The sequence below is a fragment of the Glycine max genome, chromosome 17 (genome assembly GCF_000004515.6).
Source record: "Glycine max cultivar Williams 82 chromosome 17, Glycine_max_v4.0, whole genome shotgun sequence".
NCBI classification, from domain to species: Eukaryota; Viridiplantae; Streptophyta; class Magnoliopsida; order Fabales; family Fabaceae; genus Glycine; species Glycine max.
Genome location: NC_038253.2, coordinates 11,851,103 through 11,912,050, shown reverse-complemented (window position 1 = coordinate 11,912,050; position 60,948 = coordinate 11,851,103). Strand labels below are relative to the sequence as shown.

The 60,948-nt window shown below is 29.1% G+C and overlaps 3 protein-coding genes across 3 annotated transcripts; 2 read left to right on the top strand and 1 right to left on the bottom strand.

The window, feature by feature from the left end:
* Window positions 1-791: 791 nt before the first annotated feature.
* Window positions 792-2,108, bottom strand: LOC100817097 (ethylene-responsive transcription factor 1A). The gene has a single exon (XM_003549886.5). It carries the CDS (start codon window positions 1,882-1,884, stop codon window positions 1,129-1,131), a length of 756 nt encoding a protein of 251 aa, XP_003549934.1. The 5' UTR covers window positions 1,885-2,108; the 3' UTR covers window positions 792-1,128.
* A 13,187-nt stretch (window positions 2,109-15,295) lies between these two features.
* LOC100816039 (ethylene-responsive transcription factor 5-like) lies at window positions 15,296-16,320 on the top strand. Its single transcript, NM_001254221.2, has one exon. The coding sequence runs from the start codon at window positions 15,369-15,371 to the stop codon at window positions 16,194-16,196; it is 828 nt and encodes a 275-aa protein (NP_001241150.1). The 5' UTR covers window positions 15,296-15,368; the 3' UTR covers window positions 16,197-16,320.
* Window positions 16,321-45,050: 28,730 nt separating this feature from the next.
* Window positions 45,051-49,315, top strand: LOC106796737 (gibberellin 2-beta-dioxygenase 8). Its single transcript, XM_014769691.2, has 4 exons — window positions 45,051-45,226; window positions 45,813-46,256; window positions 47,643-47,967; window positions 49,038-49,315. The coding sequence occupies exons 1-4, from the start codon at window positions 45,183-45,185 to the stop codon at window positions 49,269-49,271; spliced, it is 1,047 nt and encodes a 348-aa protein (XP_014625177.1). The 5' UTR covers window positions 45,051-45,182; the 3' UTR covers window positions 49,272-49,315.
* The last annotated feature ends 11,633 nt before the right edge of the window (window positions 49,316-60,948 follow it).

The following is a 60,948-nucleotide window of genomic DNA, read 5'->3' as shown; positions in this document are numbered from 1 at the left end:
CTCGGATAATCCTGAATTTCAATAAAAATAGTTAGAATAAAAATATAATTCAATTTTAAAACAAAATATAATTTAACGACATTACATGAAAGTATATCAAAGAAATAGTTTTAAACAGAGGAAATCTTATATTCAAATAAAACATATGGGGTGTCATTATAATTTGTTAAAAGACAAATATGGCATTTTATTTAGAAGCTACACTATTTTTATTTTGCCTCATTTTTTTTTGTTACATTCTTGCGTCATATATCTAATTTTTCAATAACCGGATCCAATTCCCTAAAAATCTGCCAAAATTTTATTAACATTAGTCTTACCACAACATAGCATTAAATTGTTCATTTATTACCTTATGCTTTCTTCCATTTTCATTTATTATGAGATTGATCAAATAGTTATAAGAAAAGCAAGGAAGAGTGAAACAAAGAGAGACCACATGTTTAAATTTCTTAAACAGCTAATATTTTTTTAATAAAACTAATAAAATTAATATTTACTAATAAAAACATTATTTTTTATATTTTTTATGAGATATAAGATTAATTCAATAGTTGAAAAAATATGAAGGAAGAGTGAAAAGAAGAGAAATCACACGTTTAAATCTTCTAAACAACTAATATTTTTAACAAAACTAATAAAATTAACGTTTACCATTTAAAAAATCATTTCCATTGGCGTCCCTAGTTTTATTTGGTGCATTTTATTACATGTTGCCATGCTTTTCAACTCAGAATAACAATTAAGCAATTGATAATAATTTATCACAGAATAATCATTTAGAAGGATTCTTAAGGTCTCAACTCATTTGTCACATTTAACCCATTCATAATTCATAATGTTGAACAAACAAATTTGGTAGTATTCACAAAGCTAAATTACATATCCTCACCTCTGTCATCACTCATCATCATCTTTTAATTTTTTTCTTCCCGTGGTGGGTTCACCACTCACCATTTGAAATTTGATATACTAAAATCACCTGTCTCATCTTTCACCTTTTTTTTTTCTCTGTTGCAAGATTGAGTTGGATGATGGGTATAGGACTACACACGCACCTCACATAATTACAAAAGAGTATTGTATTTTTTGTATTTAATAAACACAATACCAATTTTAGAATCTCTCTCAGCTAACCAATAACTGTTCGCCACGTGTACACTCCACCACTTGACTCCCCACTTGCTCTTGCACCGTCCCCACCACCATAACTTTCTTTCTCTTCGGCGCCGCCGCCGCCATACTTTCCGGCGACGACGACCGCTTCGACGTCACCCTCACCGGATCTGGCTCGCCGGAGTTAACCCTCAACGGAAAATTCAGCAGCGCCCTCGACCCTCGCATCCGGTAGGCGGCGCGGTCGTACGCCAACGCCGCGTCCTCCGCCGTCTCAAACGTCCCCAGCCAAACCCTAGCCCCGTTCTTCGCCGGGTCCCGGATCTCCGCCGCGAACTTTCCCCACGGCCGCTGCCGCACGCCGCGGTAGTGCTTCCCCTTCGGCGGAACAACCTTCTTCTCCTCCACCGCCGGCGCCGGAGGCGGACACGGATTAATCAACGCCGGCATGACATCAGGCTCCAGCTTCACCGCCGGAAAACCCGACGAGACGCTCTCGGGCGAGCCGGCATCGAGGGATGGGACCCACCCCACATTAACTGCGTCACGGAGAACGCCGTACAACACCATATCTTCTGAATCGTCCTCCTTAAACGGAAGCTCTCCCCAATCATCACTCAAACACGAGTCCAAGCTGCTGAAACTGGAGCTCCGACCCGAACCGAAATTCGGGGCTCCGAATATCAATTCGGACTCTCCCAGCAAGTGGCGGCGAATCGAATCCAGAAGCGCCAAATCGGATTCGTAAGAATCACTCCGTCCGTACATATCTCCGGTGGTCTCCCCAAAAGGTGGATATATTAAATATTGGAACTTAGAGGGTTATGAATTAGGGGGTATTTATAGGAATGTAGGTTCATGCATTTGTGGATGGTGGCTGTTGGGGTCCTCGCCTTAGCTTCGCTGAAGCTTCGCATGTGTAAAGTGTAAACGGCAAGGAATTAGTGCCCATTTTTCTCACGTGCTTAATCAAATAAATATACTCTTGTGGATTTTTCTTACAACATTTTTTATGATAAGTCAGACTAAAGCATAAGGTTATTATTATATTTCAGCCGGCAATTCTTGCACTATAATTTAAGTGAGAATATTTATAAGATAAATAATATCAGAACAGAAAAAATTAATGTAAATTTTAAATATATACTATTTTATAAAAAAAATTATTACATGCATATCACTTCTTTTATTAATGAGTTTCAGTCAATTTTTTCTGACGAAAAATCGTACATGTATGATGTCATTCTGCTTACAGGCGCAGACAACTTGCTCCTTTGCTTGTCTTTCCTGTTGTCACCTTCCATGCTGCACAATCGCCTAGTATGTCATGAAAAGAGAGAAACAAATTAACAAATTATCTCATGAAAAGAAATTAAACGTTTTATGATAATGTTAAATAAAAATAATATTATTAAAAAATCAAATTAAAAATTATTCAATGCGTAATATTCTTCTATTCAATAGCTCACGTATAGTCTATGCAATGCCTTTTTTTGGTGTGTGTTTTTAAATAACGTACATAGAATTATAATCATATTATATATATTAAAAAAAGTAAAAAATGATTTCGACGAATTATTTTAGAACACAAGGATAAAAAATTATTATTATTATAAGTTTAAAAACATTTTTTAAAACTTAAATTATAATAATTTGTTTAAAAAAAAAACTTATCCAAATAGCTTGTGCCTCAAGGTTCGGTGAAAGAATTAGATACTTTAAAATTTTCTAAATCGAACACTTACACTTTATTAATGTTAAATGAAATAAACTTTATGAAAACAAATATAGTGTAATTTTAATTAAGGAAACTGATAAACAATTAATTCAATATTGCAGGATACGAATAGCGCACAACTTATTTAAGTTTATATGTATAATTAGATTATGCTAAGTAATTAACATAGGTACCAAAATATTACTCACTCTGTCGTCACAAAATAATTTTCATCCTAATTTATTTCTTATGGATCAAATAAAAACAGATAAAAAAGAATAATTTTATAAAATTAATCTTATATCATCATTAATTTATTCTTATATTTTATAATTCATCATCAATATACGATAAATATAATTAGAAAAAATAATTAATATACATTAAAAAATAAAATTATTTGAAGACAATTTTTTTACACTACTATTATAATTGGAAAGGAAGGAGTAAAACTTTGACACACAAATAGCACCGTGCTAAGTAATGAAGATAACTTTTGTTGTTAAAAAGAGTGGAAAAAAAAAAGGGTGAAAGAAGATGGCGAGTGGCGAGGAAAACAACGTGGGACTGAAGGACACGAATCAAACAATGCGGATACAACGATTGTGGACACATTTACGAGGTTTGCACTTGTGGATAAGTCTCTTCCAAATTCAATAACCCAACAGGTTGAGAGGACCCCACTACTCGCCAATTTGCATCCCCCAGTAACTGTATATGCTTTATGCTTTTAGTGTTTTCCAGGACAGTAACTACGAATCACAATTCAACGAAACCCTTTACCTTTTTAGATTTCATCATTTTGGTTTTGGATTAACACTACGAAAGATGACCCCATCAGTTGTCCAATTGATCATTATTTTATCACAAGAATTAGGTGTCATTAACTAAAAACAGCTACTATCTTGCCAAGTTGGATGTTGATTTGAATGAGGTTGAGTTGAGTTACTAGTGGATGGCCAAACAACTAGTGTGAAATTATATAAAACTGAATTGTTTAAGTTTTATGGAAGTGTTTGATAAAGTTTGTTTGTTCAATGTGAAATAACTTGTGAATTATATATATATATATATATATATATATATATATATATATATATATTATTGTATATACACATATCAAGTGGAAATTGTTTTTTTTAAATTAATACATTAATAATTTTAATTACAACGATTTTAAAACTTCTAATATTAATATGTTCATTGTGGTTATACGAGTAATTTTTTAAAATATTAAAATTGATTTTGAATTTATTTTTATAAAGGCTAAAAAATGAGTTTTTTTTTTAATAAAGCGATACAAATAAAATTATATTTAAAATATCTAGTTGGTTTACTAAATGTAACTAGGCATAAACAAATTAAGTAAATCATCCTAAAATTTCTTATATTTTTATAACTCAAGATAAATTCAAGTTTTAAATTAAATTTATTTAAATAACCGAATGAAAGTTTAGTTGTGTTATTTTTTCTTATGCCAAATTTGAATATTAATTTATTCACATTTAGTTGAGTTAACCTATAGTTCCTGTTAAGTTAAAAGATATTTATGTCTTAAAAATAAATCATGACTCATAATTATTTTGATTGGATGTAAATAAATAGAAAGATAAAAATTGCATTTGAAGTTTTCAAACAATACACTTATAAAACGATTTGATAAAACGTTTAAATAGTGTATTTAAGATCTTCATTTAATATTTTATGTTTGAGATTCTTTCATTCAAAAACATCCTCTTAAGATTTTTCAAAGTCTTGTGGAAAATAAAAAAAGTCCATAACCTGAAATACACTAATCATCCTCAAAAAGACACTCTTTGTTGTTAAAGATCTATTATGAAGAAAGAAGTGACTTCTCTGTTGAATCACAAGACACACTATCCTATCAATATAAACTTTGCATGAAGAAGAAACGTGCATTTAATACAAGCATTAAATGTTTCAATAAACTAAAGACCTCAAACAAAGAACAGAGTGAAAAATTTAACCGTTGAGAAACAACATATACTTGGAGATGAAGGTTATATATAGAAGAAGCTTTGAAGAAACTAGACACGAATCATCTACGTAAATCATTTTTTCATTTTTTCTTGTAAAACTTTTTGTATATTATTGTAAAGATACTAAACTCTCAAAACATCTTGTATACCTTAAGAGAAAAGACTAAAAGTGTTAAGTGATATACCCGTCTGTTAAACGATCATACTTTAGTCAGTGAACAAACTTTCAACATCTCTTGTTGATTTGTTTAGAGCCATTAGTGGCTTGGTTGAACATGGAATACTAGGGTTTAAGTCAAGCTTGAGGTAAAGCTTACAAGTGTAAGAGTCAAAAGTGACACTAAACAATACTTGTAACTTTGATAAGTTAGTGAAAACTTGATGGTTACCAAGAACTACTGCACGTAGTCTCAGGATTGAGAGAAACTAATATAAATTCTTTGAATACTTTCTTGTTGTTTAATTGACAAAGGGTTTGAATTTGTTTTTAGATCTTTTATCTCTTTTTGTTTTTCAAAGAAAAATGTTTTCTTCATCATCTGATAAAGTCTAAATCAAAACATGTCTAAGTGTTTTTAGTTTTATGTGCATCAGACAATAAAACGTATTTTTTGTGTTCAAAAAGTTTTTTTTTAAATATTTAAAAACACAATTCAACCCCCTCTTCTTGTGTTATTTGCTTCTACAGTCCGATACATCAAAATCATTCAAATGAAACAGAGAAAAATATAAGGAGTGAAATACATCTCACTTAGTGCTTAAGGTATGAAAATAGAGACAAACAAAACACACACATAAATAAGAGAACGTCAATCACAAGAAATTAGTCTTAAACATAACATATTGACCAACAAGTCGTTGATTCGAATGATACTAGACTCGGTCTCTTAAGCAAGGTCTCGAGTTCAAGTTTTGTGGATGAAAAAGACGTGGTTGGAAGGGTTGAATCCCACTAAAGGTGTCCAATCAAGTTTTTCGACAAAGATTAGTCATCGACAAAACTGATGAATACTCTGTATTAATAACATGATAACAAAAAAAAAAAACATAACATAGTGCTTTTGCAATGCAACAATGTTTAACTTATACTTTTCTTGCACATGAGGCACCATTCTAAACCCTTGAAAGCAGTCTAGTAGGACATGCATAAACATAAGAAGTGCTATCAACACACTAATGCCTTTAGCTTTCACACACTTACTAGAATGATATTTCTTAGTGGCTAGTTAAGGTTACCAATCTTTGTCAATACGCTCCGACTCCATAGGATCAACATAGGTCATTAAAGTTTCCACACCAGGTATCATCACTTCCAAGGCCAAGGTAAATAACATTTATTGACAACTTCTACCAACCAAATTCCTACATACTTCCCTTCATCACAATACTTGATGTTCTTATGCTTGGTTTTACATACATAATGCTCATGTTTCCATTGGACATTTCACAACAGGATCCTACCTTTCTTAGTCAATTCATGTCATTTATCTAATGACTCACAAATATGTCATACATATCCATCACATGTGGTATAAAGCCAACAACATGTTCTTTCCTAGGATTAAGGATTTTTTTTCCTGCACTACATTGCATTTTTGCATAGCGAGAATGGTCTCACTCAGCAACTCTCTCAATTCTTGCTTAGCAAGAATGCATCTCGCTAAGCAACACAAGCTCCAAGAATTTACCCTACTTTCTATGAAAATTTTGCTAAGCGAAGCTACATGCTCGTTAAGCGAATCCACTTCAAGGAGTCACCTTTTCTTTCTATCCAATTTTAGCTCAGCAAGAGAAGGTCTTTCTTAGCGAATTCACTTTAGAGATTCTTCTCTATTCAGTGTCTAATTTTTGCTTAGTGATAAAAGATCTTGTTTAACGAATTCACTTTTGCTCAAGAAGACATTATCTCGCTCAACAAATAACTCACTTAGGCACACCCAACCTTTATACCTATTCCTCTTAGCAAGAAGACTTTTCGTTGAGTGCAAGGCGAAAAATTTTGGTAGGTTAAGGGATGACAACAAAAAATTGTACTTGTCGAATACCAAAGAGTAAACTTCGACACATATTAGATTTGAGCAGCTTAATGAATAGTTGTGAATAAAGTCTATTAATTTTTGTCTCTACTTGCTTATTAACAAACAAGGATGGATAGAAAGGTACTTATACTCTATAAAAAAAGGTACTTATATATGAAGATTCCCACAATTTAAATTCTCTTATATATAAATTAAGTTACGTACTCTAACTTATTTTTAGTATGAATATATGTTTAAAAATTATTTATTTTTATAATATATATATATATATATATATCAAAACAATTTTCTATTTTTATGTTTTAAAAAAAAACATTTTAACAAAAAATTATAAAAATAAATCTGTATAGACTCACTTAACGAGAATACTCATATTAGTATGAGGTGGATTTTCATCTAACAAGACAAGTGACGAGGGATTACTACTCGTGTCCATGTTGTTCCATTACCATCCTTAGGTGAACTGATGGTTGCTTGCATTCACATGTTGGTGGGTAATGTTGGGAAGTATAAGATACAGACTACTTTAGGCAGGATCAACAATTAATTGAGCGGATATGTGAAGAAATTCTTCTTTCTCCACACTGAATGGGCGTTGAACTACATGCAACAAGGTATTTTTTTTTTCTTCTTTCAAAAACTTACTACCAGAGTTATTTTGCCTCCCTATGCCGCTTTAATTCTTATTTAACTTAAAAACAATAAATTTAAAATATTATTATGAATAATAAAAAATATATCAATAATAATATTTCTCCTTTATTTTACTCTATTTCTGCTCAATCAAATAAATTTTATTTTTACTCTATTTTTCATCTATTTTTTTCTCTCACCTATTCTCTTCTTTTCCTTTAGGTTCTGTCCGGTTTTAGCAAGTAGAATTAATATTGGAAATGATAGAATTAATTTTAAGAATTTGGTGGAGGAGAAATAAGATGATTTAGAAATGGTAAAACCTGTTTGTACTATTTCTTACATGTTTTTAGTCATCTCTCTATCTCTTTCCTCATTTCTTATCTCTAATTTTCTTCAACTAAACAATTTATCATTTTATTTTTCACCTATTTCTACTCTTCTTTTTCTATTTCCTTCTACTCTACTTCTCTCCTCGTTAACCAACACAACCTTACTATCAGGCTGTCATTGTAATATGCATTAACGTGTGGTTTAGTAGGTTAGTCGAGGTGAGATACTAGGTGTCAACCTCAGTTGAGGAGCAATATTTCAGGTCCCACTGTGCTTAGCGTCTCAATAGGTGTTAGACAAAAGAAAGACATTGGACCACAAACTTTATTTTCTCTAGGGTTGAGCTAGCTCTCATAAAATCGAGGCTTCCAAAATACTCAATCCGGAACTAACTTTTAGTGGACTATGGTTTTTATGCAAAATGAATTACGCAAATTAATTGTTTTTCTTCGATAGATGAATATTTATATTTATTTAAAGGAATCTACTATAATACTAATTAACAATATATATCCAATAGACTGAATTAGACCTTTATAGACCGATGAATATACAGTTTAACTTTGAAGCTAATTTCTTTTTGACATTTACAAAAACAAGTATATATTTAAGGGACGCACGAGGAAGACAGTCCCGCGTAACATAGCATAAGCTTAACAGAGGAGCCTTTGAAGCTGACCGATGACCAAAACAAATTGGGACTTTTGACTTTGACTTCAAAATTTCTCATTGATATATTATTATTGGCTAGCATGTATTTTTGGTCACTACGTGCCAACTACCAACCCGTGCGCACCGCAATCTTTGAGTCTACTAAACCTTTTCCCTACTACTATAATACTATATACGTCTAGGCTTTAAATCTTCAATATTAGTTTGAACATGTGAGGCCCACAATGGATTTACCTGATGGAGGAAAATTAATTAAATAAGAGCGAGATAAAGATTGAAAGAAATCTCCCCGTGCACAATTCAAGCAATTCAATTCCTAGTTTGGTTGAATGATGAAAAATAAAATATCAGTTTTCCTCCAATGTTAATACTATTATTTTAGAAAAAGTTGTTGATTATTCTAACCAAACAATTTGGCCATATCTATGCACTGTCACGTAAAATAATTTCATTCAAACAAGTTGAAATTCTTTTCAATCTAAAAATATCAAGTTGTAAATTTTATAATAATATCTGCTGTCGTCGGGCCTTACAATAATTAAGGGAGTACATGCATGTGTTTACTCCAAAGGTAGAACAGATACAAAGGATTAGGAATCAACCCTGTTCATTATACATGTTTAAGCTTCGCTAATGGTCAAATTAATCACCTTTAAAAACTACCCCATTGAACTGTGTTAGGAATCTTTGAAGGCATTTGATAGAAGCTAGCTCTGAAAAACATAACGAGGATATTCTTAATTGGTAAGCACGTGGTTTCCACGTGGCTGGCAGATGGAAATCCTTTACCCATGTACCTGTGTTGAAGACATGTTTTGATTTGAGTCTTCTGGCATATATAGGCACTCCAGCTCCAAGGGGTTGTCTTATTTTATTTGTCTTTTTGATCTATTAATTTATTTATAAAAAATAATAATAACAATACTTAATTAATAGCAATCGATTACCCCAGCTAGCATGGCCGTGGGATATGTCATGCCAATACTAAAACCTCTAATCCAGATGTTTAGTGGGCAAGGCCGCCATCATCTATCAATAAAATAAGATAACTGAAACTAATATAGTACAGTTGAAATTATTATATATTAGTAGGTAAATAGTGCTTAGCCAAGTCGGCCATAAATATAATAACTGAAATTAATATAGTACATCATCTATCTATTATTTTAATGTATACTCCAAGTATCCATTATTACAGTGACGTAATACCAATTGAACCTCTTGATTCCAGATTAGTTTGTAGTTTGCCCTTTATTGATTGGAGCCGACGAACTCTACATAACAAATAAACCGATGCATTCTTTCACTTTAGTACTTCCTACATTAATCAAATCATAAGTGATTTATAATTAGGATAGAAAGGGATGGAAATTTGGACTAAGGATATAAAACAGTTTATATATGGAGCTTGTATTTCCTAAATTTTAACAAAAAATGGGTGTGGTGGGCCGGGGAGTAAACGATAATTTATTTGGTGAATCCTATCTTTTTTATTTTATTTTTATGTGGATCATTTAGAGAGAATTATGTTTAAGTATTATAAGATCATTATGAATAATAAATTCTTTCTTTGAGTATTTAATATAAGATTACTGTGATGTCCTTTTTTAATGAGTATAAATAAATTTTAATATTTGGCAAAGAGAGCGCATATGAGAAAAATGTATTGCTAACAATACTATTCATCATATAGGAACTTCACTGATAATTTTGGGGGCAATATAGTTGCAGTGATGAAGCTGAAGGATGATCACTATTAGGAAATAATAAATCAGATCCGCAGACCACATAGGAGATGAATTAGTGGAATGAAACAACAACTTGTTCACTTGGTAGCTAGAGAATGTGGAACCAGAAGCGGAAAAGACTTTGGTTAGTTCTTAATAACAGAAAACAAAGAGAAAAGAGAGGAAACAGGGGAAGCATGAGAATGGGGTTAATTGGTTGCAAGAGAGCCAGGACTCTCAAATTTTCCTTCTGAATAGAGAGTGAAGCAGAGTTACACTATTTTTGTACAAATTAACCTGGCATTGTTATTGTTACACAACGTAATGAACATATCGGTAATTAGAATTTTGATATTACTATTATTATTAAAGAAATATGCATATGGAGCATAGACAATCATGTGCTATTCTACATGTTCAATTCAAAGAAGGATATGTCTGTCGATCAGTACGCTTAAGTTTTTTTCGCTCTTTCATTAAAACGAATGTGGCAATCTCTTTCTCTGCCTGCATTCAAACAAGAAACTACATCAATGCCCGTTGCCAGAGATCATGATGCAACGCCTTAGCTTGACTAGAATAGACCGAAGAGTTTGTAAGTTAAAAATGTTCAAAATCTTTTGCACAAGTATATTACGGTCATTGTAATTTGTAAACAATAAACTTATTTATGCAAGGCTGAATTCAAATAGCAATGGTGAAATGAGTAGAAACAAAAAAATACAAAAAAATATTAGCAAATGAATGATACTTTGATGGAGAGTCTATTTATGATAAAGATATAATCATATAATACATGATTTTAGCCATTGGAAAGGTGCCCATGAAAATAGGCATTACATCACACATAAGAGAGAAATGATTCTCTATAACTTACAACAATCACAAGTAACTTTAGGATTAGATTCAACAAAGAAGTTTGTTTATCTATAATTTCAATTATGAAAAATTCAATTTAATCTATTTAATTTGTTAAAAGTAAAATACTTGAATCAAATAAATGATGTACATAATTCATAGAATTTATGTAAGATCCTTTATGTTTGTAAATAAAAGAATAATTTATTTAATGAAAGAATTTTGTATTTGATTTCTTTCGTGCGTAAAATTTTTTTAGGTAAGTGATAATCATGTAATATACAGTTTAATCTGTGACTTAATAGGTTTAGATCGATGTGATATGCGATTCAGGAAAAAAAAATCTTAATAATTAAATGAATGAATAATAATTTATCTTCTATTATTTCTAAATTTAATGAACCATCTAATTAACGCTTCATAAATCAAAATTCGACCAATTTTTTTCTCATATATGGATTTCTATTAAATTTATTAAAATTGTACACCGATTTCTCATTAATTCACTGTGGATGACTCATATTCTATGAATGAGTAAATGTTAGAACGAAGTGGAGCAGAGCTCTCAACCAAGCGTAGGCACACTTGTCAAATGGTGTAGGGGTGATATTGTAAATATCTATCATTGTTTATTCTATATAATTTATGTAAACCCTATTCATCCTATCGTGCATTGAGTTTTATTTTTTTATTTTTTCATTTTTTCCAAACATAATTCAAACATTAAATGGGCGTGAAATGAAGATTTAAGTAGATGCAATTTTTTTCTCTTAAAAATAAGTACATGTAATTTTAGTGACATTCTAACCCAATTTCATCACTAGCATGTAAAGCAAGATTTTTCTTCTCTCTTATACAATTATACAATTTCTTCATTATATAATTTCTTTGAAACGTACGTTCATTTCCTTCGTTGTTCTTGTGCATTTATTTCTTCAAAATTAAATTGCTTGATGCCTCAAAGATATGAATGAGACTGTTTTGAAGAGTTTAAGCAGAATTTATTAATTTGCGTTCATAGACTTGACTTATGATTTTTATTAGGTTACATTTTAGTAGTATTTTTTGCAGATGGACTATATGAATAAGCTCTTATGTGACATGCAAACCTTCTTCATTGAAACTTCACATAACTTAATTTGCACCTGATTCTGGAAGGTAGAAGAGTCGTAACGTCGTACCTGCAGCTGGTAACCCTTGATAAAAACCCATGTGACAATTTCACACTTCAGAAGTTGAATTTGTCAACCACTTTTCATGGGAAAACACTTAAAATGTTGGGTCAACCATGACAAGACGTTTAATGAATTATGTATGAAGAACGATATTTCATTGTTATATGAAGCTAATTTTGTGATTATTTATGTATAACTGTTCTTTTATCGTGTCTATGACTTGGCAAGAAGTTATACTTAGTTATATATAGGGTTCCCTTTCTGTTAGGAATGGAATTTCCAAAAACGCATGAGCCAGATCAGGATGCTCTCAATTCTCATCCTTTGATGGTCCCTTAGAAACAAATAATAAAGAGTGGAGTCGTTGAAACTTGAAACAGGCCCGAAGACACAAACAAATTAGGATGGCTTATAAACCTATAAACATTGACTACTTCATCATCACCTTTCATTAAAAGATTAAAATAAATAAATTAGTAAAGCTCAATTAAGTGCTCTATAAATAAGTTCGGCATTATTAAGGATAGGAGCTCGGTCCAAGAGTGCCTAAACAAAAAAGCTTCTATATATCCTTAATTAAAGTGGTACAGCATAATTCGTATGATCCATGATATTCCTTGAGGGCCACATAACCTAACTTCTTTTTTTAGGTCTATTTATTTTATCTCATAATCTAATTAATTGCAACATGTATGATTACGAACGGTTATTACACGCCCGAACAAGAATTATTAACGGTTTTTGTATGTGTCATTAAGATTTATTTAAAAAAAGTTCTCTGACACGCAAAAAGATTGAAAATATTTTTTTTTATTATCACATTGATATGAAATATTTATTAATAATTAATTTTTATTAAAAAATTTAATTAATTATTTTTAATAAAAATATAAAATATTTTCTTTTAATCATATTTTTTTATCTATAAAATTTAAACTTTATTTAAGAAAATTAAATTGAATACTACACATACCAATCAATTATTTACTCAAGAGAATTTAATACCCAAGTCTTCTGCACACAAAAGACCGCACCTCTGTGTGTTGTTATATATTCGCCATAACACAACGCATCAACAAAACAAGTTGCCCTATGTCATGTTGACAAAGTTGTCATGCAAGCATCAATTTGACATTTCATTAAGACTATCATTAACACAATTTGACAACACATCAACAAACAAATGACCATGCCATGTTTGGAATATTTTATGAGAAGTCGGATGTTCACACCTTCCTAGTGAAAAAACAGAAAATTAAAGGAAGGCTATCCTTTTCAATTAGATGATCGTTTGTTTACGATGGGTGCAAAGTGCAAACACATGCACCCTAAATTGTGAAATAACACTAGCAATAAAACGATTTCAAACTAAAGCTTCACCTAAAGTATTAATAGTTTCGCAAATAACTTTGTTCTTACTCACCAAAAAATAGTCTTTGTTCTAGAATATAGCTAGATCACATTGTCACCGCCATATTCGGTTTTATATCGAAGTGTTTTGTCAAGACAAGATATATATTTTTCTTCTTTTCTAGAATCCTGCATTGAAGACGCAACATAGTGGAAGAGTGAAGACTCTTGAAGTTTACGCATATTTGCCTGGATCTAGGACTAAGGCTATGTTTCAGAGATCAAATTAGAATAAAAATAAATAAATAAATTGCTATTGTTATTGTTTAATTAAAATAAATTTAGATAAATTGTATTTGATTTCGTTTTATGTAATATTTATTTTATCCTATTTAAATTTACTATTTACTTTACAAATCATGAAATAAAAATTCATAAGTAATACCCATCCAAAATTCAGATTTATAAATACCAACTCCCCATACGAGGGTCATCAACAAAGCCTAACAAAGGTTATAACATATTTAACATAGCAAATATAAAAATACTATAATAACCTTTGCATCATAGAACCCACCTTAATAATCTCTGTCTGCACAAATTTTGATGCACGTGGTAATTTCAGTAACAGCCCTCCCATTGTGCTTTCCCCCATTCCACCAATCCTCATCACCCCACAAATCTTATTTCACAGTGATATACACAAAAAATACTATAAGAAAATATAACATTTTATTTTGTTCCATTCAACAAGATAAATGATTTAAGATTATTTCTCCAAACTAAAATTATGAGCCACCCCGTTCTTAAGGGCGAAAATAACATAAAAAACGAAAGGTACACAATCAACATTATATTGTAGATTTTTTTTTTTAATCTTTCCTCGTCACTAACTCTCTGCGCTTAAACTTGGGTGAAAATACATCATATCATGACTTCTCACAAGTTAAAATCATTTAATTTTACAAAAAAAAAATTATATATAAGTTAATTTTAATTTATAAAAAAAAATTATTTTATTATACATACATAATAATATACACATATATAACAAGAAAGTCATTGAAACTAAGACTTTGCTTGCACGTTACAGCCGTAGTTTAGCTCCACCAAGTGACCAAATCCTCATGTCATGTTTCACTTTCTTAAAACCTCCTCAACTGTCTGAGAACAAAGTCAACTAGACATAATGATCCATAAAGCTTGAAATATGGAAAATTTTACACTCAGTATATTGCAAAGTTCCTTCATAATCAAATCAAGTAATACTTCACCAAGAAAAAAAGTCAAATAAAATAAATAAATACTGCATAAAAGTGATAATTAAAACAAAAATCCAAATCTGAGAAATTACCTTTCTACATAATATGGTATAAAAAAAAGTTGAAAAATAGCAGATGAAAAAGTGAAAGGAAAAGCACCTCTTTTAAGTATAGAAAGAAAAAAAAAGGCAAGGATGGTGAAAAATAGGTAAAATAGAAAAGAGAAACGAGATTTAGTTGAAGTGGAGCAAGGTTACTAGGGTGTTCCCTAGCGCAGAAAATCGAAGGCATTGAGAGGATAAAGAATAATAATTCCTGAGGCAAGAGGATGCTTCGTGGCTCCATCATAGCACCAGGGTTGAAAGTCACATTTCTCCCCACTATATATATCCCTTTCCACTCAACTTAAACACACAACACAACCCTCTTCTCTCTTTACCTTCTTAACGCACCAAGCGAAGCGAAAAGCGCTTTCTAACTTAAGTGATGGCGAACGCAGCTGAAGTTTCAGCCTTGAACCGCATCAAACTGCATCTTTTGGGTGAACTCTCTCCACTGGCCACTCCCCTAAACTATTTTGATGAATCAAACCCTAGCCCCTCTGAATCTTCCAATTCCCAATCTTCTTCTGTTTCTCTTAACCACTACTTCACTGACCTCTTCGAATTCGACTCCAAACCCCAAATAATCGACCTCCAAACTCCCAAAACACTAACTTCAGCTCAGAAGAAACCTCAATTGAATCGGAAACCGTCGCTGCTAATCGCTGTTCCAAAGAAGACCGAGTGGATCCAGTTCGGGAGCCCGGATCCGAACCCGGTGATGGCTGCGCCGGAGAACCTGCCGCAGAAGAATCACTACAGAGGTGTCCGGCAGCGGCCCTGGGGCAAATTCGCCGCCGAGATCCGCGACCCGAACAAGCGCGGCTCTAGGGTTTGGCTCGGAACCTTCGACACCGCCGTCGAAGCCGCCAAGGCCTACGACCGAGCCGCCTTCAGACTCCGCGGCTCCAAGGCCATCCTCAACTTCCCCCTCGAAGTTAGCGCCGTGGCGGAGACCGTCTCCGTCGCCGCCGCCGAAGGCAACGTCGAGAGAAAGCGCCGCCGCGAGGAAGAGGAGGTGGTGGTGGAGGAAGTAAAGCCGGTGGTGAAGAAGGAAAAGATAACGGAACAGGATGTGAGTTGTTTTAGGGAGATGCCGTTAACGCCGTCTATGTGGACCGGGTTCTGGGACAGTGACGTCAAGGACATTTTCAACGTTCCGCCGTTGTCGCCGTTATCTCCTTTTGGATTTTCACCGCTCGTGGCGGTGTGAAATTTCTAATTTAGCACTGCGTTTTTTCGTGTTTAAGTTACAGCGTCCTGTATGGGGATGAGTACAGTGTACATTTGACGAATTTGTTAATTCAACAATCTTTTATTCACTTTTATTTGCTACATCTACATGGTTCATTTATTGGTCTTTTGGGTTAAGTTTAAATATTTAAAAAAGATTAATCACTTAAAACTTGAAAACTTTAATTGTATACCGTGAATCATTTGTGAATCTCATCACTGAGGGAAAGATACAATAATAATGATTACAAGTTTTGCATACTTTTACCTTTGTTTAAAAAATGAAACATCCATGAGCTTAATCTCCTTAAGAATCTATTTTCAAGGGCTTAAAATCAATTAAGCATGTTCAGAACTACTTTTAAGAAATAGACCCGGGTTAATCGATTTCAAGATGGTATAACCGATCACACCATGTCGATCTTATGACTTTTTAGTTGAAAATTACAAGTTACTGTTTTAACTGATTACAAGAGACCGCAGTCAATTAAATCAAGAACAAGCCACGCTTTATATAAGAATAAACATCGCTGTTTCAATCGCTTTCATCTATATTACTTTGTTATTCTTGAGAAAATCATGAGTTTATTATTTTAATCGATTACCAGCTTAACCTAATCAAATAAAATGTTATTAAATTTGTCCAGAACAACTCAGTCATTTTAATTGATTACTTCTCCATTTTAATAAATTATTTCAGTTAGTTTTTGAAAAATATAAAAGCCAATTAGGCTCTCTTTCTCTCATAACCCCCCTAAGCAAAATTTTGAAATTATCATTCTCTTTGAGGGTTTTGAACTTCTTCAAGATAGAAGAAAAATATCTTTGCATAACTTTTTTTACCCCCTTTGTTGTTGATCATTACGGATTAGTTTCTACATGGGTTAAGCAAGCTATATATAGTTGTGTTCTTCATGGATCTTGAGATAGGATTTCTCAAAAGGGTTGTTCTTGTTACAAGTTTTCACAAGAAGGGTATTAGGATTCTTATTGTAGGGTTCTAGAAAAAAGTGTGCTGTAAAATTTCATTGTATTTGAGCAATGTTCTTGTATTAAATTCTAGAATCTTTAACGGAATTCAATCTTGTTAGATTGAGAGTTGGATGTAGCTCTCTATGGTTCAAAGTGAACCAATATAAATTGGTGTCTTTTTTCTCTCATTCTCAAACCTTGATTCTTGTATCATATTATTTTAATTGTCATCATATCTTTAACATAGTAAATAAATCATTAGTTCTATAATATTGGTTTGAGTTGACTACCGTAAATCAACCTGAGTATTCAATTGATCAAGAATATAATGGCATTTTTATATGTACCGTAGTTTAGAAATACTTAGTGTAATCCTATTTCTAATTAATAATAGAAATATAACTGCTTTACTCCTTAGGTACATTGTCAAACCTCATTAAATCTTTGTTTTCATGTGTGCATGATTGATCTATTTCTTTATATTTTGATTTTGTGTTGCTAACACAAACATGCCTTCTAAAATATAAATTTGAGAAATAATGTGGTAAAGTATAATTTCTTAAAGATAGGAATTTATTAATTATGTGAAATACTAAAAAAGATGATTTCAACCAATCCTCTGACTAGTAAACCCCTGGAAAAGAGATTAATATACAAAACATCAAGAAGAATAAGATTTTATTAAGCCATCAACTAAAATTGACAAGTGATAATAATACAACCTTTATGATTGGAGATGTTATAAAGAAAGGTCATATGAGTAAGAATAAGTTATTTGTCAATTTTGCTAGCACTAAAATTAATTAGTTTTTGTCCCTTCTTCCTATAATGTGAGAAAGTGTTGGATATTGCATTAACATGATGCTAACCTTATAAAATATTTAATAATTTTTATATTCCTTATAAGTAGTATATGATTTGTAACAAAAACTTGATAAAATCATTTATATGGGTGTCAATTTTAAATTCATATTTTTAACTTTAAATGAAATATTTAACATATTATATTTCTAGTTTTGACTTGGTCTTTGTAGATAAATCTTATCTCCTCCTAGCTTCTACTTTGTCTAGATCTATTTGTCTTCAACAAAAATCAATTTTATCTTTTACATTTTGTAGCATTCTTTCTCTTAACCCTTCTTTCATTTTATGCTCTTCTCCTTATTGAGTTCTTGGGTATATTAAAAAAAAGGTTTTTTTAATAGTTTGTTGCCCTAAAAAAGTTGAGAAGGATCTCGTGCATCATGCAAATAATTCTTGGAAGACAATGTGAAGTTATACATCTCAACTTACTTGTTTCATGGATGATCTGTTGAGTTTAAAATCAAATCGTAATTCATAATTTGACCTAACTAGAACAACAAAAAATCTTGTAAAATGAAGGACCAAAATCTTGTTTAAATCAAATTTTAATGTAAGCTATAAAGTCCAACCTACTTTTAGGATATTATATATAATTAAGAGTAATTTTAATGATGATGTAATGAGAATGTAAAATAATTTTATACTATCATTTAATTACAAATAATTATTTGTATCACTTTTAAGATAATTATTGTAAAAATCAACAAATGTATATCATACATGTTGATTTATGATTGGATGACTATATAAAAATATTTTTAGGTAAGTTAGGAAAATACTAATTAATGTATACTACATGTTTAGGATGTATGGTGGAGGAAATAGAGAAGTTGAGAGAAAAATAAAGGAAAAGAGAGAATAATGATGTGATAAAAAATCAAGAGAAAGATAAAAAGAAGAAAAAATAAAGTAAAAATGAGAAGAGAAAGAAATTAAATAATGTATAATAATAAGAAAAAAAAGTCACACACTTACAATGTAAAATAAATTTTAACTCTAATAATACATGAGGATTTAATTATGATCTAATTACAATATTTTAAAATCTAAGAGTTCATTTGGGGTGACTCCAAGTTTTGGTTTGTTATTTTCAAATGCAATATTTTGAAACAAAATACGTTAGACAAAAATGAAGTTGAAATGATTTTTAACTCAATTTTAAAACATTTTTTTATCTTCATTTTCAAAATCAAGAAAAAATATTTGTGAATTTGATATTTAATTTTAAGATAAACATTTTTCCAACATTTGACAACAATCATTCTTACTATCACCACCAGTGTCATAAACATCGACATCACCATTAGCATTGCATGACCGCCATCAACATTACCATTGTTGTCACTACCACCACTATCATTGGCACCACCACATGTAACACTACTATCAATAGGAACTACAATCGATCATCACTAACATTATTAATACTGGCACCGTCACCACCGACATCGTTATCGTAAGTGACATTGTGGTTATTTTCATTGTCCCACTACAAAAATACATCCTTAAACTAATTTTAATAGGATTGAAAATTTCTAAAATAAGTTTATCTTAAAACTATAAATTAGAAAATAAAAAACTAAAACTAATTTTTAATAATTGGTTTTCAAAATATTTGAAACTAAAATTAAAAATTTATAATTAGTTTTAAATTTTTTGAAACTTACAACTAAACACTTCAAATAATCCTAAATCAAACAATCTAACTTAATTGATTCAATTGATTTAATAAAGTGCGCGAGTTATTATAAACTTTTAATATCTTTCTTTTATTTCTTCAAATATAATATATATAAAAAATGTTCCCTCTACCATATCTAAGACCATCCAATTTTTTCACATGTTAACACTTAACACGCCACCTGCATTTCCAAAGCCGAAACCAACATCTTTTTACTGAGGTTTGAGACTACAATTAGTGCCACCTATGGGCTTAGAGAATGATTTACATGTATATTATTAATTGCGACCACAATAAAACTATTGGATAATGTTCTTAAGTCAGATAGTGCTCTTAAAAACTAGTTTAATGGATTACTGGTTCGTTTAACGTTTTCAATCTCCATATATACTGATCCAAAAGTACGTAAGCTACCTATCTTAACGGAATTTTAATTACATTTTCCTCGAAATTATATATGAGGATAAGAAGATTTGTTAGTGTGACTTTGTTATTGACTTATTGTGCAGAAGTATATTACCAGTTTTAATTGCATATGGGTTAGGTTGCAGTTTTAAATTTGCCCCTCTGGTAGTTACATAATAGTAGTATATATAATTTACCTTTGCTGTTGTTGTCAATCCAATCGCCACCATCCTGTCACTATTCAAAGTTGGACATAAATGGTTTCGGTTTTTCTTTATTTTTTTGAAATTGGAGCACGTGGTTTGAAACTTTCTGTGTTTGAATAATAATCTCCATCATCCATCGGAAGCAATTCACTGCTACCTAGCGAGTCAATATTTCTGTTTCAATCAATAATCATCACATAGTTATCCGTTTTGAATCAAATTCAGCAAAACTTGGTCAAAATGACGTATAGAATATTCATGAGCTCATGCTCATCCCATCTTGTGTTGTAACTCAACAATAGCCGAAACCACGAAGGTGACGGTCATAATAAAAAATAACCAGTTTTATTTGGTAGAAAAATCACGCTTCCAACCAGTTGTATTATTCAAAAAAATAAAAAAAAAATTCCTTACTATCGTATCCCAAAGACATAAAAAAAAACAAAAAAAAAATCCTTCACAAATTTAGATTTTACAGGCCTAAAAATATGTATATTGGTAGTACATAGTATTAAGCTACGTGTCACCCATATATGGCACTCGCATATGATTTGTCAATTTTGTCTTTCTTCACGTACACCAAATAAACTACACTGTCATAAGTTTCAGCCTCATCGGTCAAAGTCGTTGCTCCATGTTTCTCAAAATAAATGTCATTCTAAGTTAATTTATACAAACAAAAATAAAGCAAGTCTAATAAATATACAAAAGATGATATATAGTGATTTTGTAAAATTAACATTAATATTAATATTAAAACATAAACTGATATTATTAGAAATCTTAATGAAAAAATAATATTACATTAAAAACTTAAATATGATACTTATTTGAGATAATTTTTAAATACAATACTTATTTTAACACGAAGGGAGTATTATTTACTCTTTTTTTGGGTCAATGTCTTCGTCCTTTACTCTTCTTTTGGGTCACTACCATTTTTTTTATTTGTGTTGGTTTCAAACTCATGGGTCAAACTCAAACCTACGAACATCTAAGCGAATGGGGACTCTTTCACGTAAATGATATATAATTAAGGTTCTGTGTGGCCCTTTGCTGTTCTCTCTACGATGTCAATCTACAATTCTACATGAACATATATTTATACTTGCACGTATGTATTGTTTGATTTGTTTACTTGCACTTCAGGTTCGAAGTTTGCTGTAATTAAATTAAATAAGGAGATTGTTGTGATACGTATATATCATCGTTACTCTAAAAAATTGACCATGCAATTAATTATATATAAAAATTAAAGAACTATATATTGACCACGGGTACGTGAGACATGCAATGATTTCATTGGATAAGTGTATAAACTTAACTTGTTTAATTAATTAGCATAAATTTCATTGTTTTAACTTTTCCAAAGAAAATTCTTTAAAAAGTATTTTAATTATATAATAAACTCTTTTAGTTAATGAGATTAACAGGCATAAAAAACATCGCGGAAGTGGCAAATAAATCTTTTTATGTATAAACTATTTACTATAAAGTATAATAATTCATATTATACTAATTTATATAATATCATATTTTTGTGTCTATCTCTTTCTACCTCATCATTTATAACATTTCAAACTCCTCTCTTTTCTCTCTAGTTTATATAATTTGTTGTACCATTTTCTCTTTAACTTATGAGTTCATTTTGGTTCAAACATTATTTTGAATTGCATCGTTATATTTTTTTTAGGGCATTTGTTATTGACAACTTACAATTTTACTAATATATCTCCTTTTATATATATATTCAAAAATATCCTTCTAGAAACTCCCTTTTCCAAATGGGTTAAAATTTTAACACATTCCATATGGTACTTTGCAGAAGCTAGTTTTTAGGGAAAAAATGGGACACCAATTGCCTTTAAGGAGACAATCTTTGTACTATTTGGAATAGTCTATGACGATAACGGTATAGTTGCGAAGAACTTGGGAACTTTGGTTCTATGTCTCGTAGTTGTAGAAATTTTACTTCTCAACCAGGATAACAACTTCTCCGCAAAAGGGGACATCATTTTGGTGATTACTTCACTTGAAATTTTTTTTGTGATTGTGATCGGAGTGTCGATGCATCCATAAGATTCATATTGCTGTAGCTTTTCTAGATACTTATAATTTTATTTTATTGCTAAGGTTTCTTCTAAATAAATTGAAAGAACAATTATATCAACACAAAGCAACTTAAAGACAATTTGTGCTTTTTTTTTTCTTTCTTTTGAAAATTGGCTTTCATACAGTATTTTCTGGAAGTGTTAAAATTTAACATTTAGGAAATGTTTTTATTTTTGTGAATGTGTGGGGGCAAAGCTCCATTTTTGAAAGTTTTTCCAGAAAAAAGTATATTAAGAAAAATAAAATTATAGAGGAGGTATAAATATAAAAATAGAAAGTACAAATAATACTTTTTTTTAGACAACAAAGCCCGCAAAGAAACAATAGAATACGACCCGAAGTAAGAATTATATGGCCCAGGTCCATGATGATTTCATAATGGACTTCTTTACCTAGAATTTGAGCAAGGACTATTGACAAATATACCTCTGTTAATTATAATATGTACCTCCCTTTTCCTTATTTTTATATTTTATTCTCTAAAATACCCTTTTGTACCCCCTTTTTCCAGTAATGGTCATCGACGGAAACAACTTCGAGAACCATCAGAGTTTTAAATGGGGCTGCATAATAAATAGTTGATGATGTTCATAGAATATTGGTTATTATTTCTGCACCAAAAGTTCCATTGTTAAAAAATTTTCAATGAGCTCAAAGATGATTGAAGTAGGTGTTTCTTCTTGGGAGTTATTTTCTCTACTCAACAATCCCAGATCTATGTCTATATTCCAAACATCGTTGATTAACTAGTGCAACTCGACATATGTCCTTTGTTGGAACCTTGATGGAAACTTGGTTGGCATCATTCCAATTCCTTTCGTTTCCACACAAAATCATGCACGCACCAAAATTTCATCCTCTATTTAAAATTTCAAAACCCAACTTCACTCACTGTTGAAACCGCATTGGCAGGCACAGAATCAAATAATAAAGCAATAAAAAAAATTGGAATGTCTTATTCACAATTGATAAACTGATTCATGATTGATATGAAACCCGGCACAACAATAACAATTTGGGAAACAAAGTAGAGAATTACCAAATCAAAGCCAAAGTGATTGGGCAACATTGATGGTGATGAGGGGTGGATGCATGATGGTTTCACCCAATGTTATTAACTTGAATTGATCTAATGAATCATTAATTAATTGACTCGCATGAATCAGTTTATATCAAAAAAAATAATTCATAACCTATATTTTGTCAATAATATTTATACAAGTTCATTGTTTGATATGTTAAAGGTTGTCTGATCGATTCCCAACATTACTTATTTTGTATTTTTTTATATTTGTTTGCAATTTTTGAGTTGTTTAGGATGTATGGCAAAAGTGGCACGTGAACAAGAGAGAGAAACGTGAAAGTTGAAGGTAGCCAGCAAGTAGGGATTTAGGTGAGACGGTGAAAGGCTGCAACATAGCAAAATGTAAAAGTTGCACAAACAAAGAGAAAAATATGAAAGCCTGAAAAGAAGGTTAATTGCGGTTCAATCCGAGTGTTTACTGCGATTCGATGACATGTCAACGAGTGATTGACATAAATGAACCAAGCAGTGAATCCACTCAGCTAAGGGTCCGGTTCCCAATTCAACTGGTTGTACCCGCTAGGTTGAGTCCAATTTAAAAATAATGTTTCCATGTATAACATAGGTTTCTCTTAAGGGTGTGAGAACAGACCTTTTAAGAGTCTTCTTTGTAGTAGGAATGTGATAGTATTTTTCAATTATAATTGCAAAAAAAGGGGTAGTTTAGAGAGAAAAAAAATTAAAAAAGGGTATATCTAACAAATTAGGGAGGTATATCTAACAATTGCATTGAGCCAGAAACAAATTTAATGACCCAATGGTTTGATCAAAAGTATGATATGATAGAAAAAAGAAAAGAAAAAGAGATAAATGCCATTCATAACTAGTATTTTAACACTTGTAATGTATAGAATGAACATTTCTGTTTATATAATTAAAATTTATAATAAATATATATTGTAATATATAAAGAAGTTTTATTTATATTTTTTTTTTAGATTTAATCTGAGATCAATTATGCTGCAAAACAATAATAGAATGGATTTCCATATGAGTTGTTAAAATTATTTGATTGCAATTATAAAGCTTCAATTGTAAATCTTGAAGCTTAAAAAAATAAAGTGAAAAATGATTGAAGTAGGATTTAAGTAAAAATATTGTCTAAAGCTTCATTTTTTTGTTTGTTTTAGGTTTTGGGTTGAATTCAATGTTAAATAATTTTGTTTTATTTTCATATTTTTTTCCATTGAGGAAGACACAAAATGAATAAAAAATGCAATTAATATTTTAATTTAGAATTTTTAAATTTTTTTCATATGAATTTATTGTTATTTTTCTCATTCATAATAAATATATAAAATATTTATAAATAAATAGAAACAAAAAGTATAATTAAAAAAGATAATAATTAAGGCGATCTTAAATTATTAAATACATAATGAAATAAAAATATTTTTAATACTTGAATAGATAAAAAAAAATTTACAAAAGCATATAAAAAATTGTTGCTGACAAACATAAAGTTGCATGAATCAGCGTGACCTTTTCTGATTAGAAGAGACTACATAGGCTTGGACGAATTTTGAATATTGGATTCAGTCTGGCTATTAGTTAGTGATTGATAAGAAACTATCATTTAAGTAATATTGATATCATTTATGTGTTATTTAATTATGTAAGATTGTATGACTTATACTATCGGATAATTTTTTTTTCCTATTAAAGTTAAAGATTTTTTCTCAAATCTAATATTTTATTTTTCAGTTTAATATTTTATTAAAAGATATTTTTTATCCTTAATTAATTCCTATTTTTTTATTCTAAATCTAGTTTTATCTTCCATGTATATAATCTTTTTCACCATCATCAAGAATAAAGTACTTTTCATGCGCCTCTCTTCCGTGCCTCCTATCTAATCATCAATCACGATTATACAAAAAGTTCTCGTATCCGCATTTTCTGTGCAGAAGTTGAGTGTTATTATATATATTTTTTGCCTTAAAAAATAAAATGCTCTATTTATATGTGATAAATTGATCTTGCAATTATTTTTTATTCAACATTATAACAAATATATTTTTTTATCCAAGATTAGAATTCATATATCTAATAAAATTTTAAAATATGTATTTTTTATTTGTATCTTGATTTTTTTAAATAAGTTATAGAAGAAAATATTATGCATTTGACAAGGAAAATTGTAAATATTTTCCTCTCTAACTTGTTTAAAAAAAATCAAGATAAAGATTAAAATATATTTCAAAATTTTATTATATATTTGTTCTAATAATAAATAAAAAAATATATTTATTTTAATGTTGAATAAAAGATAATTACGAAATCAATTTATTAGATATAATTAGAGCATTTTATATTTTTAAGGCAAAGAAAAAATATCACTTAGCTTTTGTACATAGAATGCAAAGATGAGAACTCTTTTGCAATCATGGTCAGTGATTAAATAGAAGGCATGAAGCAGGAAGGAGAAAGTGCTCTACTATTGACCACAATGAAAAAGATTATATGCAAAAAAGTAAAAATTAGATTTAAAATCAAGAAAATTAATTAGGAATAAAATGTATTTTAATAAAACACTAAATTAAAAATAAAAATATCAGATTTACAAAAAGATTATTAAACTTTAATTATAAAAACAAAAATTAAATTGAATTATTTAATATGACGATATAAGTTACTTAACATTACATGAATAGATAAACATAAATCACACGATATCACTTGTTTCAAGTCTTCCTCAAGTAACAACCTTTATAAAATTGATGTACAGTTTCCGTTAAGTATTAATTTAAAAGTAGTTTGATTTTCTAACCTGAACTGTTATCTGTCTAACAGTTCGGAGTTTTATAGAAAAAATATTATATACAAACAATTTTTTTTTAAAAAAAAGCAATTAGATAAATAAAATAAAAGAAATAATATCTAAAAAAACAGGATCAACAAATGGTGCCGACAATCATATAGCTGCATGACCTTTTAATACAGGAAGGAGGCTAGGTTTGGCAAAAGTCTGAATAGTTAGATTCAATTCGCTTCTGTAATTAGTCAGTGAATCATACAATACGCCAAAAGAGGAAAAAGTTATTGAAATGATGTTGGTTATAGATTGACAAGACCGTGGGTTACTTTTCAATTGCAACTGCTATAAAGAACGGTGCCATGTTAAAGATCGAAGGAATGTTTACACATCCAATCCAACTGTTAAAAAGGGGAAGCATGACCGCATATATGGAAACCGGATTAACTAATCCACCCTACATCATGAAAGAATATTAAAAAAGCAACATCAACAAGTATTCCAATGCTTAATTTACCCAAAGCAACACATGTACTAGATCCAACCCATATTTATTTATAATAAAAGCAATATGAATATCAGATTCTATCTCATTAAACAAGTAAATATATAAAAAATAGTGTAATTAGAAAAGATATATCACTGAAAATGCTTTATCCTAATGTCATGCTGACTAAAATAAATAGTATGAAAACCTTCCTATCAAATATAATAAATCCAATCATTGTATCAAAGTTGCTTTCGTCGAGCATGAATTAGTATCAGAAGTGCATATCTTTCCCAAAACAAAAAAGATCGGGGTTAGGAAATTGAAAACTTTTAGCTTTGGTTTGGTTGCGGGGAGGAAGTATTATTTATGAAGAATGTTTTAAAAAACAGCGTGGATTTCACATTTTTTGTTATCTTTACTTTAATTTAAATATATTTTTTCAATTCACTTTTATTTTTTTTTTCTCTTTCACACACTGAAACACACCCTTAAGTTACATTTAATTACGAACGTATGGCAACTTAAAACTATGACCTAGCTGATTGGGCTAGGAAATTTACCCTCCTTGTTTAGGAAAAGGAGGAATGATAGAAAGATGCAGTTGGCGTAGAGATAATGAAAAGGGACATTTTAGCCAATAATCATTATTCATTAGACAACAGATGAAGATCTGTGACCTGTAGGCCATTCAATTCGCCCATTGCCACAGTGTTTATATACTGCCATTGATTAGGAGCATAAGGTGCTGTGCTACTGTAGTACTTAATTGGCATCTGTAACAATTAATGGAAAGCCTACTGTACAAACTTTTTCATATGTGGACAATGGCAAATTGCATTCCCTTCTTCTTTTGGGATATATATGGTTATTGCATCTGAAAGCAAACGTCCCTATCGTGTGTCTTCTTCTGGGGTTATTCGGATTCTCAAATCTCAACCATTAAAACGTTCATCATGGCAACGTACACTTTATGAGAAGAGACCACGCCGATGCAATATGTAACAATGCCGACAAATCCCACGTGGTCCCTCTACTGTTTTCATGTAGAGGATCATGTCGTGACTCATGACCATGAGGTTTATTAGCCCTCGTTCATTGCTTCTGGTCTTATGTGAAATTTATGAACAATATAGAATCCTCACTAGTAATTTTATCAAAAGAAGAAAACTTGACTTACTTTATACATTGGTGTCAGTATAATTGAGTTTAAGTATGTTTTTGAGATAGATAAAAAAATATATATACAGTAGTTAAGAGAAGAGACCTACTAAGAGGAAGCTAATTAAGTTTTTCAGGAAATATTAATTATTGATACTTGTAACATACACCAACATTATGGCCAACTTTATTGCAATTGTGCTCTGGCTTTATCCACATTGCCTCTTTTTCCAGTGACATTGTTCTTATATTTAACACTTCTAAAGCCATTATCAGTATAGCTTGCAAGGACTCGTGAATATCCTCCATGTGATCATATAAAATAATTATTTCTTGTTGAATCTTCAGAGATTATTTTGTTGATATTTGGTAGGGATAATGATATTTGGACATTTCAATAACGTTAACGTGCATTCCATTGACATCCTTCATTTTTCTTTATTTATCTTTTATTGTCATATTATGCTATCAATCATTTATATATTTCTTCTCTCTTTTTATCTCTCACAAGATATTTATACCCCTGTGTCCAAATATAGTTATTAATTTGTTAGATGTTGTAGCAGCATAATTTTACACCGTACAACCGAATAATGTTCATTCAGTCCCCCTTCACGAATAAAAGTTTACCAATTTTTTAAAAAAGTATTTACCAATTTTTTTTTCTCATACAATAAGTGAAAATAAAATTTATTTTTTAAATTTTTATTTAACTAAACATGTAAGAAAAAAAAAGAGACTGAATATATTTTAATATTTTGGACAAACTATTAGTTAAAATTTATATACAATTTTCTATATTAAAAGTAACAGTGTGTTTGGTAAGAGATTATTTGCAAGAAGCAATTACCTTTTTTTAAAAAAAAATCTCTTTAAGAAAGTTAACAAAACTAAGTGATTTTTTTTATAATAAGTTAGACCAAATATATATGCACTAAGGAAGAATATATAATTTTCCTCTTTTAATAAGTTTTACAAAAATTATACCAATTGAATAACATATTAAAATTTTCATTAAACTATTTTTTTCTTCTTTCGAAAACCTTGTAAATGCATGGATACTATTCAGTTACTTTATTACACTATCAGTAAGTGACGTATTTTCCCTTAAATATTTACTAAAGAAATTATCAAATTCATTTACGTACTAATATGTCACCGAATCACTGAATAATATTATAGCACGCCCACGTGGCCACGTTACATACTTAATACTTTCGGTATATTTTAATTAAATTCATAACAAAAAAGAAATTGCACCTCTCGTGTGGATGGTGTAATGCCACACGACACGAAGACCATCAGAGATAGATGCCTATGGCGCTTCTCATTCCCTCAGCCTTCTTGCATTAGTGATAATCCTCAGCCCCATTTCCTTATTTAAACTCCAACTCATCACTCATCAATCTTCTCTCTCTCAAAAGGAAAAATATATTATACAATCTTAGGAGATGTAAACACCTTTTTGAGAGAGATAGATCTAAACAGAAAAGAAATAAAAAAAATAATTTATTTGATTGATAAATATGATGTGATAAAAAAAGATGAAAAAAAAAAACAAAGAATGTAGTAGTATTTTATAATTGGGTTGTCCAAATATCAATTTTCCTCTCAAATATGCTTATTTTCTTCGAGTTCCTTATGGGTTTAGCAACTTGCAAGAATACTAGTTGTGCCTCTTTCCTAGGAAGCTGCATTAAAAGAGTCATATCTCTCTAAGAGTGTTTAGATAGAAAATTTTAACTAAGGAAAATAATTTATCAAAAAAATTTAAATTTTTTTAATCTAAAATTTATTATTTGAATTTTTTATGAAGAATTTAAATTTTTGAAATTTTAAAACAGAATTTTAAAAAACTAAAAATGTGAAATTTTAATTTCTTTTTAAAAGGTGAGAAATTAAAATTCTGTTCTTGATAAAAAAAAACCTTCCAAAACGTTCGTGTATTTCCTTTATAACATTTATCCTCTCTTTCACTTGAAAATTCTCGAAATCTCCTTCTCTAAGTCGCGACTCTTCCCTCACGTCGATGATCCACTTCTTTAAGAAACAGCGTCTGAGCTCGCAGAACGTCGATCGAATGCGGACATAAGGAGACACATAGAATTGCACCCACTAGTCATGGGAGCCGTCATCGCTGCCCATCACATGGCAAAGGTGTTCACTGGTGCGGAGGACTTGAGTCATGCCTTGTGTAAGTGACTGGATGCTATGATCGGGTATGGTGATGTACGTTGTCGTGTCCCAGTTTTCGTGTGACTCTCCACGCCAAATCACTATTCTTCTCTTTGGAAGCACACCAACCATATTTTTTCTTCTCTTTGCATTTATTTTCTTTCATCCTCACAATTTTAATTTTTTAATCTAAATACAAAATTTTAAAAATAAAATAATTTTAATTAAAGTATTTAAAATTCTTAAAATTTAAAATTTCTCAAAATTTTAAATTCCCTTGTCCAAACACAGTCTAACACTTTCAAACCTTCAAGACACTTCTCCTTTTTCAGCAAAACTCAAAAATGATCAGGTAATCAAGCTCTTCAAAAATCAAACAAATCTCCTGGGTTCTATTTTTTTTTTCTTCATCTTTTCTTTTATTTTCATACATTTCCCTCCATTTCAAATTTCAACAAATCATGATAAAAAAAAATATTGACATTTTTTTCTTTCTTATGTTATTGTTTGGAAGGCCTGCTGTGGAGAACTATACATACACGGGCAGTGAAGAATCTGTTCTTTGAAGTGTTGGAAGAAATGGCTGATGGGTTGGGGATCCAACCAAAGAATGTGTTTAGTAGGCTGATAAGCGATGAGATCAGAGAAGCCATTGCTTATTTAGGGTTAATAGCTACCCGGCATGTCCAGAGCTTCATGAAGTTGAAGCACCGAGTGGACGAAATTTGTTGGATTTGGCAAACACACAGACCCTCAGATAATATCTGCCCTGAGATCAAATAACTCATCAGGACTTCAAATCTGTCTAGAAGATGGGACTTGGGCTTCAATCCCATCGGATCAGACTTGTTTTTTGCTTGCAAGTACAGCAGAACAATTACAAAAGAGAAAAATAGAAAGGGTATATAGAAGATGAAACATGAAGATATTCATCTATTATATATATATATATATATATATATATATATATATAATTGAAAAAGGGATTAAAAAAAAAATAGAAGAGAAATGTGGAATAGATTTGACAGATTGCTGCAGGACAGAATGAAACAGAGGAAAGATAAAGGAAAAGTTTATCCTCCTATTGGTTTTTGTATGGTTACGTGGGATAAAATTAGTAGATAGAATTTTAAAAAGTTAATTTAATAAATTATAAGTATTTAGTAAGATTAGTTGTTGAAGTAATTAAAAATTATGATTTATTTAAAAAGAATAATTAAGAAATTGGATAAATATATTAAAAATAAAAATGAAAAAAAATAAAAAATTAAAACTAATATTTAAAAAAATATTATGTCAAATAGTATTTTATTTCATATGTTAAAAGTTATTCAGAAACTAGTAAAAGAAGCTTGTTATACTCAACCATCAAATAAACTTAAAACAAGTTTTTTAATTAGTAAAAACAAAATTATCTGAAATGTGTTGTCAATAATAACTTATTTCCCGTGCAATATTAATTTATGCTTAATTACTTGTAAAGAAAATTATGGTACTCACTGCGATATCTTTTACCACAACAGTAGCCACCAACTATTGAAGATATTGCTTTCAATTAGTAAAAAAGTAGAAGAAAAATGTTTTATAGTAGTAAAGGCTACAACTTTGAAAGTAAATGTGAAGGACATTTGGTGCAAATCGATATCTAATCTGTTTTCTTAAGGATTACAAAGCATACATGTATACACTATTACACTTGAGACTGAAAAGCATATTGGAACCTCCCAAACAATGATAAGAAGAACAAAATGAGATGAGAAAATAAAGATAATATTGGAGGAGTGATGATAGAAAGATAAATATGTGTTTATGTGTTTCAAAGTCTAAATTATCAATCTCTTACATAATGTTTATAAGTTTGATAACCATTAAAAAAAGTTAATAAATAATATTTAATTTTCAAATTAATATAAAAGAAATGTTAATAAATTTATTTAATTACAAAATACAATTATTTGTAATTTTTAAAATGATAACTATTAGAAAAAACTATACAATTATCTATACAATAAAGGTTGTAAAAGAATAAAATATTTTATTAAAAGGTAAATGAAGAAGAAGATAAATAACATTTAAATACCTTTCAAAAAACATTTAAATAACATTGTATACATAGCTAAACTAGTAAACAAAAATAATTATTATATATATATATATATTAAAAATAATTTGTAATAGGCAGGGGGCCAAGTAGGTTCGTTATTAATGACGACAATAAGAGTTATGATGATGATGCTAATATCATTGGTGATAATAATGATAGTGGTGATAATAGTATCCACACTAGTAGTGGCCAATAATATACTTTAGAGAGGAAGGGGGTATTTGTCTCCAATAATATTTCTTTTTTCATAATATAACATGTATAATGAGTTTTATCCCATTAATTTATATATATGCATATTTTTCTACAGCTAAATTAAATATTCTAGATTGACCACTGGTGGCAACGACAATAAATGGGTGGTGGTGGGATAGCAATAGTAGTAGTGATAATGATAGAGGTGACATTGATATTGGTGGTGGTGATGGCAGTAGCATTAACGATATTAACAAAAGGACCATGCCAAAGAGTGTGTTTTTAAAATTAAGTTAAGTTTATAAAACTTTTTTTTCTTAATTTTAAAAATGAATATAAACATATTTTAAAAATAAATTAAAAATTATATCGGCTTCATTTTTGTCTAATACATTTTGCATGTTTTCAAAATTACATTTAATTTTTTTTAAAACAAAAAACATAGGACTAGGCAATTTACCCTGCTTATTTTGGAAACGGCATAATAATAGAAAGATGCAGTTGGTGTAGAGACAATGAGGAGCGACATCTAGTTTAGCCTATAATAATTATTCATTAAACACTACATGATAGGTAAAGAGATATGGCCAGTAACTTTTATCACAGTTGATAGATGTTAGAATTCCTTAAACATGCTGAAAGAGATTCAATTTTCTAATCATGCATATAAAAAAGATTTTATTAGAAAAGACAGAATACCTTGCTTTTTAGAAAAAGAAAAAAAAGAGAGATATGTTAGGTGAGTGTGTTTTGCGTTTATATACAGTCATTGATTTGGAGCACAAGGTGCTTCTGTGGGTGGCATCTATAACAATAAATGGAAAGTCTATTGCAAAAACTTTTTCACAGTTGGCAGTGGCAAATTGCATTCCCTTTTACTTTAGGGATGGTTGAATCTGAAAGCAAACGTTCCTATATATCGAGTGTCTTCTTCTGGGTTTCGGATTCTCAACCATTAAAGGGTCCGACATGTAATGGTCCACCGTTCATGGCATGGCTCCATGTAGATTCCATACGTAACGAATCCATTATTAACGACAAACAAAAAATTATTTTAAATATAACTTTTTTTTACTCAACTTTTAGTATAAGTACTGAATAATATTATAGCTTATGTAATATTTTTGGTAAATTAAAAGTAGGAAGAAGAGATACCCGAAGGAGTTTGGCCTGGTGGAAGTATATTAGGTTCGCAAGACGAGAGTGTATACAGAAATTCTTCATAAAGAGATTCATAGTTTGATTCCTGCGAAAAACATTTTTTTGGATATGAAATTTATCCATGTCGCTCTAATTCTTCCGACTCTGAAGTTCTCTCTCCACAATTTTACGTAATAAAAGAAAATACAAAGAAGAGATAAGTGTTATTTTTTGTTTTATATAAAAGAGAAAGAACACCTCTATTATAGTTTAAATTGGTCAGATTATTTGCTGTAAGTTGTAAATAAAGTTGATATAACAATGTTAATTAATCAGAAATATTTTTTAATCAATATATTAAAAAAAGGTAATTATATATAATCAGACTAAACAAACTTTAATAACTTAAAATTAAACAAGTAAAAGACCAGTTAAAATATGACATTAATGCCATTAGAAAGAGATATTATTTTAATTTAAAAATGATAACTTAAAAATATCAATTATTTAAATTAATTTGAAAATAATTTATAAAATAACAAATAAGAAATATTAACCTTTTTAAAATACTCAATCAAAATACCACCATTTCATTAGTGTGATTGAATGGAACTTTAGAAACACTGAAACAAAGCAGGACATATATACTTGATCATGAAAATTTAAAATTAGCATTATTTTGAAAATAAGGCAAAGAAACAAATACATTTTAATATTTGTTCAAAACAAAATGAAAAACTTGATTTAAAAATAACATTAATTTATTAAAAATTTGTTTATAATCAGTATGGGTAAAATCACTAAATTTTTACCATTTTTTATGATACAAAATTTAAAAAATTATTATCTTACTTTTGAAGATGATATGGTATTAGAAATATATTTAAATATTAGAATTATTAAAGACTAGCTTATCCACTAATCTTTCCAAACACTTTCACCGACTTACAAGCATTCAACTTTTCAACTTTTCCGCTCCTAAGCTTATGTTTGGCAAATTATTTAAATTAATTTCTAACTTTTTTACTACTCTTTCAGCAAATAAGCTTTTTTAACATTTTTTTAAATATTTATGAAAGTAATTTTTTAAACTCTAGTTTATAACTTCTAATTTTTTTATATTTTATTTATTTTTTTATATGATGAACAAAACTATCTAAAAATATGAAAGTTAAAAGTTGGTAAGCGATAGATTTTAAGCTAGCTTGTTTATCTTAAGTGTTTGGTAGATATGTTAGTTAAATAACTGAAAAATATATATAAAAAATAAAAGTTAAAAATTATTATTTTCTTACACGCTACTAAAAACGTTAAAAATTACTAAAGAAAAAATTTTCATTATTGAACATTCTAACAAATTGTTCAGCTAATAAAAAAATTACAAATTAATTAAAATAACTTATCAAATATAACTTTTATCCATAAATTATTATTTTTTATTGAATAATAGTGTAAAATAATTTTTTACACTATTGATAATATTTCTTCTCTTAATTTAGTTCTACATAAATTAATTTTAATTTATGCAGTAAAAAGAAATAATTTTAATTTATAAAAAAATTCATTTGATCTTTTTTCTTATTTTCTTCTACTGTCACTCTTTTATTGGATGCTCAACATTTTCTCTGATATATATTTTTTTAATTTGTAAACAACTCTATTCAAAGCTGATTTCTTAACACTTAAAAAATTAATTGAGTAATGACTGTTGGATGGAATTATTTACAATTTTATGTCCGAACAATAATTCTTTAAAAGGATTTTTGTTGACATTTTGTATTTTTGAACATATCATTCACATCCAGCACACTAGTATTGAAAATATTCGGGGAAAAAAAGAGCATTATCCTCTGGCTCAGCCCCATTCCCTTATTTAAACCCCAAGTGATGGAAGCTCTCTCATCAATAATCATCTCTCTCTATCTCTCACACGCTTAATTTCTTCGTGTTGCTTCTGTTCGAACTGGTTGTAACAACTGCACATGTTCACTTTGAGATGTATCTTTGTTAGGAGAAAACAAGAGGAAAACTTGCAAAACCAAACATTAGGAGATAAAGTAAGTATATGTTTCAATGAAATTAAGTGATATGTGCATATACTTGTTGCTCGTGTACAAAATAATGTGTGTTTGAATGTGTTGAAAATTTGATAAAACCTGACATTTATGAGAGTAAAACGTAGATGGGGGTTCTTATTTAAAGGGACTATTATAATCTTTATACAAATAACCGTTCAGTTACAAAACTCGACTGCAAAGAGTCAATCAGGACTTCAAATTTATCATGACTCAGATCTATCTCATGACAGATACTAGAAATTCAAATCTATTATGAGATAGGTATCTATCTGTTCTCAGCAAACTCAATTAAATTTTGTCCACTTGAACTTCATCAAGCTCTAGGCATGCCGGGTGGTAACGATTTCTTCACTGCGCCTATGTAATCCTCCACTGCAGAAGAGGAATGCATATAAAAAAAAATTATTTTAAAAAAATTTACTTTTCAAAAATACGTTCAGTTCCTCCTGGAAATATTTTTTGAACGGTTAGCCAAGCATGTTATCTCTAGTAAAAAAAAAGTATCTATTTCCTTTTAACCATCAATAAAGAAATGGAAAATAGAAGAGAAATGCGCAATAAAATTGTCAGGAGTGGTACAAGAAGAATGAATGAAATAAAGCAAAAAATAAAATAAAATAAATGTGTAGAAAATTTGTACGTCCATAATGAAGGAATAAAAAAAGAAATAGAAAAAAATGTAGATTATCAAGAATATGAGTACCAAATTGACTTGTTTTCTTTAAATTGAAATTTCATTTAGAGTTATACTATTCTTTTATGTTTTATGAGATTTATTATAATTTATTTTTTAGAACTCCTTAAAAATAAATTATAGAAAATCTTATATAATATATAAATGAATAATATATATATATATATATATATATATATATATATATATATATATATAAATGAAATATCAATTTACAAGAAAACAGCCCATTTTTATTAATATTTAGATGAAACAAAATTGCATCTACCTCCATAGAAAGTCTTTCGACTTATAATCTGTCTGCAATTATATCAATATTTTTCACCCACTTTTTTTTTTCTTTTACCTTTCTAATACTTTTGTTGGGACATTAATAGAAAATTTCACGGTCTGACGGCTATCCTGGCTACGGACGTCATGTGCCTTATAGGACAATTGTTTGTCAAGTACATTATATTATGAATAATGAACAATACAAGAAAAAAATAACAAATTTACGTTAGTACTCCTTTTAAAATAATTTATTTTAATACAATTCATATTATTATATATAAGCGTAAAAATATTTTCAAAGCTTTAAAAGCTTTTGATGTTAGCAACCAACGGAGAAAAGAATGTAAAAAAAAAACACTGAACAAGCTGCAAAGCTTATCTTTAGATAACAAGTGATTAATGCTATATTTAATGTTTTCCTTATTTTATTATTCTTTTTAAAATCAGACCACTTATAAAGTTCATAGATTCCAAGATCTAAAAAAAAGGAGGGGAGCAATTGTTGAATGTGTCAACGAAGTGAACGTAAGAGAAAAGCCTGCATTTATCTTCTCTCATATAATAATTTTTTACTAATCAAACAGACTTATAGTATTTTATTTTTATGATGTTATTTTTTATTTATAATGAATTTGAGTCCATTTTTACGGGAAGGATTTAAATACATTTCGTAGAGATAGAAGTAGGGTTCAAAACCGAAAAACAAGAGATGAAGACAGTAGGATTGGGATAGAAAACATATTATTTCCTCTTCTTTCTTCCTTCACAATCTCGATTTGATATTTTTGTTTTAACTTCTTGGTTGTATTCATGACTATGGTTGAGTAGTTTTCTTATTAACATAGGATTGGGCGATTGATTTCTTGCATTTGATTTTTTTAGTATTATGTTTCTCTGTACGACCGGCTAACCATCTATTTGCATAATCTTAGGTATGTAAGAAAGAAATAAAAGGTCAACTTATATACTGGATCAATAAATAAAGCAATTAGGATTTGAATTCAGTAAAAAAAAACTTAGGATTTGAATCACAATCAGTACAACATAGTTTCTATATCCATCAAAGAACAAAGAAATTAATAAAGAAGGTAAAGAGTTTAATTTGAATTAACTAATATAAAAGTAGCAAGGAGTTAATTTTATTAAAGACTCGGAAAAATAAGGTCATTTTTAATTTATTATTTAAAATTTACTTTTATTTATCTACGCACTTGACATTTTTTTTATGTTTCACTTTAGTATCTGTCGTTAATATCATTTTGTTAAGTGATGACGTGATGAAATATCATGTCATCAAGCTTAATCACTGACACATCCAAATTTTGACTCATTCACGTGTTAGTCATGTGTTACCATCATCCCTTCCCTTATTCACTTTCTTCAACCTCAGCCTACTAGCTTTGCACCTAAACAGAAACTACAACCTCTCTCTCTTTCTCCATTGTAACCTCACACCCTCTTTACCTCATCTGCCACTCCTTTCAGTGCTTGAGTTCTCATGCCTACTCTCTTCTGCCATAGAACAAAGCTCATTGATGGGATCGTTACCAGGGTTGCTCCTTTCGGCCACTCCTACTCCTTCGGTTCAAGCTGAATCAGACAGTCAAAAATCCTGAACACTTTTTCCATCTTACGCGCTTTGATTTTGACCTCCATGAGTGTGTAGAGTGCGTCAGTATTGCACAGGTCGGTGCTAAGGCGCTCTTCGAGAAGCCTCTCGGCCTCCTCCTCGATGAAGGCGATGTCAATTTTCGTAACGGGGGAAGTGAGCGGGGCAGCGAAGAAGAAGAAGAAGAAGAAGTACATGTTAGTGATTAGGCTTGATGACATGATATTTCGTCTGTTATGTCATTACTTAATAGAATAAGACTAACAGTAGGTATTATAATGAAACAGAAAATATCAAGTACGTAGATGAACAAAAATGAATTTTAAGTAGTAAAGTAAAAATAACCTATTTTCTATGTATGATAAACATATTTACGTCTTTTATTAAACATGATCTTTGTATCTTAAAAGGGAATATATACCATTTCATGTTAATTAACCTTCAAATGGTAATCTATCTAAACATATAAATAATAGCAATAAATCCATTTATTGTGGTTGTACAAAATCCAATTCGAAAAATTATTTTTGTCATTGATTTTCCTTTAATTGATATATATATATATATATTCTTACTTTCAATCTTTGTTTTTACCCTTCGATCTCTATATTACAAAATAATTGTTTCTCGCTCTCTTATTGAATTGCGATAAATTAGTAGAATTGGTATTCTCTCCTAACACTAACTATTTCTCACTCAACAACCCTAAAGGGAGTTAGGATTAATGAATGGTTTTTTGGATTTGGGATAGGCAAAATTGCACTTTTGGTCCCCCAGTTTATCTTTAATTTCGGATTTGGTCCCCTTATAATTTAATTCACAAATTTGATCCCTCAGTTTTATAAATTCATGCAAAATTGGTCCTGGAAATCCGATTTAGACGTTCACCGTTAACCTCAGACGTTGACTATGACGTGTCAATGCCACGTGTCAATATCACGTGTCAATGCCACGTGTCAACGTCTAAGTGGTTCCCTGTAAAGGCTTCATTTTTTGTAGGTAAAATTGCACTTTTGATCCCCCAGTTTTACTCCAATTTCGATTTTGGTCCCCTTATAATTTAATTCGCACATTTGGTCCCCAATTTTATAAATCACTTTATAAATTCAGCCAAATTTCATTACTAGAGAAGTTGTATTTCAAATTTCAAACAAAAATATCATTATCATACATAGACCACTTAAGCAGTCGTATACACATAATATCGCATGGGGGAGCAAAAAAAGAAAAAAAAAAAAGGGGATTATTACAGAACCTGTTAAAGTAAGAGATCTGAAAATTTTAGACCCAGGTTGGGATTCATGCACCACTTTCCCAAGTTGAACAACCCCGAAAGTGGGAGAGAGACATAGAGTGGTTTTTCTCTGGGTTCCAAGTGAGTGAAAAACTTGCGATGAAAAAAAAGTGTGAGATTTATCAAGACCTACCATGTCTCTAGCACCTGTGGCTAAACCATTCAAAAGACCAATTTTGCAGGAATAATTTATAAAAGGATTTATAAAACTGGGGAACCAAATGTGTGAATTAAATTATAGGAAGACCAAAATTAAAATTGGAGTAAAACTGAGGGACCAAAAGTGTAATTTTACCTACAAAAATGAAGTCTTTACATGGAACTACTAAGACGTTGACATGTGGCATTGACATGTGGCAGTCAACGTCTGAGGTTAACGGTCAACGTCCAAATCGGGCTTCCAGGACCAATTTCGCAGGAATTTATATAACCAGGGGACCAAATTTGTGAATTAAATTATAGGGGGACCAAATCCGTGATTGAAGATAAAGTGGGGGATCAATTTTATAATTTTACCTTTGGAATAAGATGTACTATGTGAAGAATTATTTCACTTACATATACTAACTAACTATTTCACAATTACTATCCAAGACAAATGTTTATGGGATCCTCGTCATGAGTAGATGATCCATAATTAAAACATTCAAGGAGAATTCTTGAAAACATCTTACAGATATCCTAACCAAGGAAAAGGAAGCCTAGAAAGTCGGACTGACGGGCGACGAGGCTTCGGCTAGTCTTCTTACTTATTGGGTTGGGAGTTACTATTCTTACCCCCAAATTATTATTCTCACCCTTATAAAGTGTAAATGATCCTTGCTACCCTCCTCTCTTTTCTACGTCCCTAATCCGTTTCCCTTATTTCCAAACCATCCTCTCTCATGACATCCCCACCCCTTTTTCTCCCTTCTTTTTTCATCACACTTCAAACTCCAAACCCCAAATCTTTCAAGTCAATTTTACTATAGAAGAAAAACTTTTTTGGCAAAAATCTTGGACCAAGTACCCTTTGGGACTTGCCACACATTCCTCTTAAAGAGTTATATGAAATAAGCATATTATACACTGAAACCAAACATATAAATCAAAAGTTATGTCCTATCAAACAAACCAACAAAAACACAATTTTGTTTTAAAAGTTATAACAAGATCATATTTTTGTTACATATTTTCAAGGTGAAAAAAATGCAACAAAACATGATTTTATTGTATATTTTTATAACAAAATTGTATTTTTGTTTCATATATTTTTCACCTCAAATATATATAATAGAAACACGATTTTATGATACAAATATATAACAAAATCATGTTTTTTGTTGTTTATGTTTTTCTACCTATATATATGCAATGAAAACATAATTTTATTGTACATTTGTAAAATGAAATCGTGTTTCCATGAGAAGGATAATTTTGGAAATAAGTAAAAATCCACCCACATGGGCGGTGAGAATAGGAGCTTCCTATTGTGATTTATTGGACTGTTTTTCGTCCTATATAGGTGTGACCATTTTGGAATAGACACAACATCTTTTATTGATATATATATATATATATATATATATATATATATATATATATATATATATATATATATATATAATAAAATAAAATAAAAAAGAGAGAGAAGAAGAAGAATAGACACAACATATGGGATACCTAGTGCTTTACACGGTAGTGTTTCCCCAGACGAATGGGGTATTAGACAATTAGTGTCTTTTAAATTTTGGTTTTGATTGATGGAGTTATTTTTCAGCCAAAAAAAATAAGTATATTACTAGCTTAAAATGCAAGGATGTGCAAAGATGACCCCACAGCCCTTGTACAAAATACAATGTAAGTCTGATTACTAGCCTACATTATTCATACCAACATATCCAGCCAATAATCACACAAGCAACATTGTAATATGACTCTGCACGTTGTATTTCCAATAATGCTATATACTCCTCTCTAATTATAAAGATTGTTTTTAAAAGAAATTATTTATTCTTTTTCTATAAGATCATTTTATAAATTTATAGATTATAGATGCACTAATTATTATTTTTTCTATATACCCTTGCTTAATTATTCTTTCTCTAAAAAATTAATAAGAAACAAGCTAGTAAGTTGATATACAGAAAAGAAAGGAATAAATTTTGAATGAGTATAAATAATTGACAAATTTCATGCGATAACTATTTTCTTAAGATGAAAGAATTAGTTGAAAGAATATTATATTTAGAGACCGATGGAATAATATCCTTAGTACATTAATTAAGAAACTAAAAAAAATATTATTGGAAAGTGCAAAATTTAACTACTTATAATTTTTACACTGTCTCGTAATTAGCTAAGAGATAATTAATGAAATGTCAACTAATATGAAATTAGGAATGTGTGATAGTTAATTATGGAGAGAGAGAGGAGCATAGGTCTCAAACCCAACCTAGTCATTGACATGATGGAGTTAGTGAGTCAATAATTTTACTAATAGGTCAATAATTCATTTGGTTTGATCTGATATATATTAAAAATTTAAAATTTTATATGTATATATTATATATAAGTATATAATTAACATTATTTTAGTAAGAAAAATTAATTTTTTTGTAATAACAATTAATAATAATGTGACATCAAAATAACACCGTAAAGGTGATTCATTTTTTTTTAAATCAATCGGGTCGGATCGATCCAATTGGAATTCGGTACCTAACTGATCGGGTTTGATTGGGTCTTCCCGAATCAATTGCATGATTGATTCAATAATAAAACTGGTTTGGTTAAGTTTTCAGATTCTAATTGGACCGATTCAACCAATCGGACCAAATCAGATTTAACAACTTTATAGGAGTATGGATAGTTATGAACATTGAAAGAAAACGTGGAGTGGAAGAAATGATTTAATAGAAAAAGTGTCTATAATTTTTATTAGGAAAAAAGTTGAGTAATTATATTTGTTGGTTACGTGAAAATTTCCTGAACAACTATTATATAAGAATAGAGGAAGTAAATAATTTTTCCTTTTAATTTCTTAATTAATATCCTAAAGACATTTATTAATAAGACCATAAAAATTATACTATTTTTATGTAACCAAATAGATCAGATATTACGTTACGTTTATTTCCTAGAAACCCACATGAATAATTTAAAAACTAATCTTTAGCTTCCAAAGGTAGCACCATTTGGCCCCAAATCAGCCATATCAACGTTTCCAAATGAGTGTTATAACTTGAAAACCTGCAACAAAAAATTAATGTGCATTGTTTCTTCCTCTAAACGGAAGAACGGTCATGAGAAATCAAGATCTTGTATCATAACATTTCTCTTTCTTAAGTTGGATTTTGTTTGAATCCTATTAAGTACGTGTCAATTTTTACCCAATCGCTGAAGCATTAGAAGTACAGGTGTACTCCAAAACCTGCGAAAGAAGGGAATATCAGCGCTCGTTCACAGGGTTCTTTGCGGTACCTTATGTATCAAACTTCTTATTTTAGACTTAACTGATGCTACATAAATATTTAATTATTTTTAATATTTATTTAATATTTTTCATTTTTTATATTTCTCCTTTTATTACCTCATAAGTCATATCTCATATTTACTTTTTTTTTCTTACTCTGTTAAATAATATAATTAGCGCTCATGTAATATTTATCTTTAGACTTTAGCATATCGTATGCCAAATTTTATGGTTTTTTTTTATTGAATACATCCTCTTTCTTTTCTTTTTTTTCAATTTACATTATTTTGCAATTTAATTATCAATCTACACTACTTTAAACTTTGTGCTTTGATTCACATCACTGTACGAATGAACGTGACAAAAGAAATACTGCTACAAACTCAAATGAACATGAATACACTCTCTTTCACTTTTTTTTAAATTTAAAATATTATAAAATATAAATATTATATTATATAATTTTTAATTGATTTTAAAATTACTTAAAAATTTTGACTACTTTTAACAAATCAGTAATCGAAATACAAGAAGACATGTATCATGCACAACATATTTCAGATCATCATTAGTTTTGTCATATTTGTGTTGTAATTGTATTTTTTAATATGTTTCATTATTTTCAACTATCATCTCAGTTACTACACTTTGAAATTTTATGTTTATTATATAAAATAGATATATCAATTATTTTTTCATTGTGCTTTTTAACTTGTTTTAATACTACCGACTAATTTTCTTATTTTTTAATTAACAAACACAAAAAAAAATATCAACAATACATAAATTTATCTACAAAATTACATACAACATAACTAAAAAATTGTACTATAATTTTATCCAATTTGTTTTCTTTTTCTTTATATGTATATTTTTTAAAAAAAATAAAAAGCAAAATTATAAAATTTAATTTAATAAATAAATAATTTTAAAACCAATTTTAAGAAAATATATAATATACTATTTATATTTTATAATATTTTAAATTAAAAAAAAAAACAAAATGGTGAGAGAAAGTGTATTCACCTTCATTTGAATTTACAGCTGTGAGATCTCTTTGGTCACCTTTATTTGTAAAATGGTGTGAATCAAAACACAACGTCCAAAGTAGTGTAAATTGAAAATTAAATTGTAAAGTGGTGTAGATTAGGAAAAGATAGGAGAGAGTGTGTATTCACGGAAAAAAAAATCAAATTTTATTCTACTATAATGATATTCTGTTTTTCTTTTAAAAAAAATAAGGATTTTAAGTAAAACGAATTAATTTTAATTAAAATCAAATTAAGTTAATTTTAAAATAGAAAGACTTAATTGACTTGCCCAATCAAAATACAAGAAAAAGTGTATTGAAACTAAGTTTTATAAAACAATCAATCTAATTATCCAAATACTATTAATTATTCTTCATGGTTGCACCTTAACGTTTTTTTTATTAGGGATAGTTACTTAATGTAATGAAGGTTAAATCGTGCATATATTGCTCCAGTTTGATATTTAACAAAAATATTTTTTTATCATATTTTATTTATCTTCTGATGGAATCGGAAGATTAAAAAAAATATATTAAGACATAATTGCTTCTTACTATTCCAAAATAAATTGCCTAATAGTGAATTGATGATGACAGAGTTATAATCTATTATATAAAATAGTATCATTCAAATACTACTAACAAAAATAATTACAAATATATAATAAATATTTGAATGTGCACGGTAATATTGTGAAATTTGATTGGTTGCTTATCTTGTCCACGCTTTATGCTTTTTACTTTTAAGACACTGCATTTCGCGGCTACAAGTCAAGTCTTGATTTTGTATGTTGTAGTTGGTTGCATGGGGAAGTCCCCTCTTTATCTGATGATATATGCTTGTCCGCGAGTTCTTTGCTTTAGCCATACACTTATTTGTAGTGCTATTCCAAGCTTTGTATTTTTTTATCTATTTATTTATTTTAAATACCACCAGCGGTATTCTTTTCATTGCTTCTTAAATTGATGGTGCATATAAATATGTGTGCAACCACCAATATCTCATTAATAATCTAAACTAACCAATTACTCTTCTTGTTGTTGTCACCCTTACAATTTGATCCCAAAACTAGCTAGAAGTTTCTTCTGGCAAGGACTTTCCTTAATTTTAACACTTACTGTTTCTATGCTGTACGTGTTTTCTTATCCGATCCCCATATTAATTCCATACTAAGAGGTAGCATTTGAAAGCTATGAAGTCCGTTAAATGCCATAATCCTCTTCAATCAAAGCACAGGTGAAATTTTGATTCATATATAGTTTTTTATTTATCATATATATATATATATATATATATATCCTTTCAGCAGGCTCATGGCTGAATTTTTAATTACATATCATATATATCTGGAGCGATCAATCAACGAGAACAATTAATAGAAGTATATGTTTCCCTCAAATCCAAGTATATGGGTATTGGGAAAAAACCCCAGATCTTTATGTATATGTGTTTGTAGCACAGAAATTAGGGCAACAGAGGTAACTACACTAGCACTAAGTACTGGGATTAACATTTTCAGCTCGAGTTCAGTATAAAATTGCTGAAGCTTCTGTTTATTACAGAGAAAGCATTGGGCACGGATGCACGTGTAAGCATATTTGGTTCAATTTTTATATTTAGAGAAACAATTATTTGTTTTTAAAAGTTTTATTGTAAATTTCTTTACAATTAGTTCACGTTAAACTTTGCGCCGACGTTTTCATATATTAATTGAACGAAATTAAAAGTTTGCTGATTTTCTTATCAATCTAATTTGTGACACATACACCTAATAATTGATTTATTTTCATATGATTGAAGCTTGTGTATTATTTTCATATAGCTCTCAAATGGATTGTGAGCCTCCATTCCTTGAAACCTATAAGACCCTTGTGCAAAAACACGTTGAGGATTCAAAGAATATTGACTCCTCCTCTTTGTTGGAGAGATCAGGCGAACTACCTTTGATCGATCTTGGCCGATTAAATGGCGAAAGAGACGAATGTGTGAAAGAAATTGCAGAAGCTGCTAGTAAATGGGGTTTCTTCCAAGTTGTTAATCATGGTATTTCACAGGAGCTGCTGGAGAGACTTCAATTTGAGCAAAAGAAATTGTTCTATCAACCTTTTATTAATAAGTCTGCACAAGTTAATCTCTCTAGTTTATCTGCCAAATCTTATAGATGGGGGAATCCATTTGCTACCAATCTGAGACAATTGTCATGGTCAGAAGCCTTTCACTTTTCTCCGACAGACATCTCAAGGATGGACCAACACCAATGTCTGAGGTATTAATGTCATCTTCATTATTATATTTTTCAAAAAAATATCCAAGGAACGTACTAGAAATTGCAAACAAAATATAAAAGGACAATGAATTAATAACAGGAGCATGCCACTGCCAATTATTATCTTTTTTTTTTAAAGCCAACTGCGTAGAAACATCCCAACATGACCTTAACTAGCACATAAGATGTGTAAGGATTGGAAAAGCATGGTTATCATCATGCCCTCCCGTATACATAGCCATATAGAGCCCCAAAGGAAACCAGTACTCGATGGTCCTATAACTTATCCCTTTTGGATACAATAACCCTTACAATGGAAGGGTCAAAAAACCTCAAAATTAATTTGGACTTAACCACGCCCCCAAAAACCTGAATTAGGAGGGCAAAACAGAAAATAGACCATTGACCGTACTAATTAAAGAGTGCACAAATGCTCTCCTTTGTATGACAATTGAATAGTTGTAATTAATAAACCCAACTCCAATTATTATAATTACTTTATTTACCATTTGATCCATTATACGTATTGAATTTACATCTTAGCTTTCCTATTTTTGGTGTTCTAGGAAGTCATTTTTAACTTAATATGACTATATATATATATCAGATCAGTACATTAGTGAGTGCCTCTGCAACCTAACTCATGATCATACATCTTCATTTTCTTGATCTCTAGATTTTGATGGTAGACGAATATTTATGTCAACTCACTTTTTTTACATTTCATTTATACTCATATCAAATTATCTAACAAAAACAGATCAAAGAGAAAGTATTGTGCAAAAAAAACTCTTTTACAATAAATGTAAATGTCATGTTATAAAGAGTAATACGTGAGAATCACAAATGTAAATATATGAATCAATCAACATAAAATAATTCTAACTTAATCGTCTCAAGTTCAAATTCTAAATATATATGTTATTGTGATAAATATTCAAAGGAAACATTTGTCACTCTTAGTAATCGTGTTATAAAATTTAAATAGAATTGTCTCTTATAAAAATATTTGTCGTCTAATTAAGAGTAATGTGGATAATTAGGGTTTTAAAGTAGAATATTTATTTCCATCACTTATTTTTATACCCATTTATATATATATATATACATATATTTGTTGAACATAATCAATAAACAACACTTGATGTGGTCATATGCTTTCATATGTCTTCATTGTAACCAAGTGGTTGGACACAAATAATTAATGTGATGAAGTTAAAGTTGAATCTTTGTTTGATGATAAACTGGAAGATTAAAATAATATATATATATATATATATATATATATATATATATATATATATATATATATTTATTGTGTTACGGTGCTTTATTTGTTTTTTTGTAAATAAACTTATACAATTAACTATTTTTTAAAAAATTTAGATTAAGCCTTGAAGCTTTTACAACAAGAATGTTCCCTCTTGCCGAAAGCTTGGCGGAAATTCTAACCTGCAAATTGATGAATACGAAATCAAACTATTTCCAAGAGAATTGCTTGCCAAAAAGTTCTTTCATTCGACTGAATAGATATCCCTCATGCCCTATATCGTCAAAGGTGCATGGCCTGTTGCCTCACAGTGATACTAGTTTTCTTACCATCGTACATCAGGGCCATGTTAGGGGATTGCAATTGATGAAAGATGGAAAATGGGTTGATGTCAAGCCTAATCCACAAGCTCTAGTCGTTAATATTGGCGACTTCTTTCAGGTGAAATATATACCTTCATTTATTATAGAGTAACTGATATTATATTTTAATACATGATATATATCTTCTTAATTATTTGTCTTCCCAACACTAAATAAAGAGAAAAAATAAGCGAATAAATGAAGCAAATGTATTTAATAGTAACGTATCTTTAAAATATATAAAACATTTAATATTTTCCTTGTTTGATAAATAGGATTAAGTTATGAAAATGTTGCAAGGAATTTAATCTTTGATCCTCATTAACGTCATTATGCAACAAAAATTATGTTTTCTCAGAATATGCCAAATTTGTAAATTATATTTCCTAATTAAGTAAGGTTCTTGTTTCGTAGCATATAGGAATATAATATGACTCTTTTTCAAAACGGACAATGATTACTTTGAGGAAGTGCCATAATATATAATGCCCAACATCTATGCTTTTCATTTTCAATCAGTAGTACTCCATAATGGTTGAAACCCACCAACTTTTCATCAAATCTGAATGGACCAAAAAGGCTTGCAAATTGCAATTATATGATAAAGAGTCCAATAGAAATTATATCGCTGAATGAATACATCACAAAAAGTATTAACAATAACGTATCAATAAAATAACATATCCATAAGGGTGTGATAAGTTTGGTAATTAATATTGTGCCTTAAATATATGATTATGCGTTTGATTTTTTATCTTTACAGATAGAAAACATCTATTAAAAGAAATTAATTTTTTAAATAAATTTTAATATTACCAGAAATTAGTCTTTAACGTTTTGGCTAAATGATATCTTGATTCATAAAAAATATAATATTAATTAACATTTTTTTTAACTTTTGAAGATAAAAACATGATATCTAGCCTGCATCGAGTTGCTTTATCTTTTTGTCAAAGCATTTTTTTTTTTTGGACTATAATCAAAAAGCTTATCACCAGTGTGAGTGTCCCGAAGATGGCTGACAAAAAGAAGGTATTGCTAGAATACCCTCGATAATTTGATTTTTCTATCTTATTATTTGGTTGACTAGATGTACAGGTGTTCTCAAAGATCTTGTAAACTTTAATTTGTGCATCCTATAATGTGCAGGCATTCAGCAATGGTGTTTATAAAAGCATACAACATCGAGTGGTTGCTGCCGAGAAAGCAGAGAGGTTTTCTATAGCCTTTTTCTATTGCCCCTCAGAAGAGGCAATTATAGAAAGCCAAATCAATCCAGCTACGTACAGGAAATTCACTTTGAGGGAGTATAGACAACAGACTGAGAAAGATGTAAAACAAACCGGGGATAAAGTGGGGCTCTCTAGATTTCTTCATTCGTAGTATAGACATGTTTGATAATCAGTTTAATTAATATCTTATTCAATAAGTCTTGTAACACATACAAGAGTTTATGCCATAAGTGTCTAAAACTTAATAAGTTATTTATGTTTTTAGATATATATGCAGCTAATGAGCTCTTATACAATTTTAAAGTGTTTGGATATATTATTAAATAAGTACTTGTCAAGTCATAATGAAAAATAAAATTTTTAAAAGTACTTTAATAAGTTACTAGACACCATTTACATATTTTTACATTCGGCCTTGGTTTATTTTTCACTACTATTTCATTTCTCTTAAACTTGATTTGAAGGTATTTTATAGGAGCTATTCTATAGCACAATGCAAAAAGTTTTTATGCTTCGAGTCAAATGTGGTCAAGGTTCTTGTACTTTTGTATGGATGAATTTGATCCTCAATTAATTATACAAAACATGTAAATTTATCCCCTCTTAACTTTAAAAAACACAATTAATTCTCGCTGTTAAATCATTGGATGAACCAACATCATTAATTGGTTTTGACAATAACAAACAAATAGCTAGCACAATCTTTTAGCAACTACTCATATAGTCTTAAGATGTAAGATGATGGGTTGGTATTATCAGAGGATATAAGCTATACTTATTTAAAATTATATTGATCTCATATTTATTTTATTTCTTCAGTTTGTTTAGTTATCAATTTATAAGGTGTTTTTACTTATCATTGTCAAAGAGAATGACTAAGAGTATTAAACTAGAGATCAACTAGTCATTGTTCTTGATATCAAAATCACAATCAATCATTAGATATGAGCTCTTCATTTATAAACACAATCTATAAATAAATAAAATTATGAATAAAATAAATATATAAGTTTCCGATGATTTAAGAAATTATTTTCTTCTCGAATAATCGAAACATCAAAATAATGAGTAATTATTATGTGTAAATGAGATATTAAAATCTATTTAAAATAATAATTATGGCTAATTAAATGTTAAAAAGTATGACAAAAATTGATATTATATTAAAAATATTCTAAAGTTAAAAATAATAAAGAATAATCTTTTGAAATACACAAAATTTACAACACTAACAAGTGCCACCTAATCCCTCAAAAGGCATTCCAAATCAAGCGAAAAGAAAATGTCAACACTCAACTGATCAAAAAGCAAATATGCTCACTGCAGTAACAAGATACTTGTAGAAGAAAAAGAAGATAAGTTAAATGTTTTATCATATAAGAGTGATTAGTTGGTGAAAGACATTTAGTGCTTGCATTAATTACACAAGTGATCATTTTCTCTCCTTAAAGAACTCAAATGAATGCTAAACTAAAGCTTGAAGGAGGCACAAGAGATAACGGTTAGTTTTTGAAGCTCACCTATAAATAGGCCAAAAGTCTTTGAAGCATAGTTAGAAAAACATCAACGAACATTCTTGTATTAAGTGCTTCGAAACTCTCTTGTAATGTCGGTGCGATAGAATTTTTCAAGACGATTTGGATATTTACCTTATCCTTAACCAAATTTGTGATTGGTTGAACTTTAAAGAGACTTTGGTTCAAAGAATATTTTGAGAGTTTGCTTTAAGAGAAATTGTAAGAGCATCTTAAGAACTCCAATCCATCATATCTACTATGATTCTTATTCACGAAATTTTTTTATGTTGGTAGTTGAGTTCTAAAGAAAGAACTTACTTTTGTCAAAAAAAATATTTTTTTTAATATCATTTATTTGAGAAAAAAATTTCAGTGCAGGTAAAATTCAAATTGAGTTCTATCTCTAGAATAAAAATGACAAAAATTCTTATTAAATTCTATTTGGTATCATAAGACCCAAAAAAGTTATTTAAAATCTAAAATAAATTCTTCCACTAAAAGTATTCTAACACTACTTGGATTGATAAGTCAAAAATGGCTTGAAAAAAAAAATACTTGTATCTGGGAAAGATATAGTAAAAGTTGGTGATTAGTCGGGAACAGAATTTTGGGGGGAGGAACGAAAAAAATAAAACAATTGGAGGATGAGCCAAAAAAAAAAATCTATTATATTTATACCATATACGTTGTGAATTGGATTTAAAGCTTGGATATTACAATTTACAAGTTTCGCATAAGCTGTAGCAACAAACAATTTATCAAAATAAACTTAAACATATTATGAATCACTCATAAGATATTTTTATATTTTTTTAAAAATACTCTTATATAGTCTTAATTATAAATACTTAACAATAGAAGACAAATGCAAATAAGTTATCGATAAATTCTTCTAAATGGAGCCTATATGTAATGTAAGTATTTCTATGTAAGCTTTATGTTAACGTTTGACAATGTATATTTCCTTAAATAAAATTTATAGTTTGAGCTTTATAAACGAAAAATAATTGGTATAGGAGAGTTTTATAAATGAACCACTCATAACATTTTTTATTTTTTTTAACACCTGAATTATTTAGATAAAAACGAGAAATTAATTAAAAGGAAAAGAAATATAACAATAATAGACATCAAATCAACATAAGATCTAAAAATCCAAATCATTTTAAAGATGCTGCTGCATCTACACCAAAAAAAAAAAGTCAGATTAAAAATTTACAAATCTAGCAAAAAAAAAAAAACGTGGATCGTTCAGGAACCTTCTAAGAAGGAAAAGAAGGTCTGGGATTGGCAGTGTCAACTATTTTTGTCCTCGTCCAAAAATGTTGAGGGTCCCTTCTGATTAAAGGAATAAAAGAGATATAAAAATGAATTAAAATGAAAACAAATAAAATATTTAAATTAAAATAGTTAAAATATTAAAAATATGAGACCTGCATCAATTTTTTAAATTTTAATCTCCAATGCACCTAATTATAATTAAATCAAACACTACTTGAGTATGGGTCTTTAATTTCCATACTCAACCAACTCCAAAAGCCGAACACCTCAGCCAACATCCATTGAACCAATGACACCCATCTTGAACCAAGACCCAAAATCTAAATAGAACAGCACCATACCATGGCTCACTGATTTTGCAACAGGCCACGTACACAGTAGTAGCAAGCCAACATCATAGTTCCTCGAGCCATTGCCCCATTATGATCAAGCCCTAGCTAACTAGCTTGCTCCATGATTAAACAATCTCAAGAACAACGAGCCTCAAATTATTCTTGATCCAATTGTTCTTTTTTTTCGGCCTGCTTCATGTTTTGGGCATTTACTTTCATGCTTCCTGTACTTTCCAATTTTTTTAATATTCCTAAACTACCATTTTCAATCCAGAAATATAATTTGGAACATCTATTTTAGGAGAAGAAAATTCAAAAACGCTATTCTATAATATGTATTCCGCAACACATTTTGGATTTTATAAGTCTATTATGAAAATACCCATCCCATAATACACTTCTAGAAGTAAAAAAAAAAAAAAAAAATCAAAAGTTGTGTATTACAGAATAGGTGTTTTTGTAATACATTTTTTGGATTTAATTCCAATACCAAGATTAATTCAAGACTAAGAGTTAAGAGAGAGAAAAAATCACACAAGAGTTTATGTTGATTCAGTCCAATCATGACCTGCATCCAGTTGTTCTAAGTCTTCTTAAAACTTTCACTATATGGAGAAAACAAGTGTGAACATCATGCACACACAATTCTCTAATAGAACTCTAATCTTTCTCATGAATCCTGCAAAAGAAAGATTGAGAATTGAAAATTTTCTATCAATTCTCTGACCCTCTTGGTAACACTAGCCAAGAAACACAATTTAAACAAATGAAAGATAAAGGATTGAATACACCTAAATGTGTAGATGTTCACTATCTTCAAGTTTTCTTCACAAGACGATCAATTCATAATGGTAGAATGAATGATTCTTTGATCAACTTCAATCTTCAAACTAAATGCAATGTGATCCTTTTAGAATACTCTTTTGAAAATCATGTCAAGAGTATCTTTCAAAGAAAACATATAGGGATATTTATAAGTTTTGACCGTCAAAACAAATCTAATCAATTATAAAATCAAATAATTGATTAATTTGTCAAAATCTCCTTTGTTTTACATTTTCAGAAACTAGATAATCGATTATCAAAATGGGTAATCAATTAATTCGTTTAAGTCTAAGTATCTTTGTTTCTTATGTGTTGTCTAGATAATCGATTATCATGTGTGGTAATCGATTATAGAATCACACAAAAAACTTCTCTTTGTTTCCAGATGTTGGATAATCGATTATCAAAGGAGGCAATTGATTATCCTAAACTATAAATCCTTTCTTCTTCTGAAACTGGCTTGGACAATCGATTACCAAAGTAGGAAATTGATTAATTCGATGTTTCTAGCCAAATATCAAGTAGAAGTAAGTTCTTAGGAAACATATAGAACTAGAATACTTCATATTTGATCAACACTAAGCAAGAAAAAGAATTATACTATATCACATACATATGCCTAGTCTAAAAATATTTAATACAAATGTCTTATCTATTAAACATGTTAGACATTACAAAATAATCAAACTAAAACTAAAGACTTTAAGTTTTGATATGATGGAAATGGGAAATGAGACATTTAAGGGAATGGAGTATTGAGACTCATTAAAACTAATTTTATCCACACAATTAAAATGGAAAGTGTAGGTAGGAAGCAGGTAGAAAAATGCGGAAAGTAAATGTCCATGTTGTTAAGAAAATGGAATCTGGTAATTTTCATTTATATGAAATAGTGAATAAATACATGATCCTCTCTACATTTTTTCATAATTATTGAGGACAAAATATCAAAACAGAATCACAAATAAAAAAGGAGAAAACATATAGAGATTTGGATCAATTACAATTTAAATTCAAATCATATCTAATCCCTACAATTAATGGACTCTAACACCCCCTCTCAAGTTGGTGCATGAATGTCACACATTCCCAACTTGTCAAGAGAATCACTAAGGGCCTTGGATGCTACTGCCTTGGTCAGCATATCAGCAAGTTGTTGTTCTAATTTTACAAAAGGAAAGACAATAATATCATCTTCAATCTTCTCTTTGATGAAATGTTTGTCAATTTTTACATGTTTTGTACGATCATGTTGGACGGGGTTGTTAACAATCTTTATGGCTGAAAGTGATAATAACACCTTCACTATATTGAGCTTTGCAACTGGTGCAAAAGTTTCTTGATAATCAACCCCAAAGGATTGAGTGTAACCCCTTGCAACTGGTGCATAGGTTTATATGTTGCCGAAAAAGCGTAAAAGGCTCGTTAGAAGATGGGTGACGAGCATACAGGTCCACCGGGACAGTGGGTCACCGAAAAAGTGACGGCAGCGGGTGATGATCGAAAAACTTTATGGGAAAGGAGAAAAGGGTCGTCGCAAAGCGGAAGCAAGTCGCCAGAATAAATGTGACGACCATAAAGGTCCCCCAGAAACTGAAAACATAGGAAAGAAGTTTGTCAGAAAAGGTGTGGCTAGTATAAAGATCCACTGGGGACAGCAGGTCCCCGATGGGTTGTCCCCAGTGGAGAACAGCTTTCTTTACTCCCTCAACCTGGCTCTGATACCATGTTAAGAAAATGGTATCTGGTAATTTTCATTTATATGTACATGATCCTTTCTACATCTTTTCATAATTATTGAGGATAAAATATCAAAATAAAATGACAAATAAAAAAGGAGAAAATATATAGGGATTTGGATCAATTACAATTTAAATTCAAATCATATCTAATCTCTACAATTAATGGATTCTAACACATGTTGCGTTTGTTGGGTTTCATTCCTTAGCCATATCTTTGGTTGTTTCACCAATTTGTGCATATTCATGGGTCTACTTGTTTCATGTGATTTAGTTTGAGACTCTTGGGTTTGATTTCATGGCATATATAACATTGGATTGTTATCTTAATTTGACAAAGGTGAGAGAAGGAGAAGAAATAAATTAAAATGAAATAAATTTTTAAAAAATTATTTAGTTTTTTATTTTATTTAGATTATGAAATATTTTCTTCTTTTATATACTTGAAAAAAAAGATATAAAAAATTTCCTATTAATACTAGAAAGGAGAAAAAAAATTAAAACAAGTTTAAAATAAATTTAATTGAAGTGCATTGTGAATGTAAAGATTTTTTATATTGTCATCCGATTATGAGAAAGCAAGTTTTGCAATGATACTATAAAATAATTTTGCATTGTCATTCAATTATAATTTATTATATATAATAATTTTTTTTAATTTTATAATAATTATTTTAAAAATTATATTAATAATAACTTGTAAGTAAACGATCCTGTAAAATTATGCATTGGAAGTGTGAAATTATTTTACACAATGCATAATTATTTGATTTTTTTAACTCGTTAATAGTATAATTTTTTCATTAAATAAGACATACAGTTAAATTCCTTTGACATTCTACAATTTTGCCTCTTAGGTAAAAATAATTCTCAAAGAACGTGTATTCATAAAACTCACTCGGTGTTTTCTTTATTAAAAAAGGCTAAAGGCACTGTTCAGACTTTCTTTTTTGAAGACTTTTTTTTATGATGGGTGAAAATTTATTGGAAATTAATATTTTTTTAGTTTTACTTCTCATTTTATTTTATTGTTCTCTCCTTATTTATATTAAATAAAAAATAAAACTTACCGAAATTAATAAAAAAATATTTGAGAACGAGTGTGCTAGCATTTTTTTTCTTTTCTTTCTTTCTTTTATATGTTAGACTTAATTATATTTTTATTCTCAAATTTTTACTGTTTGACTAATCTTACTTCTAATAAATTAATTACGCACATTTTAACTCAACTTTTTAAAAATTATAGATTTTACTTTCCATTTTCATTATTGAATTGATGTGTCATATCAAAATAATTTCACTTTTTATCTTTAACTTTTTTTTATTTTATAATGAATTTTTCACTTAACTTTTTTATTTTTTATTAAATTTTATTCTTAACTTTTAGATTGTGACAATAGTTAAACTAAAAAAATTACAATTTTTTTTAAAAAGAGAAGATACATTAAATTAATTTATTAAAAATAAAATTCATAAAAAAAATAAGTTTCTTTTTAGAGAAAAATAAATAAATTCATATTTTATTATTTGTAAAAGTTAACACTAAAAAATGCAATTAAGTTCATATTTAATTATTTATACCTTCCATCAATGAGAAGAAAATGGATAAATCTCATATCAAATCTCCTGTCGATTGAGAGTAGATTTATGAAATCACGCCCACCAAAAATTAGATATAATGAAATCAAGTGAGAATGTTGTCCACGCAATTTTCGTTTTTTTATTGTTTTATGTCATTTTTCAGTTTTCTTTTCCATGAGCCAACGCGCCTTTCATGTCTAACGGCTTAACAAAAAATGCTCTCTCCTTTCCTTCTTTATAGGAAGGGTGTGTTTTGCATATAACCATGAACAAGAATAAAAGTATGAAGATGAGAACTAAAAAAGTTTAATAGTTATTTTTATTTCTGAATATGTAATTTGGATACAATCATTCTTGAATGATAAAAATATATAATTTAGTTTACAAAAGTATAAAAAGTGTAGCAAATATATCCTGTCGTTAACTTCTATTTTGTCTGCCGCGGTTAAAATAGCATACGTGATACACATGGTTATTTTTAATTATCAGCATAGAAACATATTTGTCATATAATATTTTTTTTTACTTTTCTTCCCTCCACTCCACTGTGAAAAAATGCGTGGAGGATGAACATATAAGATTTAGTGTCCGAATGTGTAAAAAGTGTGACAAATATATCAAAACGTTAATAGTAGATTGTCACTAATTATTATAATTTTAAAAAAAATTATAATGATTGTGACAAATTTTTTTAACAAACTCGTAAATTAAATTGAGTCTAGAAGAAAAAATAATACTCGTTTTATAAATTATAAATAATTTTTTTACACTCTCATGTTTGATGAAAGGTTTAAATAAAAAAATGTTTATTGTAAAACATTATACTTAAATTAGGTTCATGAATAATTTTTAGAAAAAATTACAATTACAATGACACTTTTAATTTGTAAAAAACACTCACCTCCCTTGGAATGATTTTTTAAATGACCAGTCAATAAAAAATAATTATGTATGATTTTAAAAAATTAAAAATCAACAAATTTTTATTATAATTTATAATTTGATGTCATTGCATATACTAATAGACATTCATATTTTATTATGAAAATTTATAAAAAAAAATGAAATAAATAGTGTTTGGTTAAATAGAAACAATGATTTTTTTATTGTTTACGGTAAAATTTCTTTTTTTTTTCTATGTTGATAGCATTTATTTAAGAATTAACAACCAAATGATTGATTTTTTTTTTTGTAGTTGAAGAAAAGTAAGAAGAATTTGTCAAAGTAATAAAACTTCACTTCTATGGGTAATATTTTATATATGTCTCAATCGTTGATGAAACTTAAAAATATATAACGGAAACAGACACTTACCGGTGTGATATAGCTCTCACGAAATTTTGTCGTAGTCATTATAAATTTTTAAAATTATAATAATTAGTCATAATTTATAATTAACATCTTGGTATATTTGTCCCGCTTTTTATACTTAGAGACTAAAGTTTACATTTTCATCTTTCATGTACACATTTGTAAGCGGAGTTGGAGGATGAAAAGTTAAAAAAATATTATGACAAATATGTTCATATATGACCACGTTGACAATCATTTCAGTGACAAATTTATTCATCTATATCACCTATGCTATTTTATTAACGGTGATGGATAAAAGTTACCAACACGGTATATATCTGTTGCACTTTTTATACTTTTAGGGATTAAATTTTGTATTTTCATTTTTCAGGGATGCATTTATCAGTGAATTATATATTGAAGGACAAAAATAATTATTTACTCAACTAAAAAAGGATGAAAAAAATGGTAAAGAAAATTTATTTAATAAAAATGAAACATTTAAATTAAAATGTTTAGACGAGTAATAATAAAAAAAGTTAAATAATTATAAAATATTAATTTTATTCCAACTTAAAAAAAATAACTCAATGAATTTTTTTTCAATTTAAAATAAAATAATGCTGTAAAAGATTTTAACAGACATATTATTAATTATGTATGATTACATGTCACAATTGAAAAGTATTTTTAATGTACTGAAATTAAGATTAAATTATTTAAGTTTTATTTAAATATGAGAATTGCCGAAAACCATTGAGTGATTCAAAACACTATAAAAAATAGATAATTATAGATATTTACTCACCTTTTTATATAATCAATCTCACCTCATTTTTAATCACGTAAATTCATTGTCGAAAATAGGTCTTATGAAATAAAGGTAATATAACGCTCCAACAATAAAGGACAATAGGTGGTTCGACTGGAATAAAAATCCTATAGGGTGAAGAATAATTATCATACTTATTTATTTTTATGTATATTCTACTCTTTTTTTCTTCTTTTTCTATCACATTATTTAGTTATTATCTCTCTCTTTTCTCTACTTACGTGGATTTTAATTTGTTTTTATCTCTCTATCCTCTTCGTACGTACATTTTAAAATGGAGTACACCTTTATAACAACTCTAAGTTGATTTGAATATCATACAAATGACCCAGCTGTAGCAATATCTTCATGCTTCTTGTTGCACTGCACATTTGAAACATGCCACATTGACATAGCGTTGGCTTTTAAATTTAAAATTAATTTCGTATCAGCAAGGAATGGAATTATTTTGTGATTTTTGTCTGATACATAGAAACAAAACAAAATGCCTGACAGAATTGGGTTATTGTCATCGATTTATTCTAACAAATAATTGGAAGTCCTGGGCCCATCTAAGCACCATGATCAATACCTCTTTTAATATTTTTTTGAGATAATGTTATATATTAAGAGATTTTTTTACGGAATATATTAAGAGATAGGGGAAGGATTCTATTATTTCATGAATATTTGTTCTAATTTATATATGAGCAATGGATTTGTCAACTTTTTTTTTATTTAGAGGAAAATAAAAGAACTACAACAGAAACTTAATGATCCGTTTGGTAGAAAATAAATAAAATAGAGAAAAAAACACGACTTATGAAATATTTTTTTGCTTGGTTCCAAGGAAAAATGAAAAAAAAAAGTTTATTCCTAAAAAAAATTTAATTTTTAATTTTTTCATTTTAATTTTAAATTTTTCTTTCATCCAAGCAAACGGACCATTAAGTCCTCAAGAAACTAATGTCTGCTAATAAATGATTATGCAGAAACAGTGGATAGAAATCATAAACTAACAACTCTTGACGAATTGAAGCATTTATAATTTTATATGAAATTTTGTGTAAATTAAAAATCTATAGGCACATTATCATGTTGTTCACATTTACTTAATTACATTTTCTTTAACTGAATCTATAGGTAGGATAAAAAAAATTGAACAATTTAATATTTTTTCTATTTCACATGTGAAAAATTTGTACGTGTGACTACCATTTTTCCTTATAATAATTCCCCACGCTGTACAGATTAAAAATGTGAAATAAGGTATATTCTTCTTTTCTTGTGAAAATGCTCCTCGATTAGACCTATTTTCACGTATATATTTTTTTCTTCTTGTGAAAATGCTCACTGATTAGACCTATTTTCACGTATATATTTTTTTCACCTAATTTCTTGTGAAAATGAACAATCTTTGTGTTTGGTTTTTCGTTGGAATGCTTCCTAAATCACTTGGTTGAATTAAAAATTTTGAATTTTTGTTTTCATAAAATTATTTTAAAACTCAACAAATATATTATATATATTTTGAGTTATGATTTGATAATTGTGTAAAAAAATTTATACGATTAAATTATAATTTTTTTTCTTAGTAAAATAGAAATATAAAGAAATTTAGGAGTAATTTTTTGTTTTCTCTTATAAGAACAAATCTATATCTTTCTTATTAATTGCTTTTAAAAATATCCTTAATTAAAATTATTTCTCTTAATTCAATAAGTAGTTTGTGGAATTTTTTGATAACCTAGATTGCATGTATTTTTTTTATCGGAAATAATATTGTTTAAGTTAGATAGAGTCATTATGGATTATAAAACTTTTCCTCCAAGATTTAACACAACTTAATATTGTAAGATGAAATAATTATAGTTGTATTCACCTTTAATTGTGAGTGTACAATAAATATATAGAGAGAGTAAAGAAGAATAACAAACTCTACATTATCTATGACTTGAAATTAAATATACACATATAAATAACTTGAATTTAAATTGTAACAACTTGTCATATCAATGGTCTAACAAGTCCCCACAAGATGGTGATGGGGAGACAATGTCTATCTTATTCATTAGAAAGAAATAAATTTGTGTTGTAAAAATATAAGATATTTGATGAGAAGGTTCACACGTCCATCAAAATCACAAACACAAATTTAACCCCTTAAGAGAAGCAAATACACTTAATCACCATAAGGCATAAACAAACACACACGCTTAACCACCTAAAAGGCTAAAGCAAAAAAGAGTTTAATTACCTTAAAAGGCAGAAGCAAAAAAAAGGCTAAATCACTTAAAGGCATAAGCAAATAAAAAAGGTTTAACCACCTAAAAAGCTAAAAGCAAAAGGATTTAACCACCTAAAAAAGACACAAGCAAAACAAATGGCTTAACCACCTAAAAGGCAGGAGCAAAATGACTTAACTACCTAAAAAAGAGAAAAGCAGGAG

Coding starts and splice junctions, on each gene's coding strand:
- LOC100817097 (XM_003549886.5), bottom strand. CDS start 1,884: ATGTACGGACGGAGTGATTCTTACGAATCCGATTTGGCGCTTCTGGAT.
- LOC100816039 (NM_001254221.2), top strand. CDS start 15,369: ATGGCGAACGCAGCTGAAGTTTCAGCCTTGAACCGCATCAAACTGCAT.
- LOC106796737 (XM_014769691.2), top strand. CDS start 45,183: ATGAAGTCCGTTAAATGCCATAATCCTCTTCAATCAAAGCACAG. Junction 45,227..45,812: donor CCTCTTCAATCAAAGCACAG/GTGAAATTTTGA, acceptor ATTTTCATATAG/CTCTCAAATGGATTGTGAGC. Junction 47,968..49,037: donor ATATTGGCGACTTCTTTCAG/GTGAAATATATA, acceptor TATAATGTGCAG/GCATTCAGCAATGGTGTTTA.